The following is a 72,089-nucleotide window of genomic DNA, read 5'->3' as shown; positions in this document are numbered from 1 at the left end:
ACCGCACATGTGAAATTTGATGAATCTAACGGTTCGCAAGTCGAACAATTGTCAACTGATGTAGGAGATAAGGAACCTCGAGAAGCCATCCAAGATCTACATATCGACAAGATTCGTCCCATGGAGGTCAAGGAAAGTACTTCATCAACCCAAGTGGAAGCTCCTGCTCCGCGTCAAGGCGAACCACAAAATGACATGGAGGCATCCACAACCAGTACACGACATGATGAAGAAGAGGAATAAGTACATCGTGATGATCCACCTCAAACTTCCTCACCACCACCTCGAGGAGATGACACCGTCAACGACAATGAAAAAGAAGACGATGCGGAGGAGGCTTCATGATACGTCCATTTTGCATCATGTTTTATTACTATTATTTATAGTGTTTTCATGCTTCTGGCCACTTGATGTAGTAATTCTAATGCATTTTCTCTCATAATATGCAAAGTTTGCATCAAGTGGGAGAATGTCGGCAGATGGAATTCTGGACCTGAAAAAGCTACGTCAGAGATACCTATTGTGCACACCTCCAATTGAGCTGAAAATTTATGGAGATTTATTTTAGAATATATAAAAAATACAGGAACAAAGAAGTGTCAGAGGGGGATCACCAGGCGGCCACTAGACACCAAGGAGCGCTAGTGACCCCTCGCGTGACCTAATGTCTAGTGGGCCACCTCGCCCACCTCTGGCGCCCATCTTCTGGTATATCTACTCCTCCCACATAAAAATGAAGGGGAGGACTTTCGGGATGAAGCACCACGGTCTCGAGGCGGGACATGGGCAGGAGCACTTTTTGTAACACCCAAGAATTATTTTTATTTTCATTTCTTGATTTCCTTGGATTTTAAATTTTTGGCTTGACAAAAATTTTGAAGCTGTCTTGCTAACCTTCATGAGAAAAACCTTTTTGGAGTTTATTTTTTCACCAAACAAGTTTTAGAGATATTCTTTTGGACCTTTCTCAAAATGAATTAGTTGAGAGAATATTCTTTCTTTTTGCAAATTTGGAAATTTTCCATAAGCCTTCTATTATTTCTTCAAAAGAAATTAATCACCACCTTCTGATTTAAATCTTTTACACCTTTCCTAGCCCTAAGGTTTATTTTGAATGTTTTCCAAAACTTTAGAATAGATGGATCACCCTTAATTTTTTTATTTGAATAAAAAGAATTTTCTGTAATCAGTTTTAACCTCTGCCATTTTACAAAGGAACTCCCCTTTTCCTTTGGATTCTTCACCCCAAACTCTAGTAGTTTGAAGCCCTCAGTGTCCTCTATCATTTCAACCAGAAACTTTGAGTTGCCAAGTTCAAATATTTCAAATTATGTTTGACTGAAGTTTGACCCCAGAAACGTATTTTCTCTTCAAACCTGTCTTAAACCCCTCCAATAATTCTGAAATTTTTTGCAGTACCTTTCGTTCCAATGAGAGTGTTCCCTAAAAATTTAGCTCATAATTCATCCTGCATCGATATTTTTCATTCTGTCGAGCACCTCATGTGCACCCTGTCTGAAACTGTCTGAATTAACTTCAGACCAAACTTCACACAAAGCGGCAACTCTCCCCCCCTCGCCAATCTCACCAGTATCATCGCGTTGGCCGTCGATCCTGTGGATCGAGCCTATCCACAGCGCCGCCCGCAGCTTGGACGTTTCTCCCCGTCGGTGGCTAGCTAACAGAGCCGGCCAAACTCAGGCAACGGCTCTGCAACAGACGCAGCAACTCCCTGCTACAACACCGCGCCGCCTGGCACCGTCCAGTGCCTCTTCAGCCTCCACGTGTACCCCTTCGACAGTGCACGCCGCGAAGACCGTCGCCACGCACCGAGCTGCTCAGAGCACGGTTTCTACAGTCGCAGAGCCCAGCAATGGCCGCGTCATCGCCGCGTTGCCACAATCGATAGCCAGCTCCCCTTTGATCAAAAATGATTCCCCAGAGTGGTTAGGTACGACCTGCACCACCTAACCGCCTGCTCAAACCTTGGCATCACCAGAATCGCTCGCAGGAGTTAATGTCGAAGCTCCTCCCGCGGCGCCTATAAATTGAACCCCTCTCCCAAGCTCCAGACCTCACCTCGCTCCTCTCCACACTCCATATCCACCCCACAGCACCAGCCATTCTAGGAAGGGGTCCTCGAGGGGCCTTCTTCCCCAACTCCGGCCGCCCCGATCCGCTTCGGGATCCGGACATTTCCGAGCCGTGTGAGAAACGGTAGGACCCCTTGAGGCTTTCGTTTGCATCTAGGAGCTCCTCCCCTTCTTACCCAGCGCTCAATTTGATCACAGGATCTCTCTTCCGTCGATCCCTGCAACTCACCAGAGCTGCTACCAGACGGAGACTTGTTGCCATCAACGTGAAGCTTCCCTCGCAGCCCAATCCTCCTCCACCAGACGAGCGAGTCAATGGTGAGTGTTGCCGCACCCTGCAAATTGATCTTGGTAATGCCTAGTTTATTTTAAGATTTTTCTAAAAATATTTTGAGGCCAGTAGCTAGGCAGTACCACTTATGCCATTGTTTGATGTATGTCGTAGATTCCGACACCGAGATCACTGACGTCAACTACATCGAGATTGATCCCGACTACGTGGAACCAGGCAAGCATTTTGAACTCTTGATGTGTTGTTTGCTAACCAAACTCATATTTAATACTCATCACCTTACATATTTCATACATGTTATACATACTTCAACAATGATAAAATGCAATGATGGCAAGTAGTAGTTATGAAAGGTCGTGGAATAGCCTAGTCACGTGGAACGTGATAGGCTATGGCATGGTCATGACATATGCACGATGGTGCTGGTAAAAACTTGGTTAAACTCCAGTATCGACCTAGATCGATTCTTGTCTGTGTCATACTTCTATATTGTGCTACCACAATTTCTTAAATAATGGATTCGTTATAGTCAGTTGTAGACCTATTATCAGTCACACACCATTAGAGGGGCCGGTATGAAGGTATCCATGGCCCTAGACTAAATCCAGTCATCCGGTCAAGGGGCGTGGGTGTTTCCGATCTGGGACTGGAAGGGAGGGCACTCCCCGTGAGCGCGGGTATAAATATTTTTGATCCCATGCTAGTCGAGGTCGGAGCCTCCCCGTCTTATGGTTTTGCCTTGGCAGCGTAGTTCGGGTGAAGCCGGGCTCCGCGGAGTTTAAAATGGGTGTGTGCTAATTCTGAGAGTCTGCTTCTAAATTACCGTATGCGGGATTAGTCATAATGACTATCAAAAACTGCGAGCTATGGGTAAAGAGTACACCCTGTGCGGAGTCAAAACTATTCGAGTAGACGTGTCCCCGGTCAAGGACGTTGTTTGACGAGTCAAGTGACGGTCCTAGAGTCGGTCTTTGGAGTATAAACGTTGATACTAATAATGGATGTGGAAAATCATATGATGATGTGGGAAAGGATCATATTATGATTATTACTCCGGACTAACCCCTATGACTATGTTATTGGATATCCCTAGGACAGTTCTACCTCCTAGATATTCAATATTTATTTTCTTTGTCTCATATAAGCCCATTATGTGGTGTCTCTTAGACTCCCGACAGTGGCATGTTTATTATTTCATATAAGCCCTTTATGTGGTGCCGCTTAGACGCCCGACTGTGACATGTTTATTGTTTCATATAAGCCCTTTATGTGGTGTCTCTTAGACGCCCGACTGTGGCATGTTTATTGTCTCATATAAGCCCTTTATGTGGTGTCGCTTAGACGCCCGACTATGGCATGTTTGTTATTTCATTTATTATGCCCTTTCTATGGTGTCGCTGAGACACCCGACTCAGGCCTGCTATTTATTTTGCCCTTACTGTTGTGTCGCTGAGACGCCCGTTTGTGGCTTGTCATTTATTCCTTTTATGCATGCCCTGTATGTGGTGTCGCTAAGACGCTCGACGGTGGCTTTACTAACCTTTCGAGGCGTCTCTCCAGACACCCGATCGGTATATTTTAGCTTTCGTGTCAAGGATATCTCGGGAGGACTACCGCCTGATTAATCCACTAACTTAATTTACTTTCAGCACATATATTTTGAATATAACCTGATTTTAACCATACATATTAAAATCAACTGCATGCATCTCATCTTTTGTGCAAACTGTTTGCGAGTACTTCTCGGAGTACTCACTGACTTGTTGCTGTGGCCAGATATGGATGAAGGAGACCTCATGGATGAAGAGTTCGATAGCGAGTCCGATGTCTAGAGGAGTCCCAGTCAGTCTTTTGATCCTGGAATCCATTTTTGTTTTATTACATCGCTTCCGCCACCCCGAATAAATCGTTAAGCTTCACTCTGATGCTTAACGCATAGTAGTGCTTGTCATGTCACATTACTCGGATGTGCCGTGTCCCCTTTTATTTCCGAGCTATAGAGTCACCCTAAGACCATTGTAACATTCCATTTTTCCTAAGACATGGATATGTTGAAATAATTGTAGCGCAACCCTTGCTCTACTTGTATAATATTAAATACTACTGGTTTTCTGTATCAAGATGAGTCTGTCAGTGAGAAATATTTTCATCACTAAGGACGCACATGGCTGATTTCCAATTAATTCATTTATTTGGAAACCGGTCTTGACAAACTTGGTACCAGAGCCAGGCTAACTATAGGAAACCCCTAGGCATGCTCGCTAACCGGATGGTTTTTTTTAATTCCTGCTTATTTTAGCAATTTTCTGTTAGTCAACATATATTTATGTGTTGACTATATGAAAATTTTGTTTTGTAGATGGATGGCAGTGGTTGCCCATCGCACGTGTTCGCCGACGAGCCAACAGGATTTTTGCGACTTCTTTCCGTCATCGTTAAGATCGCGATTGGACCGACGATTCATACTGAGTACACGTTTTACCACCACAAGATGAGCGACTCCCTGACTATGCATCACGCGTCGGTGCATTTTATTGGTGGTCGACCAGAGATTCGTCGCCTTCACTTCGTTGGGAGAGCCTTGCCTACAGAGCGGCAGGCTATTCAGATGGCAGCCAGGGAGGCGATTGCTCATCTCCGGGACACTCTTCCAACAATGAATACTTGTCCTTATTATTACCTGCCTTGCCAAGTGACGTACACCAGTCACTATGCCTTTGCGTGCCCCAGAGGAGAGGAAGATGATGCTCTTGGGATGCTCGTGCAGTATGTCCGAGCCCTAGAGTCAGCCTTTGATGTTTTAGTGGATGACTTGGTGGCTTCCCACATGGAGCACCTTACTCGTCCTCACCACAGGACCGAGCTCCTTCACCCCGCACCACATCGGTCATGACCATCTTCTTCTGCCTCATGCACTCCGCCAGCTCAGCTCCGTCGTCAGCTGCCTACCATTGAGGAGTTCAATCAAGTCATTACTCGTGCCCCCATTAGAAATGTTATGCCTGCTAGTCATGTGCATGCTTCATCGTCTCATGCAGTCCGCTTAGATCCAGTAGAGGAGGAAGTGAACTCTCCAGCTCCTCATCTGGGACTTTCCATGGGTCAGCCAATCCAGGTTCCTTCCGACTCCGCCTAGAGATGGTGGAGGAGAGCGTTAGTACGCATGTATGATATGTATGATATGTATGATGATGTGCTCCTAGACCGAAGAGAAGTATTCATGTTGCACCATGTAGGACAAGAGTGCACTAGCTTAAATAAAAAGTTAGGCATACGAGAGTACGACCTCAGTGGTATGTATAATTATGCTCGATGTAAGATGTGTCGCGGTCCTTGTCTGAACATGACGGTTATTTTATAAAAAATCCTTGAAGTGTTTCCTTGGAAAAAAATATTTCTAAACTTTTTATTCGAGCTTCATTTTCTTATTGGTTCTTGCAACATTAACCCAGCTTTGAGAAAATGAGCCGTCCGTGGACACGCTCCATGCCAAGGGACAATGGAGAAAATCAATCCGCTGAGACAGGGAAAAACTTCACTCAAGGTCAGTCTAGCCAGCATGAAAGCAGCACAGCACTTTCAGAAGTTTGTCGTTTATACGAGCAGAGCAAACCCAGGCATCACGAAATGATGAATCAACTGATGAATATGGGAAATCAGCGCGGTCCGCACCCACAACACTCCCGACTAGCTGAACTACAAATGACAAGTCCCCCAACATTTTCGCACACTGATGAACCAATGGAAGCGGACGATTGGCTACGTGACATTAAAAGAAAGGCGACAATTGCACAGTGTTCAGATCATGAGAAAGTACTTTACGCTCCCCACTATTTGACTGGAGCCATAGCCTCGTGGTGGGAAAATGTCCTCCGCATACATCCCGACGAGAACAATATCCCATAGGCTGAATTCAAGTTAAGTTTTCGTGGAGCGCACATACCCAACAACGTCATGATAAAAAAGAGAGAATTTGAAGACGTGAAGCAAAGAAGTTCCAGCGTGATGGAATACCTGGATCAATAAGGATGGAGAGGAAATAAGGATGGAGAAATTCCTGGCTGGACTTGCTCCAGCATTAAAGTGCCAACTAGTCGTTCACACGTTTCCAGATTTTAAGACAGTGGTAGACAAAGCCAATATGCTAGAAGCCGAACATCGCAGCTTGGATGACATTCACAAACATTGTCGCAATAATTCTACCCTAGTACGCAACACCAGGCACAAGAGAGAGGACTCGAAGACTCAAGCTCCGTGTACCCCGGCACCAACCACTAAATTCAACAACAACAACTCTTACGTAAGGAACAAAGATTTTACTCCTCGTACCAGCATCACTTGTTTTGCATGTGGAGAAACAGGACACTATGCTCGGCAATGCCCAAAGGCCAGAAATGGTGCAACCAAGACCAACACTTCCAACTTTGATTCGGCACCAAAGAGCAACAATTTCAACCCCAATAATTATCACAGGAAGGGACACGTAAATCTTGTCGCCAACATCACAGGAAGCACAACAAGATGCTATGAACGCGCCAGAAATTGTACTCGGTAAGTTTCCTGTGAACAAAATTCCTGCTCTAGTTTTGTTTGATTCTCGAGCTTCCCACTCGTTCATTTTGAAAAGATTTTTTTTGAAAAACAACTTTTTAACCCTCCCCTTGGAAAATTCAATGACTATCAAGTTCCCGGGAGTACAACAGACTACTCAAGAGTATTGCAAGAATGTTACTATTGAAATCAAAGATTTGGTGTTTTGGGCAAATCTTATTGTTATTGAAAGCAACAAGTGGATATTATTTTAGGAATGGATTGGCTAAACTCCAACAAGGGATTTATTGACTACTTCAATCGAACGGTCACCCTCACTCACCATCAAGGTAAGAGAGTAACAGTTGCAGCCCTATGGAGGAAAAAATCAAGCAAGGCAAGATTAAATCAAACATCCGCCAGTGAGTTGAAGGACGTTCCAGTGGTATGTGAATAGCTGGATGTATTTCCTGAAGAACTGCTAGGTATGCCGCCAGATCGAGAAATAGAATTTGTTATTGAGCTTGCACCTGGTACAACCCCAATATATAAGAAGTCGTACCGCATGGCACCAACTGAGTTAGTCGAACTCAAGAAGCAAATAAAGGAACTATTGGACAAAGGATACATTAGACCAAGATCTTCACCTTGGGGATCACCAATACTATTCACCCAGAAGAGAGATGGAACACTGAGACTATGCATTAATTATCGAGCACTCAACATGGCCACTATCAAGAACTAATATCCACTGCCCTGAATAAAAGATTTGTTTGATCAATTGGCTCAAGCAAAGGTATTTTCAAAGATCGATTTGAGGTCAGGGTATCATGAGCTCAAGATCCATCCAGAAGACATTCCAAAGACAGCCTTTACCTCGAGATACGGATTGTACGAGTTTACAGTAATGCCTTTCGGACTAACCAACACACCAGCTTACTTCCTGCATTTGATGAATAAGGTATTCATGAAGTATATGGATAAGTTTGTCGTAGTCTTCATCTACAACATACTTGTCTACTCCAGAAATCCCGAAGAGCATGCGGAACACCTAAGAATTGTGCTGGGAGAACTCTGCAAACATCAACTATATGCAAATTTCAGCAAATGTGAGTTTTGGCTTAAACAGGTTGGATTTTCGGGACATGTGATGACACAAGATGGCATAGCCGTAGACCCAGAAAAGGTCAAGGCCATCAGTGAATGGCCGCAACCAGCCAATGTGCAGACATCCGGAGTTTTCTCGGATTAGCAGGATATTACTGGAGGTTCATTGAAAAATGTTCTACTATTGCCCGACCTATGACCTAGTTACTCAAGAAGGAAAATAAGTTTGAATGGACAGAAGCTTGTGAGAAAAGTTTCCTGGAATTGAAGAAGAGATTGACTACAGCCCCAATATTGATTGTGCCACACTTAAACAAGGATTTTGAAATATACCATGATGCCTCCAGGAAAGGCCTCGGATGCGTACTCATGCAAGAAGGAAAGGTCGTAGCTTATGCCTCACGACAACTCCGGTGACACGAACAGAACTACCCACTCACGATTTGGAGTTGGCTGCCGTGATTCACGCTCTCAAGGAATGGAGACACTTTCTGCTTGGAAATCGCTCCGAAATATACACGGATCATAAGGGTCTCAAGTATATTTTCACACAGCCAGATCTCAACCTACGACAACGACGTTGGTTGGAGTTAATGAAGGATTATGACGTGGGCATTCATTACCATCCGGGTAAGGCTAACGTAGTAGTAGATGCTCATAGCAGGAACCCTGCCTCGGGCAAGAAACCCATACCAAAGATGAGACCTGAGCTTGCAAAAGAGTTCGCTCTGCTAAACCTGCTCCTCGTTCAAGAAGGTATAGTGGCACAACTAGAAGTACAACCCACTTTGGATGGGAATATCAAGGAAGCTCAAAAGGGACACCACAGCATTGAAGGCATAAAGAAAAAGATGAACCTAGGGAAGGCCCCCGAGTTTATTATTGATGAGCAAGGGATTCTATGGTACAGAAACCGACTATGTGTACCGGACCAAGAGGACCTCAAAACTCAAATTCTGGAGGAAGCCCACAACGTCCCCTATTCTATCCACCCTGCAGGCACCAAAATTTTCAAGGACCTCGAGATGAAATATTGGTTGCACGGAATGAAGAGAGATATTGCCTCTTTCATCACCCGCTGCGATTCATGTCAACAAATTAAGGCAGAACATTAGAAGCCAGCAGGGCTATTACAACCTATGAAGGTACCCGAATGGAAGTGGGATGAGGTAGGAATGGATTTTATTGTCGGACTACCCCGGTCCCGACATGGACACAATGCTATACGGGTGATCACTGATCGGCTCACAAAAGTGGCCCACTTCATACCAGTCAAGACTACGTACGCCACTCAGAAGCTAGCCAGACTATACCTCGCCCGTATTGTGTGCTTACACGCGATACCCCAGACTATTGTATCTGATAGAGGCTTGGAGATGTCGCCTTTCGAAGTCATATATGGAAGGCGATGTCGTACTCCTCTAAATTGGTCAAACACGTGAGATAACCGCATCTTCGGCCCGCAGTTCCTCCAGGAGGCAGAGGACAAGGTGAACGTCATAAGAGAGAAACTTAAAACAGCCCTAAGCCGTGAGAAAAGCTACTACGATAAAAAAACACCGGGATGTCGGTTTCAATCCTGATGATTCTGTGTATCTTAAGGTATCGCCCATGAGAGGGCTACAAAGATTCAAAGTCAAAGTCAAACTTGCACCTCGTTTCATCGGACCATTTCACATAATTGCTTGTAAAGGACAAGTTGCCTACCAGCTAGACCTACCAGCAGAATTGTCAGACGTACACGATGTGTTCCACATTTCTCAACTAAGGAAGTGCGTGAGGAACGCCGAGAAACAGGTAGCTCATGACAACATAGAAGTGCAACCAGACCTATCCTATCACGACCACCCTGTGAAAACATTAGAGAAGTCAGAAAGAAGGACTCGACAGAAGGTCACTAAGCTATTCAGGGTACAGTGGAGCAACCACTCAGAGGATGAGGCCATGTGGGAAAGAGAGGATTACCTGTAGAGAGAGCAACCGCAACTTCTTGAGGAATGGCTGAAATCTCGGGGACGAGATTTTTCTAAGGGGGTAGGTGTTGTAACACCCAAGATTTTTTTTATTTTTATTTCTTCATTTCCTTGGATTTTAAATTTTTTGCTTAAGAAAAATTTTGAAGCTCTCTTGTTAACCTTCATGAGAAAAACCTTTTTGGAGTTTCTTTTTCCACCAAACAAGTTTTAGAGATATTCTTTTGGCCCTTTCTCAAAATGAATTGGTTGAGAGAATATTCTTTCTTTTGCAAATTTGGAAATTTACCATAAGCCTTCTATTATTTGTTCAAAAGAAATTAATCACCACCTTTTTTAAAATCTTTTACACCTTCCTAGCCCTAAAGTTTTATTTTCAATGTTTTCCAAGACTTTAGAAGAGATGGATCACCCTTAATTATTTTTATTTGAATAAAAGGGATTTTCTGTAATCAGTTTTAACCTCTGCCATTTTACAAAGGAACTCCCCTTTTCCTTTGGATTCTTGACCCCAAACTCTAGCAGTTTGAAGCCCTCAGTGTCCTCTATCATTTCCACCAGAAACTTTGAGTTGCCAAGTTCAAATATTTCAAATTATGTATGACTGAAGTTTGACCCCAGAAACTTATTTTATCTTCAAACCTGTCTTAAACCCCTCCAAAAATTCTGAAATTTTTTGAAGTACCTTTCCTTCCAATGAGAGTGCTCCCCTCAAAATTTCAGCTCCAAATTCATCCTACATCTATCTTTTTCATTCTGTCGAGCACCTCATCTGCACCCTGTCTGAAACTGTCTGAATTAAATTCAGACCAAACTTCAGACAAAGCCGCAACTCTCCTGCCATCGCCAATCCCACGAGTATCATCTCGTTGGCCGTCGAGCCTATCCGCAGCGCCGCCCGCAGCTTGGACGTTTCTCCCCGTCGGTGGCTAGCTGGCACAGTCGGCCAAGCTCATGCAGCGGCTCTGCAACAGCCGCATCAGTTCCCTGCTGCAACCCCGCGCCGCACGGCACTGTCCATTGCATGTGCGGCCTCCGTGTGTCCCCCTTCAACAGTGCACGCCGCGTAGACCATCGCCATGCACTGAGCTGCTCAGAGCACGGTTTCTCCAGCCGGCAGAGACCAGCAATGGTTGCGTCGTCGCCGCGTTGCCACAGTCGATGACCAGCTCCCCTTTGGTCAAAAATGGATTCCCCAGAGTGGTTAGGTATGACCTGCACCACCTAACCACCTGCTCAAACCTCGGCATCACTGGAATCACTTGCCGGAGTTAATGTCGAAGCTCCTCCCGCGGCATCTATAAATTGAGCCCCTCCCCGATCTCCACACCTCACCTCGCTCCTCTCCACAATCCATCTCCACACCATAGCACCAGCCGATCCAGGAAGGGGTCCTCGAGGGGCCTTCTTCCCCAACTCCGGCCGCCCTGATCCGCTTTGGGATCCGGCCATTTCCGAGCCGTGTGAGAAACGGTAGGACCCCCTGAGGCTTTCGTTTGCATCTAGGAACTTGTCACGCCCAAGATGCGACCTTATCCTCAATTTGGCACGGGGGCCTCGTCAGGGATAGAAGCGTATCTCGTTGTGTCGCAAGAATGGATATCGCTACAAGTACATGTACTGAAAAGAAGAGATATATAATAGAATTGGCTTACACTCGCCACAAGCTACATCAGAGTCACATTAGTACATTACATAATCATCAAGAGTAAGAGCAGGGTCCGACTACGGACGAAAACAAACAAGAAAAGAAGAATGACGTCCATCCTTTCTATCCCAGGATGTCGGCCCGGAACCCATCCTAGATCGATGAAGAAGAAGAAGAAGCAACTCCAAATGAACAATCAACGCGCTCGCGTCAAGTAACCTTTACCTGCACCTGCAACTGGTGTTGTAGTAATTTGTCAGCCACAGGGGACTCAGCAATCTCATTTCCAAAGGAATCAAGACTAGCAAAGCTTAATGGGTGAGGCATGGTTAAGTGGTGAGGTTGCAGCAGCGGCTAAGCATATATTTGGTGGCTAATCTTACGAGTACAAGAAATAAGAGGGGGAAGATCTACGCATAACGGACGTGAACTACTGATGATCAAATGAATGATCCTGAACACCTACCTACGTTAGACATAACCCCACCGTGTTCTCGATCGGAGAAGGAACTCATGAAAGACACAGTCATGGTTACGCACACAGTTGGCATATTTTAATTAAATTAACTTCAAGTTATCTAGAACCAGTGTTAACCAAAGCTTCCACGTTGCCACATAACCGCGGGCACGGCTTTCCGAAAAGATTTAACCCTGCAGGGGTGCTCCAACTAGTCCATCACAAATTACCACAAGCCGCATAGAAATCCTCAATCACGAAGCTCGCGATCTCGTTGGATTCCCTAGTGGGAAACCTCAAATCTGAGATTACCCAAAGCATCACCGGAATCCCGATGCACAATATATTCCGTCAAAGGTAAAACTAATCCAGCAAGGCCGCCCGACGTGTCGACGATCCCGATAGGAGTCGCGTACCTCGTTCTGAGGACACGACGGATGGAAAAGCCTACAGGTACCAAACCTCCAGTTGCCCCGTGGTGGCCCCGCAGTCTGTCCATTTTGGACCAACACTCATGAGGAGCACTGGCCCGGGGGTTGATTAAATTTCCTCGGGTTAATTACTCCCTATGCAGTTCATTAGTTATTGGGCAAATGTAGTACCAAAGTTGGGCCTTGCCAGACCAGATTTAATCTAAAATGAATTATCGAGGGGGTCCCAATAACAACCCCGATCATGTTAGGAGCGCTCATTTATGGAACATAGCACCGGTATCCGAAACTAAGGGGCCAAAGGTGGAACAAAACACCAGGCTAGAAAGGCCGAGCCTTCCACCTTTTACCAAGTATATAGGTGCATTAAATTAAATAGCATTTAAATATGGTGATATAACAAGGAACCCATGTTATCACATGGAAGCAACTGCACCTGCAACTAGCAACACTAACAACAGGGTTAAGCAAGTGGTAACATAGCCAATAAGTGGTTTGCCAGGTCAAACAGGTTGAAGGTAATCAGGACATAGTTGAGAGGCTGATATTTAACATGTGGTAGGCAACAAGACATAATCGATAGCATCGAAATAACTAGCATGGCAATGATAGTAATGGTATCTGGGGAAATGGTCATCTTTCCTGAGATCCCGCTTGGAGGAAGAACAACTCCGAGAAGTCGGTGAACCAACGTAGTCGAACGGTCCTCACATTCCGAGACGCTTGCGGAACTCTATCGAGACGGAGCAAACCGAAAACAAACATCAACACAAATATTCACCACAGCAAAAGCAAGACATAATGCATACCCTAATATGATGCATGAACAGAGCAATGATGCAAGTGATGGCATGGCAATTCACCTCACACAACACTACAATTTAAGTGAAGCTCGATATGCAACGAGTTACATATCGACGAAACTCCACGTTTAATTATTAGTTCACTCCCGTTAATTTACCGGCAAGATTAAATTTTTGTTATCATGGCAAGGGGTGAAGCGGTGATCCTACATGGCATCATAGTCGGTTAACACGCCAAACATAGATCGGAGCTACAGCACAAGAGACATGCACACATTATATTGTGCCATGAATGCATCATGCATGCAAGATACAACATCACCACGGCAAGAAGAGAAGGAAACATGTGTCGCCACGGCGAGCAAGAGGGAACCAAGGCGGCACGACGGAAACGATGCCACGGCAACGTTCCTATCCCAATAACTCGATGAGATATCATGCCAAGGCGGCACGACGGATACGATGCCACGGGAACGCTAAATATAGATGCGGTGATCCTGTATATCAGGTTACCATGTGCCGGGACACAACATAAGAGGGACAATGTGCAACGGCCAACATACGGTGCATACATACATACATTCATACATCACTTTTACACGATACACGACATGTCCCATCGGTATACCTTCGACGCGTGCATATCGGAGCGGCTCGGTTCGGAGAAGGAGTGCAACGGTCGTCGCGGAAGTCGGGTCTCGTCGACGGTAGTCGTTCGCTCGGCGTCGTGGTTCATGGTCTTTGGTGTCGGTTCACGGTCTTCGGCGACGGTAGTCGAACTCGTTCCGGGGGTCGTCGAGGACGTCGTGGTACTCGCCGATCTTGTCGGTTCCATGAAGGAGGGAATGGCGCATGCGGTCTTCGCCAACATAACCAGCGACATCAAATAGCAACGCGACGCAAGGAGCACTAGCAGAAGGCAACGGCGACACAATGGCAACATGCCACCATCTAACAGCAAGCTAGCAAGCTAGCAGCACCTAGCCTAACTAGCAAGGCAAGAAGCAGCTACAACTAGCAAGCAGCAGCAAAAACTACCTAGCAGCAAGCAAGCAACCATCAGGCAACAGCAACAGCATGCATAGCAGCTTCGGCCACGGCAGGCAAGCGCAGCAGCAACTCTCGGCAACACCATGCAGCTACAGGAAAACACACGGCACATGGCAACAGCAAGAAGCTAGGCAGCAACGACATGGCAAGCACGACAGCAGGAAGCTACAACTAGCAGGCCAAGCATCCATCAGCTACCCAACACCAGCAGCTACTACACATGCATCGGCAGCAAACCAGCAACAGAATAATACACATCATCAGCAGCAGGAGCTATTGGCAGGCAAGACCAACAGCAAAACGGTGACCGCAACAGGCGGCAGCAAGCAAGCAGCAACTACAGCGGCAACGACACATCTGGCAGCAGGGCAAACCGACGAGGGGCAGGCAAGCCGGCGGCGCGCGGCGCCGGCACGGACGGCACGCAGAGGGCCTCGGTGTTGGGAGGGGAGGAGCACGGCGGGCTGCAGGGGAGGCCGTAGGGGAGGAGCGGGGCACCGGGCACGCGCGGGCGAGGGCGGCGCACGGGAGCTGTTGAACATTTTTAAAATAAAACCTTTTGAAGAATTAAAACTAAAACCCGTTTACAAAAGATTAAAAAAATCAAACCCCTTTTATAAATAAAAGGGTCTCTAGTTTTAAAAAAATAACAAAGGGGAAAAAATAAAGCAAAACCTAGGGGTTGCCCCCACATTTAATAAAATGATATTCTTTAAAAGAAGACGAATCTTTATTTTTTTAAAAATAGGGGTTAAAATGGAACTTTAGCAAAACCAAAAAAACGAAATAAGAGGGAGAGAGAGGGGGAGTTCCTATCGCACTAAAACTAGGTGAGCACTCGAAGCACACACACTCAAAACACCACACGCGACAGACGATGCAAGATGCCATGCATGATGCGACGATGCAAACGAAATGATGATGGAACAAATAAAACTAATCACACGACGGAAACGGAAATAAGGGGGAACCTTATGGAACGTCGGCATCGGGTTGTCACAGAACTCCTCCCCTTCTTACCTAGCGCTCAATTTGATCGCACGAGCTCTCTTTCGTCGATCCCCGCAACTCACCTGAGCTGCTGCCCGCCAGAGACTTGCTGCCATCAACGTGAAGCTTACCCCGCAACCCAATCCTCCTCCACTAGACGGGCGAGTCAACGGTGAGTGTTGCCGGACCCGCAGCTCGCTCTCTCCTCCCTCCTATCATCGTCGGCGATCACCGGATGCTTCTGGCGTCGATGAGGCCTTCGAACCTGACAGCGGGACCCCCCCCCCCTTGTCAGTGTCTCTCTCCCCCTCCGAAGCGTTTCATAGAATACGTATTCGGCCAGAAGTTGTTTTCCTTTCAGGGAAACGCATTTCCCTCGGGCGCTTTGATATATCTCAAGCTAGCCCCTGTTTCAAATAACTCTTATTACAGATTAGTCCCTGAAACTGTTTTCGCTATAACTTTTGATCCATAAATTATTTTTCAGTGATTCTTTTTGCACACTAATCCTGATAATGCCTAGTTTATTTCAAGATTTTCTAATATATATCTTGAGGCCAGTAGCTAGGCAGTGCCACTTATGCCATTGTTTGATGTATACCGTAGATTCCGACACCGAGATCACCGACGTCAACTGCATCGAGCTTGATCCCGACTACATGGAACCAGGCAAGCCTGTTTGAACTCTTGATGTGATGTTTGCTAACCGAACTCATATTTAATACTCATCACCTTGGATATTTCATACATGTTATACATACTTCAACAATGATAAAATGTGATGATGGCAAGTAATAGTTATGAAAGGTCGTGGAATAGCCTAGTCATGCGGAACGTGATAGTTATGGCATGGTCATGACATGTGCATGATGGTGCTGGTAAACACTTGGTTAAACTCCATTATCGACCTAGATTGAATCTTGTCTGTGTCATACTTCTATACTATGCTACCATAGTTTCCTGGATAATGGATTCTGTATAGTCAGTTGTAGACCTATTATCAGTCATGGCCCTGGACTGAATCCAGTCATCCGGTCAGGGCCGGTATGAAGGTATCCATGGCCCTGGACTAAATCCAGTCATCCGATCAGGGGGCATGGGTGTTTCCGGTCTAGGATAGGAAGGGAGGGCACTCCCCGTGAGTGTGTGGTATAAATATTTTTGATCCATGCTAGTCGAGGTTGGAGCCTCCCCGTCTTATGGTTTTGCCTTGGTAACGTAGTCCGGGTGAAGCCGGGCTTTGCGGAGGTTAAAATGGGTGTGTGCTCATTCTAAGAGTTCGCTTCTAAATTACCGTACGCGGGATTAGTCATAATGAATATCGAAAACTGCGAGCTATGGGTAAAGAGTACACCCTCTGCAGAGTCAAAACTATTCGAGTAGTCGTGTCCCCGGTCAAGGACGTTGTTTGACGAGTCAAGTGTCGGTCCTAGAGTTGGTCTTTGGACTATAAACGGTGTTAATAATAATGGATATGGAAAATCATATGATGATGTGGGACAGGATCATATTATGATTATTACTCCGGACTAAACCCTATGACTATGTTATTGGATATCCCTCGGACGGTTCTACCTCCTGGATATTCAATATTTATTTTATTTGTCTCATATAAGCCCTTTATGTGGTGTCGCTTAGACGTTCGACTGTGGCATGTTTATTGTTTCATATAAGCCCTTTATGTGGTGTCGCTTAGATGCCCGACTGTGGCACATTTATTGTCTCGTATAAGCTCTTTATGTGGTGTCGCTTAGACGCCTGACTATGGCATGTTTGTTATTTCATTTATTATGCCCTTTATGTGGTGTCGCTGCGACGCCCGACTGAGGCCTACTATTTATTTTTCCCTTACTATGGTGTCGCTGACATGCCTGTTTGTGGCTTGTCATTTATTTCTTTTATGCATGCCATGTATGTGGTGTCGCTCAGACGCCCGACGGTTGCTTTACTAACCTTTCGAGGCGTCGCTCCAAACACGCGATCGGTGTATTTTTGCTTTCCTGTCAAGGATATCTCGGGAGGACTACTGCCTGATTTATCCACTATCTTAATTTACTTTCAGCACATATATTTTGAATATAACCTGATTTTAACCATACATATTCAAATCAACTGCATGCATCTCATCTTTTGTGCAAACTGTTTGCGAGTACTTCTCGGAGTACTCACTGGCTTGTTGTTGTGGCCCGATATGGATGAAGAAGACCTCATGGATGATGAGTTCGATAGCGAGTCCGATGTGTAGAGGAGTCCCAGTCAGTCTTGCGGTCCTGGAGTCCGCTGCTGTTTTATTCCATCGCTTAAGCCACCCCGAATAAATGGTTGAGCTTCACTCTGATGCTTAACGCGTAGTAGTGCTTGTCATGTCACATTACTCGGATGTGACGTGCCCCCTTTTTATTTCACGTCTAGTAGAGTCACCCTAAGACCACTTTAACATTCCATTTTTCCTAAGACATGGATATGTTGTAATAATTGTAGAGCAGCTCTTGCTCTACTTGTATAATATTAAATACTATTGGTTATCTGTATCGAGATGAGTCTGTCAGTGAGAAATATTTTCATCACTAAGGACGCTCATGGCTGATTTCCAATTAATTCATTTATTTGGAAACCGGTCTTGACACTTTTTATCCGCCGGAGGAACTTCCCTCACGGAGGGGGAAATCAAGGTCATCGTCATCACCAACAACCCTCTCATCTTGGTGTGGCCAATCTTCATCAACATCTTTACGAGCACCATCTCCTATCAAAACCCTAGTTCATCTCTTATACTCAATCTTGTACCGGAACCTCGTATTGGTACCTGGGGTGTGTCTAGTAGTGTTAATTACATCTTGTAGATTGATGCTTGATGGCTTACTTGGTGGAAGATTATATGTTCAGATCCATTATGGTATTCAATACCTCTCTGATCATGAACATGTTTATCACTTGTGAGTCATTACTTCTTTTTCTTGAGGTCAGGGATAAATCATGTTGCAAGTAGTCATGTGAAGTTGATATTCGTTTGATATTTTGATGAAATGAATGTTGTGATTCCCTTAGTGGTGTTATGTGAATGTCGACTATATAATATTTCACCATATTTTGGGCCTAAGGGAATGCATTGTGGAGTAATAATTAGAGGGTGGGTTGCCAAAGTGACAGAAACTTAAACCCCAGTTTATGCACTACTTCGTAAGGGGTGATTTGGATCCCTGTGTCTAATGCTATGGTTAGAATTTATTCTTAATAATTTTCTCGTAGTTGCGGATGCTTGCGGGAGGGTTAATTATAAGTGTGAGGTTTGTTCAAGTAAGAACAACACCCAAGCCCCGGTCCACCCACATATCAAATTATGAAAATAACGAAGGCGAATTAACCCAACATGACGAAAGTGACTAGATGAAATTCACGTGTACCCTCAAGAACGCTATGCCAATTATAAGAATATGTTTTGGCCTCTCCTTTGCCACGAAATGATTGGGGTACCTTGCTGCACGTATTGTTACTATTGCTAATTGTCACTTGTTACAGTTACCTTTATATCAAACAACTTCTTGCCGCTATTTACCTTGCTGAAAGCCGCTTATAATTTCCTTCCGCTCCTCGTTGGGTTTTACACTCTTACTTATCGAAAGGAATACAATTGACCACCTATACTTGTGGGTCATCACACCACCATCCAATAAGAAGAGGTTGTCACGAGTACGAGCAATAGTCGACAAGGATCATCCGCTGAATCAAATCTTCGGTGACATTCAAATTGGGACAACCAGTCGCTCTAAGTCTCGTTTAGGTAACTTTCCTGGGAATTACTCATTTATATCTAGTATTCATCCTTTGAAGGTTGAATAAGCTCCTCAAGACCCGGACTGGGTGAATGACATGCACGAAGAGCTACACAAATTCGAGAGGAATCAAGTGTGTACACTTGTAGAAAACCCCAAGGAAGAGCACAACATCATTGGTACAAAATGGGTGTTTCGGGATAAGCAATATGAATATGGTCAGGTTCTACGCAACAAGGCACGTCTCGTAGCCCAAGGTTACACGCAAGTCGAAGGTATGGACTATGGTGAGACCTATTCCCCCGTTGCTAGAGTTGAAGCCATATGTATTCTTCCCGCTTATGCCAATTACCATGATATTATTCTTTACCAAATGGACATCAAAAGTGATTTTCTAAACGGTGAAATTGAGGAGTAGGTTTATGTCAAGCAACCTCCCAGATTTGTGAACCCTAAGAAACCTAATCATATTCACAAACTCCATAAAGCTTTATATGGTCTTGAACAAGCCCCTGGAGCTTGGTACAAATGCCTAACAAAGTTTTTCATTAAAAAGGGTTTTGAGATTGGTAAAATTGACGCAACCTTATTCACTAAAAGAGTTAATGGAGAACTATTTTGTGTGCCAAATATATGTGGATGATATTATCATTGGTTCTACTAACCCGCATTTTAGTGAGAAATTTGGAAGGTTGATGTCAGAGAAGTATGAGATGTCTATGATGTGTCAGCTGAAATTCTTCCTTGGTTTGCAAATAAAACAATCGAGACAAGGTATGTTTTATCTCTCAAACCAAGTACACCAAGGACTTAATCAAGAAGTTCAACATGCAAGAGTGCAAAGATATGAGAACCCCCATGCCTACTAATGGACATGTTGACCTCACTAGGGAGGACAAACAGGTTGATCAAACGGTTTATCGATCAATGATCGGTCCGTTGTTATATCTATGAGCCTCCCGTCAGGGTATCATGTTCAGTGTTTGCATATGTCCCACATATCAAGAGGCACCTAAGGAGTGTCATCTATAGTGTCGGGTATATATGCCGCGGTGTAACTCGGCTTGAAGTATGACCCGGGTGGGACTGAGACTCACTGGCGACTCATCAGTGACCTGGCGAGCGGCTCATACATGACCCCGGAGGCGACACGGACAAACGACAAAGACCCAACGGCCCAAAAGGCGGCTCATGGGAGGGCCGACTCACAGAGAAGGCCCAAGAAAAGGAAGGAGTCCCTCACAAAGGAAACAAGACCCGCATTAGGATTCAGGAGAGACTAGTCCTAGTCCTACTCCTAGTAGGACTCTACATGTAAACCTACCATTTCCACCTATATAAGGAGCGGTAAGGCGCTCCAAAAGGGAGAAGTTCAATCATTAGAGATAGATAGATCAGACACCCTCGAGATTAGAGGTAGCGATTCCGCACCTTTGTAATCGAGATCATCATCTTCATCAATGAAACCCAAGCAGGATGTAGGCTTTTACCTCCACCGGACAGGAGGAACCTGTGTAAACTCGCGTCTCTCGATTCCGACCACCCCTCTCAAGCCGCCACATAGCTGAGCTTGCTTCACACGTAAGTCCTTATACGAGGACATATGGTGTGATAAAACCACGACATTTGACGCCCACCATGAGGGAGAATCGCATGATGGTATTGTGTTCTTGAAGAAAGCTCTACCAGGGATCGAGAAACTCACAAATTTTCGGCATGAAGAACATCCGGCTTGAAAGAATTCAGATAGACTTTGGATTCACCAACCAAGATGTTCAAATTCCTCCGGCGACATAAATCAAGTCAGAGTCAGAAGTTACTATGCAGCAGCGAGCAAGCGCATCAATTGTCCATGCAAGAATATCTGTTAAAACCGGAAAAATCACCTACCGTGTCCGTGATTCAAAGGAATTGATCAAATTATAAATGAGTCTAACGTACGCGGGGAAGTAAAATTTCTCCTAGCGACCAGTCTGATGTGTCGTACATATGCGCTAGGCCCGGAAAGATGCATCAGCGGCAGTCTTTTATTAGAGCATCTCCAACAGCAGCACAAAACAAGCGTCGCGCCCAAAAATATGCGTTTTTAGCGCGCGCGCGACGCGGCGGGATGCTCCAGCGGGTGCGCAAAAAAGGCGCGCGCACTAAAACAAGTTGGGCGCGCTGTCGATAGCCTTATCCCGCGCTGGTAATTTGGAGCACACACTTCCGCGCGCGGCAGACTTGAGCGCGCGTGCGAACTCTCTCTTTCTTCCTGCTTCGCACCGCGCGCGCCGGCGCCAGCGCCCCTTCCACCATGGACGCGCAGACCGGCACCCCGCTCACCGCTCTATACAGCCCGAGCCCCCCGCCGCCGCCGCCGCCACCGCCGAAAACCCTAGCGCGGCGAGCGTTGGCGCCGCCACCGCCGGAGCTCTGCCGACCGTCGGCCTCGCGCGCAGCCTCTTCTTGCCGCCGCGGATGACCACGCCGACGGGTGGCGTCGCGTCGGCGTCGTCCCGTGTCGCCGCCGTCCCGTCCCGTGCCGCCGGGGCGGGGTCGAAAAAAGGAAAAACATCTGGGAAGAAGAAGAAGGCAGACGGTTCCGGGAGCTCGAAGACGAAGAAGAAGCTTGCAGGGCGGTGGACCGGCGCGGCGTCTACCGAAGCGCCGGCGAGCTCACTTGTTGAGACGGCGGCCGACGCGCACCACGTGTTCGACGAAATGCCCCCAAGGTGAAAAAAATTCCAACTTTTATTTTCTTGTTATTTTTTCAATGCATCATCATATAGATAGCTTATATTTGCATTGTTCAAAAACTTTGTAGTCTCAACGATGATGCATACATGTCAACTATGGGTGTTGGGTCCAACAATTTGCATTGGTCTCAAACCAATGACATCCATTTGGACGACCATGAGTTTGAGGTGGACGAGGAGGGTGAGGGCATTGTCGCGACGCCGAAAGGAATAGCGGGCAATTAAACCACCAACGATGACAAATTACTATGCAATACTTGGTTGCAAGTGTCGAGGGATCCATCCATTGGAGGTGATCAAAGTAGAGATGCATATTGGGGGCGAATGAAAGAATTCTTTGATGCTCAGAACGTGAGAGGAATTGACCGCTCCGAGAGATCACTTCGGTCCCGATGGTCGACAATCAACTCGGATTGTCAAAAGTGGGCGGCCGCACAAAAGGCAGTTGACAAGCTTAACCCAAGTGGCGCAAATGAGGATGATAGAGTAAGTGGCATCTCATACATGTTCATCATACTTGTTTTTGGTGTCGGAAGTGCTAACTTATTTTGTTTTTCTTGTAGTACAACATTGCACAAAACTTGTTTAAAGAAGAGACGAGGACAACCAAGAGGACGAAGACGAGGAAGATGATGATTGATGTGTCTTTCATTTATATGTCTTGAACTTGTTTGCATTTTGAACTTGGTTGGATGAACTTGTGGGCATGAACTATGCATCAACTTGTGGGCATGTTTGCATTTATATGTCAAATTCACATGTTTGCATTTTTGCGCGCGCTGCATTTTTGCGCGCTGCTGGAGCGGCACGCGCGCGCTGCATTTTTGCGCTGCTATTGGAGCCAGCGCTGTGCAACGCGCCAAACCAGCCGAAGCGCGCGCGGCAAATAAATTTTTAGGCGCGGCTGTTGGAGATGCTCTTAGGGATCGATCAAGCTTGTGGTATGGTAACAACTTCCTGGAAATAGGCACAGACACAGACTCGTCCTCGATTGCCACGTCGCCGGCTCGCCTCCACCGCTCCAACTGGCCTCCGCGCGTCCGAGTCGCTTCATGCCGCGCCTGCTTCTGCTGCAGCACGTATGAGCCGGGTGATCCATCAGATAACACCTCGATCATTACCTTGGCCTCCTCCTTGAGCCCTTGTCCCATCTGCCACACCGACAGCACCTTGGTCTCAGGGGCCACCTTGGTGGCGTTCTACTTGGTTAGAAGACATCTCCATGACTGAGCCCGAGCTTGCCATGGAGAAGGCCGGATGGGATAAGCAGGACCAAGGGGCCGAGGTTAAGGCGGCCAAGGCCGTCGCCATCCGCGAGGCCGAGCTCGAGATGGACGTCGAGCGAAAAAACGCCATGCGCCAGACAGAGAAGCTAAACGCTGAGCAGCTTAGCAAGGCCAAGGCCATCATGCACTACGAACCACAAGTTCAAGAATCAAACATATTAGTCTAAGGCAGACAAAGGCAGCTCATGCGGCCCTATTTGAGAAGATAAGGATGGTAGAGGCATACAAGGTGCAGGCCGATGCCAAATGCTTCGAGCAGAAAGGAGGTGGAGTTCGTGGCTCTGGTAGGCAAGGCAAAGACAGAGTACGTGGCATCCATGCTCCAGAATCCAGGCGCTTGGCACCAACTAATGTGCTCTGAGAAACTACGTCACGATCAACGCTAGCATGTACACGGAGATGGTTCGCATCAACACCGGGGCAGGGCAATGTGCTCCTCCCCAACTTCGCTGCCCTCACGGCGGCCGGAGCCTAGATCCACCCACCTAGCCCCCTCCCTTGCTCTCCCGAAGCCTCCCTGCTGGATCTGTTAGCCGGGTCGCCGGCCTCTGCCGCTTCTATGGCTGCACGCGGAGGGCCCGAGATGGATGCGGCTTGCAGATCTTGGGAGTTGAATGCTTCCCACTCTTCTTTGGGTGGCATTCATGGATCTTGCCCGCTGGAGCCAGGTACGCCTTGTCCGGAGCGGTCAGGCCTTCGCCTCGAAGAACCCGGATGCGGTCACTGCGGCAGCTCTGCTGCTCTCGGCTAGCGCTGCTCAGGCCCGTCCCTGACTCCGCACCATTATCGTCGCCCCTGATGCGCTGCAGCTCCACGCATCGGGGCGCCGGCCTTCGGTTGCCGCGCCTGCGTCCCCGGCTGTGGCTTCCCCTGCCGCCCCTGCAACCTCTAAGGCCTCCCTTCATCCGTGGCAAGAGGTGCGTGCGAAGCACTGGTGGAGGTCTAAGCCATTGCCGCTTCTGGATGAGCCCCGGAGACGCTCCGCCTCTGCTGCTCTGCGGCAATCTTCAACCTTCAAGGCCAGATTCGCTGGTAAATGCTTCCGTTGTCTTTCGGAGCGCCATCTCCTAAAGCGTTGCTCCGAGCGTGTTCGCTGCATCCGTTGCAAACAGCCAGGCCACATTGCCCGCTTCTGCCATTCGCGTGCGTCTGCTTCCTCCCAGACTCTCCCGCCCGCTCGCCGTGCAGTTCAGCCCGGTCTCTTCCGTCACGCTCAACCTCAGCCACCCACCGCGCCTCACAGCTGCTAGCCTCCGCTTACTCCGCCCCTGCCATTGTCGCGCCTCCCCCGCCGAGCATGAAGTACGTTCCCGGCGCTGCCTCATGCCGCCCGGAGCGCTCGTCTTGCGTCATCATCAGCACCCCGGAGATGGAAAGTGACGCTTCTCATCTGCGTCGCACGGCTCTGCTGGCCATCGCACGTGACAGGCGCATCAACATCAACTCGGCGCTCGTGGACAAGGCCGTCGAGAAAGAGTGTGGGTTGGCCATTGACGTCTTCCAGATTGCCCCGGCCTTCCCGGAGGATTTTCTGCTCCGTTTCAATGAGCCATTCCAGCAGGATACTGCCCTCGAACGCGGCTTCCTCACCATTCGTGGGGTCACATTCGATCTTCGACCGTGGGAGCCGGCCACGGAGGGCCGGGTTCGGGACTGGTGGTTCTATTGCCGACTAGCGATAGTTGGGTTGGACTTCCACACCTGGCGGCTCGATGTGGTCCGCAAACTCCTGCGAGGCTCTTGCCATGTGGATCGTCTGGAGCGGCAAACCGAGAGGCTGCACAACGCGGCTGCTATGTATGTCTGGGTGTGGACATGGAACCCTGACGGCATACCAAGGTCAGTTGATCTCACGGTGTTGGAGAGAACCGGGGATGGTCGCCTGCGTCATCAACTGCCGGTGGGCTCCCCGGTAGAGGAGGGAAGGCGAGGGCTAGAAGGCACGCCTCTTATTCACCTATTGCTTACCGAGGATTACACGCCTCTGGTGCCTGACATGGTTCAAACGGTGGAGTGGCCGCGCATTTCTCGATATGAGGTCGACCTTGGCGCTTTGGATGGTCGGCCTGCCGTGCCAGCTAGGTCTTCCTGCGGCTTGGCTCACCATACGTGTCGTCAGGAAGACGATGCTGACGATGAAGGTCACGACAGGCAGTAGCGCAGGCGTTGAGGCCCACGGCGTCGGTCGCTCTGGCAGAATGTGTTGTCTCAGACGCAATGCAGAGATACCTCAAGGTTCGACCCTGTGCCTCAACGAGATCACCATCGTGGGGATGGCTGGGCAAGGGGGTGCGGGAGAGCAGGCATCGTGCTCCCAGCCGTTCCCCCTCAGATGCACGTCCCTGGGGTAACTCGCTCAGCCCACCTCCCGGTAGCCGCCGGGCTGATTCCGAGAGCTCCTTCACGGCTGTTCCAGCGGGCACCCTCAGGAGGCGCGGCCCTCGCACTTCGACTGGGGTAGGCTCTGGGACAGGTCAGCCCGCTCCGATGATGGCAGCACCGTTGGGACGGGAGGGCAATGCCGAAGGTTCCATGGCCGAGATGGTTGCGGACATGGAACCCTGACGGCATACCAAGGTCAGTTGATCTCACGGTGTTGGAGAAAACCGGGGATGGTCGCCTGCGTCATCAACATCAACTCGGTGCTCGTGGCCAAGGCGGTCGAGAAAGAGTGTGGGTTGGCCATTGACGTCTTCCAGATCGCCCCGGCCTTCCCGGAGGATTTTCTGCTCCGTTTCAATGAGCCATTCCAGCAGGATACTGCCCTCGAACGCGGCTTCCTCACCATTCGTGGGGTCACATTCGATCTTCGACCGTGGGAGCCGGCCACGGAGGGCCGGGTTCGGGACTGGTGGTTCTATTGCCAACTAGCGATAGTTGGGTTGGACTTCCACACCTGGCGGCTCGATGTGGTCCGCAAACTCCTGCGAGGCTCTTGCCATGTGGATCGTCTGGAGCGGCAAACCGAGAGGCTGCACAACGCGGCTGCTATGTATGTCTGGGTGTGGACATGGAACCCTGACGGCATACCAAGGTCAGTTGATGTCACGGTGTTGGAGAGAACCGGGGATGGTCGCCTGCGTCATCAACTGCCGGTGGGCTCCCCGGCAGAGGAGGGAAGGCGAGGGCTAGAAGGCAGGCCTCTTATTCACCTGTTGCTTACCGAGGATTACACGCCTTTGTTGCCTGACATGGTTCAAACGGTGGAGTGGCCGCGCATTTCTCGATATGAGGTCGACCTTGGCGCTTTGGATGGTCGGCCTGCCGTGCCAGCTAGGTCTTCCTGCGGCTTGGCTCACCATACGTGCCGTCGGGAAGACGATGCTGACGATGAAGGTCACGACAGGCAGCAGCGCAGGCGTTGAGGCCCACGGCGTCGGTCGCTCTGGCAGAATGTGTTGTCTCAGACGCAATGCAGAGATACCTCAAGGTTCGACCCTGTGCCTCGACGAGATCACCATCGTGGGGATGGCTGGGCAAGGGGGTGCGGGAGAGCAGGCATCGTGCTCCCAGCCGTTCCCCCTCAGATGAACGTCGCTGGGGTAACTCGCTCATCCCGCCTCTCGGTAGCTGCCGGGCTGATTCCGAGAGCTCCTTCATGGCTGTTCCAGCAGGCACCCTCAGGAGGCGCGGCCCTCGCACTTCGACTGGGGTAGGCTCTGGGACAGGTCAGCCCGCTCCGATGATGGCAGCACCGTTGGGACGGGAGGGCAATGCCGAAGGTTCGATGGCCGAGATGGTTGCGGCTGCCCTGGCGGCGTGCGTTGTGCAGCGGCCTCGCCGCTCTCAATCTGCCGGTATGCGCTTGCGTGGAGGCTCAAGCGCTGCGGGTCATCGCGTGGCACAAGAGGTCATGATCTCTCCTTTGGATGAGGTGCTTGCTGCAGCTGCCGCTGCGAATCACGGGCAACAGGCCCCCCCCTCTTTTCTAACGACGCAGCGCAGTGCAGGCTCCAGTCGCAGCTCCATGCCAATCCTGCTCTTGAGGAGGCGATGCTACAAGTGTCGGAGGACGCGCTTGGTGGGAATCAGTTCGGGGGCTCCAACATCCCAGGTCTACTGGGAGATGGTTGCCATAATCAGGGACTCATTCAGCATGGGCAGGTGGACTCCTGGAACATGGGGATACTGGCAATTGGCATCCACCAGGATCAGGCTGGGAGCCAGGTCGACTGGGGTCGGCGTGTTCATGAACTGATATCCACCCTGGTCCCGCGGTCTATCTGGGCTCCACCAACACCTCCTCTGGGGTTGTCGCCGGTGGATCCTCAGGTTGTCGTGCCACCAATGCATTATGCGGGCGCGAAGGACCTTCTGTTCAGACCAGGAGTGCAGCTTCAATCTGACCCTATTGCTTAGGAAGCAAGAGCACGATCGGCGCTGTTGGAGGCAAACTTATCTGGAAAGGGTCTCTTGTCTGCAGTTACTAATAGTGTCTTAGGCCTTCACCTGGATGAGCAACAACAGTTCCTGTCACAGTTGTTCGCGGCCATGCCACCGTCTCTCCTCAGTGCTCCACCATCATCTGCTGCCAAGGTCTCTATAGCTACCACAATCAAGAAGAAAGTCATGGCCCCATTCAGCTGCAGGACTGCAGCCAACGCTGCTTTGCGGCCGTCAATGACGTCCACGCGTCGCACGCAGGCGCGGGTATGCAAAGCACTGGGATTGTTCTCCACTGAGGACCAGTTTACGGATGCAACACTGCAGGATTAACTTGCCTTCTTCAATGACCCGATGTCATCGGCTCAGGCAGAGAGGCTAGGTCAGCTTGCAGGGCTAGCTTCGCCAGCCTCAATTCAGCTTCCAGACTACGACCTGCAGGCGATTTTGGAAGAAGGGATGTCTAGGGCGGCCTAGATTATCCTGTGTTATTCCCCCCACGGGTTGTTGCAATTAGTTTCCCATATGATTAAGTCTCTCACATTTCGGTTTCCTAATAGGCTATGGGGTAGCCTCTAGTCCCTAGTGGTATATGTCCTTCTGCCGGATTGGCCTTCGGCACGCGCGGGTTGCGCCTGTCGTTGGGCATTCTTTAACGTTGGCCTGGCAGCTGGTCTTTCCTTTCTATTAGAGTCGGTACGCGCTGGTTGCGCCTGCCTTGTATCTGATGTTTGTCCTTCTGATTGTTGTGTTTTTCGTTCGGTACGCGCCGGTGGCGCCTGCCATGTATCTCCCTGCTACCCTTCGGGTGTTGTCTGTCAGTGTTTTAATGAATGAAAATCTTGTGCTGTTAAACTGGAACGTGCGCGGCCTTAATGATCCCGCAAGAAGATTGGTAGTCAAGGAGTTTGTGACCAGATGCCGTTGCTATGTGTTGTGCCTACAGGAAACCAAGTTAAGTTACTTTACAGAAGCCCACAGGGCGGAGCTAGGCGGCCTAGGGCTTCGCGGCTCGGCTGTCCTGCCTGCAATTGAAACTAGAGGAGGAGTTTTGATACTTTGGGACGAGAGCAAGGTTGATGCTGCCTTGGTTAGCTCTGGGGACTTCACCATCACGGTTAGATTAGTGACGCGACTCGAGCAACAGTAGCCATGGTATCTCACAGATGTGTACGGACCGGCGGACGAGGAACGCAAGCAGGGGTTCACGGATGAGATTGCCAACATTCATGCTAATTTGAATGGCGCGTGGCTCATTGTGGGGGACTTCAATTTGATTAAAGATGCAGCAGACAAGAACAACAGCCAAATTAATGGGAGATGGATGGCTAAATTCAGAACAGCATTGAACTCCTCCGGTCTGTGAGAAATTCCTCTTATTGGTCACCGCTTCACCTGGTCCAATGAGCAGCCGCCGCCAACGTTGGTTAGGTTGGACTGGGCTTTTTGTAACGTGGACTGGGAGCTTCGCTTTCAGGCTGCCAAGCTGATCCCACAGGCTTCTGCCATGTCCGATCATTGCCCGTTGCTTCTAGTCAATGATGCTTTGCCAAGGAAACCCAGGAGATTTCGGTTCGAGGAGTCTGGAGATTTATTGCTGGCTTTAAGGAAGTGGTGACCGCCGCTTGGCTCATGCCAGTGGGAAACGTTGACTCCATTAGCGCGTTCAATATCAAGCTGCGTCGAGCAGCCAAAGCCCTGTCTAACTAGAGTAAGGGCATAGTGGGTTGTATCCGCTCCCAGTTTGATCTGGTGCATGAGCTCACAACTCGTTTGGATAGCGCGCAAGAGGGAAGACACTTGACGGCCGAGGAAACTAACTTGCGTTCCACCCTCAAGTCTAGGCATCTAGGGCTCGTTGTGCTTGTGCGTATCAAGCAAAAGCAAGGGGCGCACGTGCGCTGGTTGCGTGCCACGGATGCAAGCTCTAAGTTCTTCAACATCAAAGCTAACAGCAGATCCAAGAAGAACCATATTCACTCGCTTTTGGCGGAAGATGGATAGCTAGCGGCGAAGCAAGACCAAATTCTTGGGTTGGTAAAGGAGCATTTTGACGGTATTATGGGATGTTCGGCAAACACATCAGCTAACATCAATTGGGAGAGACTTGGACTGTCACGACACAACCTGGAGGACCTCGAGGCTCCTTTCACGACGGCCGAGATCAAGGAGGCTGTTTGGGACTTGGCCACGGACAAGGCACCAGGGCCTGATAGTTTTCGTGCTGTTTTTATCGCTCTTGTTGGGATATCATCAGGGCTGACTTATTGCTTGCCTTTCAGCGGCTTTTTGACCTCAACGCCAGATCCCTTCACCATTGTAACGACTCACTGGTGGTCTTGATCCCAAAGAAGCTGAACCCAGTGCATGTCGGGGATTTCAGACCCATTAGCCTGACTCACAGCTTAATCAAAATATTCATGAAGTTGCTAGCGCGTCGGCTTGCGCCGCAGCTTGGTGGTCTTATCAGCACGTGCCAGAGCGCCTTCATCAGGGGCAGGTGCATTCAGGACAATTTCATGTACGTGCAGAGTCTGGCACACCATTTCCACCGTACTTGCACGCCTGCTGTTCTTCTAAAGCTAGACATTGCTAAGGCATTCGACTCTGTCTGCTCGACATGTTGGAAGCTAGAGGGTTCGATTCTCGTTGGCAAGATTGGATGTCCATGGTGTGGGCTTCCTCGTCATCTCAGGTTCTTGTTAATGGAGTGCCAACAAGCAGAATTTGGCACAAGCGACGCCTCCGCCAGGGTGATTCCCTCTCGCCATATCTGTTCATTCTGGCGATGGAGCCGCGCACGAGGATGTTGGACATGACCACTGCCAACGGCCACTTGTCCAAGTTGCAGGGCCGGAAGGCTGTTTTTTGAACATCCCTCTACGCTGATGACGTGGCCCTCTTTGTTAACTCGTGTTCGGAGGATATGCGGATGATTGGTCTTATTCTTGAATCCTTCGGGGCGGCCACAGGGCTACGGACGAACTTCTCCAAGAGTGCAGCAATGCCCATTCGGTGCGCAGGTTTGGATATGACTGAGGTGTTGCAGTCGGTTTCTATTCCATTGGTGCAGTTTCCTTCGAGCTACTTGGGTATGCCGCTATCTCTTCGGTCGCTGAAAAGATCAGACTACGACAATTTCACTGCATCCTTTGATGGGAAGTTGGCGGGTTGGATGGGATCTCTGCTATCCAAAGATGGTCGGCTTGCTCTATCCCGCTATGTTCTTGCGGCCATTCTGGTGTACATGATCTCGGTTCATCCATTCCCAAATTGGCTGCTACAACGGATTGACAAGAGCATGCGGGCTTGGGTCTGGCGAAGCATGGAAACATGCAATGGCGGCCACTGCAGATTAAACTGGCTTCAGGTTTGTAAGCCGCTCCACCTTGGAGGACTGGGTATTCCCAACATGCAGATGTTCGGAACAGCTCTACATCTTCGTTGGTTGTGGTCTCGCTGGGACAATCCTGCTAGGTCGTGGTCTGGGATCGTTGTGCCTTGTTCTGATTAGGAAGTTTCAATCTTTGCCTCAGCAATGCTTGTAACAGTGGGGGATGGTAACACAGCTTTTTTTCTGGTACGACTCCTGGATGGATGGCTTGGCGCCATGAGACCTGGCTCCAAAACTTTTTTCTACTTCAACAAGGAAAAGGAGAACAGTTGCGGGAACCATTGCAAGCATGGCATGGCTCTCGGACCTCGCGACCACTTTCAGAGATGAGATGATTGATGAGCTGATTGAGCTAGCTGGGAGGTTGCAGAATATTGTTCTCAGGGCAGGCGTTAGTGATGTCATCACCTGGAAGCTAGCTCGTGAAGGGAAATACACGGCCAGATCGGCATACAATATGATGTTCTCGGCCCAGGTGGCTACTCCTTTCGTCGAACTAATCTGGCGAGTCCATGCACCTCTTAAGTGCAGATTTTTCGTTTGGACGGCAATGCTCAACAGGGTGCTCACTGCGGACGTGCTGATGTTGAGAGGTTGGAACAATGATTACTTATGCCCGCTGTGTAGGTGGAATTTAGAGACAGTCAGTCGCCTGCTCACGGAATGCCCTTGATCCAAAAAAAATTGGGAGTTAGTATCAGCCTGGACAACATTTCATCATTTTCGACCAGAGGTTTGGAGGGAGAACGTTCCGCTGCTAGTATGGTTTGACGAACTAGCTAGTAGGATGTCGAAGCGCAATAGGAAATCTATGAAGTCAGCGGCTATGCTCACTTGCTGGACCATATGGGGAGAACGGAATAGGAGGATTTTTGAGAAGAAGGATAGGGAGGTGTCGGCTGTGATGGTGATGTTCAGGGATGAAGCATCCATTTGGAAGTTGGCGGGATGGCCGATCACCTTCGATCCGGGCTGACATAGGATAATCTTTTTGTTTGATGGTCGGTTGTGCAAAGCTACAACCGAGCAGCTACTTCACCTTCTTTTTGTCTTCTTTTACTCCCTCCCTTATCCTTCCTTCCTCCTCTGTATTCTTACTGTTGCCATTGGCATCCAAACTGCAATAGAATCTTAGCAGCTCTCCTACTAACTTTCAAAAAAAACACCGGGGCAGCCAACGACATGCGGCCCAAGATCAGCATCTGCAGTAGCAGTGGAGTTGACACCGGAGTACTAGTGTAGTTGCTTCCCACGTGAGTTAGTACTAGTGCAAGAATACTACTATCAGCTTTCCACGTGCGTTGACGCCGGAGTACTAGTCAGTTGCTTCTGCATATGACACACTTCTTAACGCACACGAGAAAACCGTCGCCTCCACGGCCTGACTTATACCAGATATGTTAGAAACTTTGGGGCATTCATCCGTGAAAATTTTCAGATGCTATCTATTTCATCTATTTTATATAGCATGTATTATTTTTTATGAAAACAATTACTTTGGTTTGTAATATTTTTACATACGGCAATTATTCATTACCAAATCGGCATGATATCGCTGAGATGGAGGCACGTCAACATTGGTCTGAATCGGCATTCGTTCGTGTCACACGGCGCCGGCTAACAATGACGGTGCCAACTCTCACGTCTGCGCGATCAAGACGGCTTACAATGACGTAGTCAACTCTCACGTCCGTCGATTGCACCAGCTTACAAGGTTGTAATCAACTCACCGATCATACCGCTTACAACGCCTTGACGGACTCGCCGTCCGCACTGGCTTACAACGCCACGGCCAACTTGCTATCCACACTGGTTTGAAACGCCGCGGTCTGGTTTACATCAACCCACCGGTGCAGTGCTCGTCTGTATGATCCGCCCAACAGATGGATGCAAGATGTCGTCCTCGCGGTTCGAACGACATCAACCCACCGGTGCAGTGTTCGCCTGAACGACCCGCCCAACAGACGCGTGCAAGACGCTGTCCGCATGGTCCATTCTCCATTAAGATATAAGTGCAGTGCTCGCCTATACGAGCCGCCCAACAGACGCACGCAAACTGCCCGCACGGCCCATCTCCCCAACAATATTGGAGCAAAGGAAAAAAGGCATTCATGTCTTACACAACATCATCAAAACACGCACCAATTACCACTCGCGTCGGGTTGCTCAAAGGATGGATACATTGGCATGTTATCCTCGCAATACTATCTTCTTCAACATATCAAGAGAAACATGAGGGTTTGTCATGAAGGAAACATCCCTGGTGAAGTTATGAATTGAGGCAGCCATCGTTAAGCCGGTAATTCAAAGCAAGCGATAAAGGAAAAGGTAAATGGCCCTGAAGGAGCCAGGAGAGCTAGACTACATGAGCATAAAGCATAGCCCAAGAGATATATGCACTCAATTTGGCCATGGTATTTGGCACAAACATGTGATGAGCGTCACAAGATCATCAGTTCACTACGTTGTCTTCAGTCCAGGTAAAATCTATCGTTCAACCATCAACATTATACCGGCTTATGTCACAATCAAGTATGGAGACCCTCAAGCTGCCTCCTTGAGTCGACTTAAGACTCGAGGGCCACACAGACATGGCCTGGAAAATTCAACTAGGCTGAATAATTCAAGAACCTCGGGTCATTACAGGAAAGTTAAGCCGGTCTCGGGGGCTGCTGTCTCACTGGGAAAAAGATTTAAAGTTGCCCAAGAGGATGAGCCGCCATGATGCGACCGTTCAAACATGGGTGCCCTGTCTCATTGGCTAGTGATTTCAAAGCCGCCCAAGAGGATGAACCACCGTGAGGAGGTCATTCAAACATGGACCCTATTAGTATCAAAGAGGATGAGCTGCCATGATGCAATCGTTCAAACATGGATGCTGATAAGCCAAAGAGGACCAGTTGCCATGATGCATGGTTCAAACATAGCCTCCAGTTGTGTTTCAAAGAATCAAGCCAGCTTACCCGGGGGCTATTAGTCCCTAGGTTGTTTATCAGTAATAGCATTGTCTTCTGCAATCGTATACTTGGCTTTATCCTGATCATAGGTCACTTGGGGGCTTCCAACTCATTGAGTTCAGCTTTCTCACCGTCTTGGCTTGTGAAAAAATACCGCCTTACAATGGTTATACTGGACTTTATGCCTTTGCGACTCCCCTTATTGGCCCCGTGTAATGTTGGCGAGTCAATCCATTGCGGACCCTGACCTGGTCAAAGTTAAAACATTGAGGTGTTTTGTGAGAGCCGGCATATGGAAAATAGATAAACCATGGGTTCATGAAACCTCCTTCATTGAAGCCTGACTTGAGCCTGATCCGCCAATCTAATTATAAAGATTATTCCACAAACCTATCTCCGGGTATGACTAGAGCCTTGCAAGCCCGTCTACCTGCTATGACTCACTAAGTCGGCCTGTTAAAAATAATTTGATGCCTTATATGGTGTTATCTTTTATCAGAAAACCGACGCTATTTTATCATATACATGCATCATCTTGCATTGCCTCATGCATCATATATACATATCATGTCGGTCTTCAAACCATGTCAAAGCATAAACTTCTGTAGGAGCAATTAGATCTTTGATAGTGAATGTGGCTGGATCTTCATCATGGTTTATCATAACCAGTGTTAAATGATTGGGGTTTTTTAAGCCAGCTCGAAAGAATTGATTATTTTCGAAGAGCCACCCTATCACATATAATGTCGGGTCATCTAATTGACCAGCTCTTGGATTTTTTTTAACTTGTGCTCTGTAGTAAACTACAACACTTATGTATTTCTCAAACATATATTTGTCGGGTTACATTGCAACCACGGTCAAGGATATATTTCATCACCAAGGCATCATCAGTTCACAATGGGGATATGATTTTATTCTATAATGGAAGGAATAGTCCCAAGTCGCTGCAGGCATACGACCCGGCACTTGGGGGCTACATTATTCAACTCAAGATTACATCAAAGTATAAAAGTCCCATGTCGCTGCAAGCATGCACCATGACACTTGGGGGCTAATGCAAACTGCTCTTACAAATAATCACATCATTAGCAGACCCGACTATCTCAAGGGGATAAGCCGACCCTCTACATGTCGCTCTTTATTCAAGTATGGATTCAAGGAAGAACCGACTCATCATTTTTATAATACCCCGGCCCTTGGGGATTACACATTGCTGCTCAAGTTTACATAATCAGATCTACAAAGTCCCTGCTCATTATTGCATAATGACCCGGCCCTTGGCGGCTACATCATATGATGTTTTATTTTCGAAGGAGAAGAACGTGGCAGTACCGAGTTGCCGCAAGCAATCGACCTACAACACTCAGTTGTTTCACAGATCATGAGGTTCAAATTGAAGACCCGGCCCATCACACAATGGTGAGCCAGCCCTTGGGGGCTGCACGAGTTGAAGGTTTATAAAGAATACGACAGTTACAAGTTCCAGGTTGCTGCAGGCAAGACAACCCGACACTTGGGGGCTACATGGTCAAAGATATTATTGCAAATCTCCAAGTCATCACAAACTGATAAACCTGGAGCTTGGGTGCTACAGGTAATATGGATATATCAAGGAATTGAAGAGCACTTTCAAGAAGTCAATTGTGAGCAAGACCGGCTCAATATATTTTTATCTAGTTGAAGCATTGATAGATCGACTCAAGATCACACGGATTTCTTTATTACCACTAATTTGAGAACATCAATTGGAGTTCACTTGTTTGACCGGGCATTACCAAAAAACATGACCCGACATTATCAATCATAACCCGACAACTTCGACGATCGCAACTTCACAAGCTCTAAACATCCTCAAGCCGAAAGTATTCAAAGTTGGCTCAACACGAGAAGGATATTTTAAGTCTAATATTTTCATCAAGCCAAAGCATCGGAGGCCGACTCAATGGCATATGTATTTTATTGCAAAGAACACGTACATGCAAGATGATTGTGAAGATGGCTCAAATAAACCTGGATTTTCAAGGAGCCACTTAATTAAGTCAAGCCTGCCAATGGAGCAAGCTTGTCCCTTAACATATTTGTTATTCTTATTTTAGGAGCCTACCGTGAACAAATTCAAGCTAACCTGGGGGCCAATGTTGGGGATATATGTCGCCGTGTAAGACGGCTTGAAGTATGAACCAGCTGGGACTTGAAGACTCATTGGCGAGTCATTAGTGACCTGGCGGGTAGCTCATACCTGACCCTGCAGGCGACTCAGACAAATGACAAAGACCCAACAGCCCAGAAGGCGGCTCATGGGAGGGCCGGCTCACAGAGAAGGCCGAAGGAAAGGAAGGACTCCCTCACAAAGAAAATGAGACCCGCATTAGAATTCAAGAGAGACTAGTCCTAGTCCTACTCCTAGTAGGACTCTACATGTAGACCTACCCCTTCCACCTATATAAGAAGGGGTAAGGCATCCCAAGAGGGACAAGTTCAAGTCATTAGAGATAGACATATTAGACACCCTCAATATTCATAGCAGGACGTAGGCTTTTACCTCCATCCGAGTGGCCGAACCTGGGTAAACTCGCGTCTCTCGATTCCGACCAACCCCTCTAAAGCAACCACATAGCTGCAATGGCCCCACACCTAAGTCCTTGCACGAGGACATATGCCGTGATAAAACCACGACATATAGGGTGTGAAAAGAATTGTGAGATACCTGATACATACACCAAACTTTGGCATATGGTATCCCATGGGATCTTCTTTTAATCTTGTTGGCTATTACGACTCGGACTATGCCAGAGACAAGGTTGATAGAAAATCCACCTCGGGTACATGTCAATTTCTTGGGGGATCTCTTGTGTCTTGGTCATCCAAGAAACAAAACTCAGTATTTTTATCTACTTCTAAAGAGGAATACATTGCCGCTGGATCATGTTGTGTGCAATTACTATGGATGACTCAAACTCTTAAGTATTGTGGCATTCATGTGAGACATGTTCTATTACTATGTGACAATGATAGTTCTATTTAAATTGCATGTAATCTTGTGCAACGTTCTCGAACTAAACATATTCAAGTGCAACATCATTTCATTCAAGATCATGTTGGTAAACAAGATATAGATCTCAACCATGTTCGTACCGACAAACAATTAGCTGGTATATTTACCAAACCACTTGATGATAAAGTATTTTGTCATTTGAGGACTGATTTGAACAACATTGATGCTTCAAACTTGATCTAGACTCAATCGGATGCATGAAAGGGCATGAGCATGATTATTCCATGATGCTATTGATATGATGCTATATTATATCTTGAAAACTATGCTCCCTTGTATTGCATCTAACCTTCTGTAGGTACTTGGAAGAACTACGCTTCACAAGATTGCCTTCAACTCACATCAAAAGCAATCTTGACATGGCCAAGTATCAACAACCCCTTCTTCGGAGATGAAGGAAGAAGACAACAAAATCATATCCTTGACAACTATTTGATGAAAACAATCACTCATGTCAATTGGATATATATTATGTTCTTCCTTACATGACTGACCAATATAGGTGAAATGTTAACCAAAACGGCAACGATAGCTCCCAACTCAAGATGATCATCATCAACTTTGAGCATCCACGACAAGTTCACCTACATGTCATGTCGTCAACATCATTCAAAGGTATGTACTCATATGCTTGATAAAGCTTTGCACCAAGTCATGAGGTAAATCAACTCAAGTGATATGAAGACATTAAAAAGCTTAGTCAAAAATGGAAACCCCATTTTGCACTTAACAATGAGTATCACCTATGATCAAGCATTCTTCCTTGACTCCTTAATTCAATATACTCTAATATAGGTGACCTAGTCACCGTCTAACATCTAGATGGATATTCTTGTATGGTTCACATTTTCATTGCATGCTTTCTTGGAACCATTCAACTCTCATATATATGTATGTATATATTTTCAAAAAATGTCGTCTCTTATTTCTTTTTAATCTTTGGATATTTTCTTTTTCAAAGCCTGTGGATATGTTCTGTCTATTTGAGTTAGGAAGTTGATTTTCATTGCAACTCGGTCTCACCGATTTGGGAAACTCAGTCTAACCAATTTCTCCTAGAGGCCTTCTATCATTCTCGCTTATACCGAACCTTCCGAAACTGATCCTATGATTTTTTGATATTTGTGGACTTTTGCCTAAGGGGCAGAAAGATTTTAAATGATCCTCTTTTATCACCTCCTAAGCTCTTATTGAACATCTCCACTTTAGCCAAAGGAGTATATAATCTTACTTTCCAAAAAAATCGAAGGGGAGAAAAATTCTCTAGGGGGAGAAATCATTAGTGATCCCACAATATAAGAGGGAGAAACATCTAGGATCCCTAACATAGGAAGAGATAGTTCAAGGAACTCTTAACAAATTCTTAAGGGGGAGAAAAGTCAAACTCAAGGAACCCTTATCAAAGAGATAATCAAGGATACCTATCTCTCAATGATCCCTTACCCTCTGACGTTTTTGGAAATTAATGCCAAAGGGGGAGATATATCAAAGCTTCCAATAAGCTTCAGTCAAAGGGGGAGATATAGACCTAAGGGGGTCTACCTAAGGGGAGATCTGCCAAAGGGGAGATATATCAAGCCTTACATACTCACAGGGAGAAATACCATTAAGGGGGGAGAGAGATATAATTGCTTTATTGCTATCTATGGACTGAACTTGCTTCACCTTACCTACTCCCAATATCTACATGCTATGATTCAGGGGAGAGAAAATTCTTACATATTCATCCTTAGGGGAGAAAGTTCTAAATATTATTGGAGACATATCTATCATCAAATCATATTTCTCATATGTTCTCCATATCTTGGTACTTTTTAAGCTCTTTGCATCTTTACAATAGAGTACTCTTGTGTTATATAACATTTGTTCTCCCAAGTGTACTCCTACTGTTAAGATGCTCAAGAGCCTCAAGGTAAGAATATGCATCATATCCTTGTTCAGGATGATCTCTTGTCTCTTGCACATATTGTTTGCAAGAGTAACTCTTGGACATGGAAGTTCTTCTTTCACATATGTTTGATGCATATAGCCAAGATTTACATGACTTGTCCTGTCCTTCTACCATGTGTGTGCCCTTGCAGTCCAAAGGAACTATCCTTTAAAAACGGATTGCACACATTTAGGGGGAGCCTATACTAGTCATGCATCTTTCAATGCTATCATATTCTAATGCCTATCCTTATTTGAAGCTTTGATTGTATGTTGTCATTAATTACCAAAAGGGGGAGATTGAAAGGACATATGCTCCCTTGGTGCTTTTGATAATTCATGACAACATACATTGTCTCTTGGACTAACACTTTTACCGAGTATATTTCGGGTATAGTCTAGAGAGAGCATTGTCCAAAGGATTGTGAGGAGAAGCCCCTTGATACAAGGAAAGAATATGATTGGCTCAAGCTTCAAGAAAGAGGACTCTACATTTTACATTTGTGAGAAATCACTTTTGAGTCCATAGGAAAGCCAATACTATTAAAAGAGGGTGATGTATTATGATGAATTGGTTGTTCAAGTGCTTAGATATAGCCACCAAAAATATTCACTCATTCTCCCACAAATATCTCTCTCCCAAGCCAAACAAGCAAAATTGGTGCCAGCAACTTTCCCACTCGGCCCTGCCGATTTTCCTAGTTACACGTCCTTTGCCAAACCTTAATCTCTCGGTACCACCAAGTTTGACACCGGTGCCACCAAAAGCATGTGACCAACTTTCGGTTGAGCAAATTCCAAGAATCGTAATTTCCGATATTGGAATTTGTCTCACCAAGATTTGGAAACTGCACTAGGTCATCGTATCCATACCACTGAGATCATATATCGATCTCACCGGGAATCCAAAAGTTGCCACATTTAGTGCAACTCGGTACCATCAAGATTCATTTTGGTTTCACCGAGTTGGGCAATAATGTTGTAGCGGTTGTATTTTGGGGGATGCCTATATATACCCCCACCACCTCCTTGCATTCGCAGAGGAAGCACTCCGAACACACACCCACTTGCGAGATCCATTTTTCTGAGAGGGAGCCACCTACTCATGCGTTGAGATCAAGATATTCCAATCCAACCATTTGAAACTTGATCTCTAGCCTCCCCAATATGCTTTCCACCAAATAAATATCTCCTACCCATGCCAAATGTGTGAGAGAGTGATTGAGTGTTGAGTAGACTATCTTTTGAAGTAAAAGAGTAAGGAGTTCATCGTTCTATCGTATCTATTACATTTTGGAGGGTGGTGCCTCCTAGATTGGTTAGGTGTCGCTTGGGAGCCTCCTACTTCGTGTTGTGGAGTTGTACAAGAAGTTTGTACGGGCAAGGAGATCACCTACTTCGTGAAGATCTACCGTGAGTGAGGATAGTCATGTGTGGACGTAAGCCATGGTGGAATAGACAAGATCGCTTCTTCATGGACCCCTTGTGATTGGAGCCCTCCATGGACTCTCTCAGACGTTATCCTCCGTGGGTTGAAGTCTCCACTAACATGGGCATACGATAGCACCACTTATCGGAACCACACCAAAAAGTATCATGTATTCTTTGTGTTTGATCTTCATAAACCCTACTCCTTACTTACATGTGAATGTCTTTACTTTCCGCTGCCATATTCATTGACTAGCATGTGTAGGGTGCACTAGACTTGTTAGAAATGCTAAAATTTGCCAACCATTAAAACTCAGAAAAGCCTAGGATTTTAATTTATGCAAGTAGTCTATTCACCCCCCTAGACACCCCTTCTATCGATCATACAGACTTCCTTGCCACGCGCATTGCCCCTCTCCAGGATAGGAAGCGCTTTGCCTGGGAGTACCACGGGACCGCAGATATCATGCGGCTCCGTCCCGGGCTCGACGGCGACCTCGCCTTCTTGGATCTCACCTACTTCCGCCGCCAACTCTTCCGCACGGAGGGTAAGTTCATCCTTCTGGCGACCTTCGTCCCACTCTGCAACAACTCTCACCTAGACACGATAGTGGCAATGATGCCTCCATGCGATGTGCACGGGGTAGACACCATGTGGAAGCCCTCGACAAAGGAAGAGGTGCAGAAGTCGTTTGACACTCTGGTGGAGGTGTGCGTCATGGATGAGGGGCACATTGTCCACCACACCACGCCGCAGAGGTTCCCTACATTGGTTGGCGGGTCACGGAGGCGGGCCTGGACATTAGCGGTAGCATCTCGGAAGTTTCCGCACCCGAAGAGGGCGAATGCGAGGGTGTCGACGTCGAGCCTCCGGCCCAGGACCCTCCGGAAAGGTCCGTCGCCACCAAGGGTGCCCGTGATGCGGACGTTGATGCTGGCGGGGAAATAGAGCCCGAGGAGCCCTTGGCATAGACCGCACCAAAAAGGGCACGTGTACTTCGCAAGGCCGCCACGGGCGAGCCAGTCTGCCGCTCCCCTCCCTTGGAGGTCAAGATGAGGACCCCACCGCGAGCGTTGCCCGCCGCGACGAACACGGTAGTCTTACACCCAGCACGTGGCAAGCTCTACCGCCCTGGAAGGAGGGGCAATGGCGCCTACCCCTCCACTAGCCCCTGCCCTGCAGCAAGGAGGCAGGTGGGACCTGTCTGCCTTTAGCTCGGGGGAGGATGATGATGAGTAAGTGTCGATCCCATGTGGTCTTATTTATGATTCTTCTTTGCTCCCTAATGACCCATGTGTTGTACTATGGTTGCATGGCCAAAGAGACCTTGGCGCAGAGGATGGCCAGGATGGCGGGCCGATCATCTGGTGTCGGAGGTACGGCAAGCGCCCCATGTGAGCGAGTCGCCACGCCTGAGAGGGAGGTCATGGACCTCGACTCCCCACCCAGCCCCCAGCGAGAAGCTCCCTCCCAGCGCGCAATAAAGGACGAGGGGTACATACCGGCGCCTCTACCTCCACCTCTACCCAAGGAAAGGCAGAACACCTCAAGGTGGCACGCGAGGGCTCGACCCCTCAGGGGAGCCCTCCCGCGGTGGTCCGTGCAGTACAAACTACTTCGGCCGATGACGCGTCGGCGAGGAGGACCCCCGATGAACAGGTGTCAACGGAGGTCGTCGGAGGAGGAAGTGAGATGCCTCCCCGGTGGGAGTCCACTCGTAAGTTATCTTGCCATCAGAACGCAGGCTTTCATCCCTGCGCTTTTGTTGCCTTCTTCATTTTTGTCTTCTTGAACTTCTTCTTAGTTCGATTGTTCTTGTCTCTGCCTTAAGGTCCGGCGATGCGAGAGGAGCTCGACGTCAACATTGACATTGAGGAGATCGCCAAGGAGGTGGCCAAGGAGGGCAGTGCATCGAGGCAGGGGAAGAGCATGCATGTCGCGCCCCTAGGGAGATCAACAAGCAGGTCCTCGAGGGGCCGTCCTAGGACATGGCGTTCGGCATCGGATATGTCCTTGTCGTCGGGTGTGACTTTCTCAGATTTTGCTACAGTGTTGAATGTAGTTAAGCTACAGTAATCCCACACTAATGATGCCACATCACCGTAATTTGCTACAGTGTGAATCGGGCATTTTTTAAATTAATTATGATCCCTATGTATTTAAAACAGAAGCTATATATATATGTATATATATATATATATAAGTAATTAAAAAAAGAAAATGAAAAATAAACAAACCTAATAGTCCCTGGCCCAACTGGGCCAAATTGGCCCAGCCGGCCATCCCACAACCGGCCCATCCACTAGGGGTATTTAACCCCCAGGGCAACCCTAGCACCGGCCCCTTCAACTCCATTCCCTCCTACACGCCGCCGCCATGACGAGGGGAACGAGCCCCTCTTCAGATCGCCACCTACCACCCCGCGCCAGCTCCCCACCTACCCCCGTGACCGCGCCCGTTCCTCCTTGATCCCTGTCGCCCAGCGCCCCCTCCTGCCTCGCCCGACCCCATCCTCCCAACGCTTGCTCTCCCCATGGCTCCACGATCCCCTGCTCCCGTCCCGCCCCACCGCGCTCACCCCCTCTCCGTCACTCTCTCCCACCGAATGCGCCAACCCCTCACACCGCTTCGCCCCTCGCCCATCCCGCTCGTCCCCTCCCCTCTGCCCACACCGCCGACCGCCGCTACGCCCCACCACCACAGTGCTGAACCCTCATGCGCCTCCTCTTCACCGGCGGCCGGCTCCCAGCCACACCGAGACCGTGCGGCGCCTCTCCTGCCAGATCCGTGTCGGGGCTGCGCCGGCGATGCCGCGGCACCCCCACCCTGGGTCACCCCTCCTCCAACACTAGCGCCATCACCACCTCGGGCTCCTCCTTGCCAGAACCGTGTCGCCTCCCCGTCGACCGCACCGGCCTCCTCATCTCTTCACCAACGGCCAACCCCGAGCCTCGCCGCCCCGATCCCCGACAACGCCGGTGAGCTCCGGGCCCCGACCACCCTCTCCCGAACCGTATATGACGGATGTTACTGCGTTAGCTCATGCCTAGTCTGCATATTGCCATGTCATGCTTAGTGTTGCACATGTTACTGTTATTTATTGTTTCTCCCTCCTCTTCTTACCGGAAGACACCGAGACTAACGCTGCTGCCGGGTACATCTACGACCTTGCCGACCAACCCTTTGCCGCAAAGCAACAAGGCAAGCAAACCCCCCTTCATCATCCCTATATCGCATATGTCTTCCTTCCTCCTGCTTGCATTAGAATTTTGCTATTGTTGTAGTTAGATCCTATATCTGATACATGGCCTATTTTTGATGAACTGTTACTTTCAGTACTGTTTTTAACTGTTTAGTATAGGTGGAGCAGTCATCCCCTCTGACCCCGTAGGCCAGTTGCCCCGCTTTGTTTTCAAGGCTCGATCCCTGATTGACAAGCTAGACCCGACACAACACTTACACCCCCTTAGTTGTGCGATGCTACAGAGATAATATTGGGTACCGAGGGTGACACCTCGCGAAGTACTCCTGATGATATCTCTATAGTATAGCTAGTCGGTCGTGGTTATCGAGGGTCATTACTCTTTCACCATTCCCGGCGATGCCTCTGTCGTGCAACCCCTCATGTGTGGTACCCTCAAGGGTGATTCCTCAAGTTCCACCTTGATGGATACATCGTTCAGAATCCAACGAGGGTGATACCTCGGATTCCCCCCCCCCCATTGTTACAACCACGCAGTTGCTTGACCATGTTACTGGGATCTTTGATGGATAGATGATAGGCGAGTGGATTCCCACGTGGATGTGTCATTAACTTAATTAAAATGATAATGGATTTGGATATTTGATCTGGGTTGGTTGCAAGGCCTTATTACGCACTAACCGTCTGCGTGGGAAGAATTATGGGTACTCGACGTCGCGGTATCAGCCGAAGCTCTTCAGACGTCAGCGATGTAGCGGCACGCGCCCGAGTTGTCCCGAGATGCATCTCTCTTGTATTAAGGGGTGCTAGGACTAACATCGGCCGCCCTCGCATCATGCAGGATCGCGGAGGGCAAGTGGCCCACAACCCCTTTGTGCTTAGGAGTTATACCGGCATGTTGGCCTCTCTGCTGAGCTTAGGTGGGGTTGTGACGTGTCGATATTCCGAGGCAAGGCAGGACCCAGAAAAGTGTGTCCGGCCAGAGTGTTATCGAGTGCGTCGGGGAATATATTGTGCACCCCTGCAGGGAAGAACTTATCTATTCGAATAGCCGTGTCCATGGTTACACGACGACATGGAGTTGTGCCTGATCTTATACAACTACAATTGTTACTTAACTAGATTTCTTGCTCCGGGATTGCTTCCTCGCACAGAGTCGAGGGAGGATCTCTGGGCGTGAGCTCATATCAATATTGCTGCAACAATATGATTATTAATATTTGTGTTACACCTGTCCTACTCTCATCTATTGATGCAAGACCCTCAAGATGCTAGTCTTCGATAGGACTAGGCCTTCTCACTCTATTCTCGCATTGTTGCAGTCAGCCACATATAACCCCCCCTTCTTTGATACTGATGCATACTTAGCATAGTTCTGATATAAGTGTTGCGAGTACTTTGGATGAGTACTCACCGTTGCTTTTCACCTCCTTTGTCCCCTTGATCCGTTGTTGTGACCAGATGATGGAGCCTAGGAGATGGAGTTTCCTGCCGACGCCTGCCACCCCGTGCTACGTCGACAGAAACCTTCTATCGTATCTTGAGCTTACGTTGGTTTTCCCTTGAAGAGGAAAGGGTGATGCAACACAGGAGAAGTAAGTATTTCCCTCAGTTTGAGAACCAAGGTATCAATCCAGTAGGAGAATCTCGCAAGTCCAAAGTACATGCACAAACACAAAGAGCTTGCACCCAACGCTATAAAGGGGTTGTCAATCCCTTCAAGATTGATTGCAAAGTGAGATCTGAAGGCGGAAAGTGAAATGAAGAAAAAGTGTAAGGCTGAAAATATGGTGTGGAGTAGACCCGGGGGTCATAGTGTTCATTAGAGGCTACTCTCAAAATAGCAAATATTACGGTGGGTGAACAAATTACTGTCGAGCAATTGATAGAACCGCGCAAAGTCATGACGATATCTAAGGCAATGATCATACATATAGGCATCACGTCCGAGACAAGTAGACCGATACTTTCTGCATCTACTACTATTACTCCACACATCGACCGCTATCCAGCATGCATCTAGTGTATTGAGTTCATGACGAACAGAGTAACGCCTTAAGCAAGATGACATGATCTAGAGGGATAAACTCAAACCAATGATGAAAACCCCATCTTTTTACCCTTGATGGCAACAACAGGATGCGTGTCTCACTACCCCTTCTGTCACTGGGTGAGGTCACTGCACGGTATGAACCCAAAAACAAGCACTTATCCGATTCCAAGAATCATAGATCTAGTTGGCCAAACAGAACCCACAACTCGAAGAGAATTACAATGATATGAAGTCATGCATAAGAGAGATCCGAAGAAACTACAATAAGATTCATAGATAATCTGATCATAAATCCACAAATCATCGGATCTCGACAAACACACCGCAAAAGAAGATTACATCAGATAGATCTCCATGAAGATCATGGAGAACTTTCTATTGAAGATCCAAGAGAGAGAAGAAGCCATCTAGCTACTATCTATGGACCCATAGGTCTATGGTGAAATACTCACGCATCATCGGAGAGGTCATGGTGTTGATGAAGAAGCCCTCCGTATCTGAATCCCCCTCCGGCAGGGTACCAAAACGTGCCCCAGATGGGATCTTGCGGAGACAGAAGCTTGCTGCGGCGGAAAAGTACTTTCGATGATCTCTTGATTTTTTCTGGGATTTTAGGGAATTTATATGCGAAAGACCTACGGCAAAGGAGGCCCAGGGAGCCCACAAGCCTGGGAGGCGCAGGCCCCCCTGGCTGCGTCTAGGGGGCTTGTGGGGTCCCTGGTGGCCCTTGCCCTGATTCTGAGGCTTCCCGATCTTTTTCTGTTTCAGAAAAAATGTTTTTGGCAGTTTCGTTCTGTTTGGACTCCATTTAAAATCCTCCTCTAAAAGGGGTCAAAAACATGGAAAAAAACAGGAACTGGCACTTGGCACTGAGTTAATACATTAGTCTCAAAAAAGATATAAAAGGCATACGAAACATCCAAAGTTTGACAAGATAATAGCATGAAACAATCAAAAATTATAGATACGTTGGATACGTATCAAGCATCCCCAAGCTTAACTCATGCTCGTCCTCGAGTAGGGAAGAGATAAAGATTGAATTTTTGATGTGGAATGCTACCTAGCATAGTTGTCCTTTGCAACTTCTTTTGTGTGACATGAATGTTCAGATCCGTAAGATTCAAAACAATAGTTTGCTATTGACATGAAAACAATAATACTTCAAGCAAACTAGCAAGGTAATCATGAACTTTCAAAATAACAAGGACAAAGAAATTTATCCCTACAAAATCATATAGTCTGACTATGTCCATCATCCTCACATAACTAATGTAAATCATGCACAACCCCGGTATTGGCCAAGTAATTGTTTTCGCACTCTTACTTTCTCAAACTTTTTATAACTATCATGCAATACAAGAGCGTGAGCCATGGATATAGTAGTATAGGTGGAATAGAGTGTGGTGGTTGTTGTAAGACAAAAAGGAGGAGATGGTCCCATTGACTCCGCGTATCAAAGGGCTATGGAGATGCCCATTAATAGATATCAATGTGAATGAGTAGGGATTGCCATACAAAGGATGCACTAGAGCTATAAGTATGTGAAAGCTCAAAAGGAGAACTAGTAGGTGTGCGTCCAACTTGCTTGCTCACGAAGACCTAGGGCAATTGTGAGGAAGCCCATCATTGGAATATACAAGCCAAGTTATATAATGAAGATTACCACTAGAATATGGTAGTGACGAAATGAGAGGCTCTCAATCATGAAGAACAAGGTGCTATTATGAAGCACAAGTGTGGAAAAAGATAGTAGCATTGTCCCTTCTCTCTTTTTCTCTCTCTTTTTCTTTTTTCTTTTCTTTTATTTGGGCTCTTAGGCCTCTCTTTTTTTCTCTTTTTTTTAATTGGGCTCTTTGGCCTCTTTTTTTATTTCCTCACATGGGACAATGCTCTAATAATGATGATCATCACACTTTTATTTACTCACAGCTCAAAGCTTAGAATGATGATGACTCTATAGGAAATGCCTCCGGCAGTGTACCGGGATGTGCAATAATCTAGCTTGGCGCATGACGTTGAAACATCTCGCTAGCTATCTTACGATCATGCAATGGCAATATGAGAGTGACGGCACAAGTCATGAGACGGAATGGTGGGAGTTGCATGGCAATATATCTCGGAATGGCTATGAAAATGCCATAGTAGGTAGGTATGGTGGCTGTTTTGAGGAAGGCATATGGTGGGTTTGTGTACCGGCTAAAATTGCGTGGTACTAGAGAGGTTAGCAATGGTGGAAGGTGAAAGTGCATCTATACCATGGACTCACATTAGTCATGAAGTACTCACATACTTGTTGCGAAAGTTTTTATTAGTAATCGAAACAAAGTGCTAAACGCATACTCCTAGGGGAAGGGTTGGTAGGTGTTAACCATCGCGCGATCCCGACCTCAACACAAAGGATGACAATCAATAGATCAATTATGCTCCGACTTCGTAACATAGAGGTTCGCCATACGTGCATGCTACGGGAATCACTAACTTCAACACAAGTATTTCTAGATTCACAACACCCTACTAACATAACTATTAATATTACCAAATCCACGTCTCAAAAGTAATTGAGAGGAATCAAGACTTCTCTTTCTACTCAATGCATATGAAGATGGAGGTTTTTGTATCCTATTTGGGTACCTATCACCTTTGGGACTACTTTCATAGCATAATCCAACTACCAAGTCACGCTCCACCGTGCTCTAAATGATCTAAGTGAAGCACATATAGCAAAACTATCTAGCTCAAAAGATATAAGTGAAGCACTATGAGCATTCTAGCAAAATCACATGAGTGCATGTCTCTCTCAAAAGGTGTGCAGCTAGGATGATTGTGACACAAAAAAAAGAAAAGACTCCGACGATACAAGACGCTCCAAGCAAAACACATATCATGTGGTGAATAAAAATATAGCTCCAAGTAACGTTACCGATGGATTGAAGACGAAAGAGGGGATGCCTTATCGGGGCATCCCCAAGCTTAGGCTTTTTGGTGTCCTTGAATTTGGCTTGGGATGCCTTGGGCATCCCCAAGCTTGAGCTCTTTCTACTCCTTCTCTCTTTTTCCATGATAACATCACCCAAAACTTGAAAACTTCACAACACAAAACTTAAACAGAAACTCGTGATAACATTAGCAAACGGAAAACAAACTACCACCTCTCTAGGTACCGTAGCAATCTTGATTTATATTTACATTGGTGTTGGGCTACTGTATTATCATTTTCCATGGCTAGTACCCCCCCCCCCCCCCGATACTAACCATAGTTTCATCAAAACAAGCAACCAACTCAACAAAAACAGAATCTGTCAAAAACAGACCAGTCTATAGCAATCTGTATACTTCATATACTTCTGGTATCTCAAAAATTCTGAAAAATTACGACTGCCTGCGCAAAAGGCATATTAACCAGCAGCAAAGAGAATAAACTCAAAATCTCTTTCTAAATAAAAATGAAAAATCATCTGGTGAGAAAAAAGGTTCTGTCTTTTTCCAGCAGGATCAAACAACCATTACCAAGACTAGTCATAAAGGTTTTGCTTGGCTCAAACACAAAAAGAAACACAAAAGACACAATCATAACAGAATATGATAGTATCGATGCAACAAAACATAAAGAAAAAGAAATAAATTCATTGGGTTGCCTCCCAACAAGCGCTATTGTTTAACGCCCTTAGCTAGGCATAAGGCGATAGAATCACGTATCGTCGTCTTTGGTGCTCAAACCATAAGTGTCCCTCATAATGGATAAATAAGGCAATGTTATTTTCTTTCTAGGAAAGTGCTCCATGCCATTCTTTAAAGGAAATTGAAATCTAATATTCCCTTCCTTCATATCGATGATGGCACTGATAGTCCTTAGGAAAGGTCTACCAAGAATAATAGGGCATGTAGGATTACAATCAATGTCAAGCACAATGAAATCCACGGAACATAGTTCCTATTTGCAATAATAAGAACATCATTGATCCGTCCCATGGGTTTCTTGACAGTAGAATCCGCAAGATGAAAATTAAGAGAACACTCTTCAATCTCATTAAAACCTAAAACATCACATAAAGACTTTGGAATCACGGAAACACTAGCACCCAAATCACACAAAGCATAGCATTCATAGTTTTTGATTTTGATTTTGATAGTAGGTTCCCACTCATCATGAAGCTTTCTAGGGATAGAGACTTCCAATTCAAATTTCTCTTCAAGATATTTCATCATGGCTTCGACGATATGATCGACAAAGGCCTTGTTTTGGCTATAAGCGTGTGGAGAGTTTAGCATGGTTGCATCAAGGAAATGCATTCAATCAAGGAGCAACTATCATAATTGAATTCCTTGAAATCCAAAGTAGTAGTTTCATTACTACTCAAAGTTTTAATATTTTCTACTCCACTTTCAATGCTTTTAGCATCAATATAGATGGACTCCGAATCATTGGGGCGTTTTTCAACCAAAGTGGATTCCTATCCAGCCCCATCATCATTAGGTTTGACACAAGAAAACAATGATTCAATGGGAGTCACACCAAGCACTTTAAGATCTTCGTGATTCTTATCACGAGAACACGCCTTTTTAAGCCATTCATGTCTAGCACGAATTTGGGCAGTTTTTTCTTTGCTCTCAATCATGGAAACACGCATAGCTTTCAAAGTTTCATCCATATTGATCTTGGGAGGAGCAGATCTAACTTTCAAAGCATCAATATCACTAGACATTCTATCAACGCTCTTAGCCAAATCGTCAATTTTGAGTAGTTTTTCCTCTATGGACGCATTGAAAAAAATTGCGAGTTGATAAACTCTTTGATATTACTCTCTAGATCAGAGGGTAATCTATTATAATTTCCATGAGTATTGTTGTAGGAGTTGCCAAAGTTATTAGAGGAGTTACTAGGAAAAGGCCTAGGAACATAGTTTCCTCTAAAAGCATTGTTGTTGCCAAAATTATTCCTACCAAAAAAATTAACGTCCAAGCTAGCGTTGCTACTCTCAATCAAGGAAGACAAGGGCATATCTTTAGGATCTAAAGGAGCACTTCTACTAGCAACCAAATTCATTAACTCATCCATCTTAGCACTCAACGAGTTAATTTCTTCTATAGCGTGTACTTTCTTACTAGTAGGTGACCTTTAAGTGTGCCACTGAGAGTAGTTCGTCATGATAATGTCTAGGAGTTTTGTGGCTTCTCCTAACGTGATTTCCATGAACGTTCCACCGGAGGCGGAGTCCAATATGTTTCTAGAAGCGAAATTCAAGCCAGCGTAGAAGATTTGTATAATCATCCAAAGACTCAAGCCATGAGCGGGACAATTTCTAATCATCAATTTCATTATCTCCCAAGATTGTGCAACATGTTCATGATCAAGTTGCTTAAAATTCATGATATCATTACGGAGAGAGATAATCTTAGCCGGCGGAAAATACTTGGATTTATAAGCATCTTTGCACTTATCCCAAGAATCGATACTATTTTTTGGGCAAAGACGAAAACCAAGTTTTTGCCCGATCTCGCAACGAGAAAGGAAAAAGCTTCAATTTAATCACATCATTATCCACATATTTCTTATTTTGCATACCGCAAAGCTCTATGAAGGTATTAAGATGGGACGCGGCATCTCCACTAGGAAGGCCGGAAAAATGCTCTTTCATAACAAGGTTCAGCAAAGCGGCATTGATTTCGTATGACTCCACACTAGTGGTGGGAGCAATTGGAGAACTAAAAAAATCATTATTATTCGTATTCAGGACGTCACAATGTTTGGTGTTTTCAGTCATGGTGACTTCTGCAAGCAAGCAAGCAAGCACACAAGCAAACAAAGAGCAAGCGAGAAAAAGGGCGAACGAAAAGGCGAACGAAAAAGGAAAACGAAAAAAGGCAAAGATTTTTTTGTAAATTTTTGTTTTTCAGAAGTGGGGGAGAGGAAAACGAGAGGCAAAAAAGTAAATACAAGAGATGAGTTTGCGACACTTACTTGGATGAGTTCTTGACTTGATACTTCCCGGCAACGGCGCCAGGAATCCTTCTGCTACGTCGACAGAAACCTTTTGTCATCTCTTGAGCTTGCGTTGGTTTCCCTTGAAGAGGAAAGGGTGATGCAGCACAGGAGCAGTAAGTATTTCCCTCAGTTTGAGAACCAAGGTATCAATCCAGTAGGAGAATCTCGTCAACTCCAAAGTACCTGCACGAACACAAAGAGCTTGCACCCAACGCTCAAGACTGATTGCAAAGTGAGATCTGAAGGCGGAAAGTGAAACAAAGAAAAAGTGTAAGGTTGAAAATATGGTGTGTGGAGTAGACCCGGGGGCCATAGTGTTCACTAGAGGCTTCTCTCAAAATAGCAAATATTACGGTGGGTGAACAAATTACTGTCGAGCAATTGATAGAACCGCGCAAAGTCATGAAGATATCTAAGGAAATGATCATACATATAGGCATCACGTCCGAGACAAGTAGACCGATACTTTATGCATCTACTACTATTAATCCACACATCGACCGCTATCCGGCATGCATCTAGTGTATTGAGTTCATGACAAACAGAGTAACGCCTTAAGAAAGATGACATGATGTAGAGGGATAAACTCAAACCAATGATGAAAACCCCATCTTTTTACCCTTGATGGCAACAACACGATGCGTGCCTCGCTACCCCTTCTGTCACTGGGTGAGGTCACCGCACGTTACGAACCCAAAACCAAGCACTTCTCCCATTGCAAGAGTCATAGATCTAGTTGGCCAAACTAAACCCACAACTCGAAGAGGATTACAAGGATATGAAATCATGCATAAGAGAGATCAGAAGAAACTCAAATAAGATTCATAGATAATCTAATCATAAATCCACAATTCATCGGATCTCGACAAATACACCGCAAAATAAGATTGCATCGGATAGATCTCCATGAAGATAATGGAGAACTTTGTATTGATGATCCAAGAGAGAGAAGAAGCCATCTAGCTACTAGCTATGGACCCGTAGGTCTATGGTGAACTACTAACGCATCATCGGAGAGGTCATGGTGTTGATGAACAAGCCCTCCATATCCGAATCCCACCTCCGGCAAGGCACCACAACGTGCCCTAGATGGGATCTTGCGGAGACAGAAGCTTGGGGCGGCGGAAAAGTACTTTCGATGATCTCTTGATTGTTTCTGGGATTTTAGGGAATTTATAGGCGAAAGACCTAGGGCAGAGGAGGCCCAGGGAGCCCACAAGCCTGGGAGGCGCGACCCCCTGGCCGTGGCTAGGGGTTTGTGGGGTCCCTGGTGGCCCCCTGCCCTGATTCTCAAGCCTCCCGATATTTTTCTGTTTCGGAAAACAATCATTTTGCCAGTTTTGTTCCATTTGGACTCCGTTTAAAATCCTCCTCTGAAAGGGGTCAAAAACATGGAAAAATAGGAACTGGCACTTGGCACTGAGTTAATAAGTTAGTCTCAAAAAAAGATATAAAACGCATACAAACCATCCAAAGTTTGACATGATAATAGCATGAAACCATCAAAAATGAAAGATACGTTGGAGATGTATCACCCCGTTGGTGACTTCTTCATGAAGGCCGCTAAAGAGCAGGAGTAATTTAGGACGTTCCCACGGAGGAGGCCTCACCTCGTTCGATCGTGTTTCTTTTGTGCTAGCCTTCTCTAAGGCACTCCATGTCTAATGTATGTACTCAGATATTGTTGCTTCTACTGACTCGTGTGTTTATCGAGCTTCTGTATTGTAGCCCTCGAGGCCCCTGGCTTGTAATATGAAGCTTGTATTGTTTTATTCGTGTCTAGAATTGTGTTGTGATATCTTCCCATGAGTCCTTGAGTTTGACCGTACACATTTGTGTGTATGATTAGCGTACAATTAAATCGAGGGCGTCACAAGTTGGCATGAGAGCCGACTGCCTGTAGGTAGCCCCCTTTCCAACTCCTTGTCCGAAGTTGAGTCTAGTGTTTGAAAAACCTTACTAACGCTGATGTTGTTGCTTACGGGCCCACATCTCAATTCGGTGGTATAGTATCTTTTACTCCTTTCCTATACTCTGGGCTCTACTCTCTCTTCTCTTTCGGGTTAAAGAATTTACTAACTCTAACATTTGGTTCTCGTAAATACATCCTTCGGGAGAGCCCTGTATTCTAGACGATGGCTTGATTCCTCAGAAGACTCCGAAGATATTCTCCGATGTTCTCTCGAGAACTTGTGCTCATCGCTTCTGCGATTTCCATTCCTCCATCAACCCCTAGGGATGACGACATACAAATGTCGTCCATTCTTTCTTTTCCAATTGCTCTTGTTTTATGAGATGCAACCAATTATCTTATCGGGGATTCGCCCATCATCAGTTGTCATGGGCTTCAAAAGTTCTTTGAATTACTATTTGATCTTTCGGAATCCCCAGTAGCCTATTGCTTTTGACCTTTCTCACCTGCTTGTGTTATGGTTAAAGCCATATGTCTAGCCACATTCATTAAAATCCTTTGTGATTTTTCCTATGATCTTATTGATTCTACCTTGGTGTGAATTCACACAATCATTTGTTGTGACTCATAAGTTATCTTCCGGCTCAGACGTCCCTCCATACAGAGTTGGTTCTCGACAAATCAATTTTGATTGGTTGTCCATATAAGTCCATTCAACTTACTTGTATATTGGTCGGAGCATCTGATTACGATACACCAACCTGGAAATCCTAAATCCTTTGGTAATTAAGTATCAGTATTTTTCAGATGTTCTATAACCCGATGCATTGCATCCTATCTCCCTCTGATTGAGTACCGATACTCATATATGGTCCTTTGTGGATTGGCAGACCCATTGCTCGGTTATTATCCGACGACATCCTTTACATTCAAAAAATTCTTCTGATATTGTTCCCTTGATACATAATGCCATTGGTAAATTGTGTCTTCTCCTTCTGCTGAGTTGTATCATATGCCTTGTTGGTCATGCTCTGTTGTTAGGCATGTGCTAATTGCTCTTGCAGTTTGTGGTATAGGTTCCTAAGATTCCCCGATGGGTTGAACCTATGCCTTCCTACATCTTTGTGATCCAAAGAGTTTTCACGAGTCTTGCTCTTCTGGTGTTCTGCCAGATAATCTTTTTAAGCTACAACCTGGTCAAAGGCGAGGAGTAAATGGCACGTGAAGCATTGATGAAGTGGGAGTCGATCTTGAACTTTGTGTTCATGCCCATGGGAACGAGGTTGACTTACCATAGAACTTCTCGTATCAATAATCATTCATTATGTGGTTTAATCTGGTATCTGTGGTTTGGTACTTTGCAACCATGGTTCCGACCATGTTGTCCTACCTTGAATTCATTCTTAAACAAGTTAAAATACTTGTCTTCTTCAGATCAATACATCGGTCCAAGCCTTATGTTGATCTACCTCCGAGTATTATCACTTGTAGCTCGAGGATATCACGGAGCTACATAACTTCTTGGGTGCTCCTCCTCAACTACGATAATTGCATTAATTCCAGTTTCCTCGTGTTTTGAGTTATTGGATGCTCAAGGATACCGATAGCTGAATCGAGTACGCATTGCGATCCAACAAAACTTAGTAATCTTCTTTGCTTACGAGTTTGTACTCGATCATGTCATTCCAAGCTGTTAAGCTACATCATCATCGTCGTGTTGGAGCTTGACCATGCTATCTATGTCCTCCATCCCTGGAGCACATTTCCAACTGTGCGTTAATCTTGCATCGAGCTTTCCACATCATGTTGGTTGTACTGAAAGGCAATCTCAATTCTAAGCTAGCGGCCTTAGCTATGATTCCGACAAACTTGCTCTGCATCATTCCTTTACTTGATGATGTCGCTGAATGATTACATCTTCGTGAAGCTTCTCGACAATTGTGTCGTGATCGTCATTAGCATTCTGAGCTCTTCCAAGGCATCAATCGAATGTATGATGAGAAATACCATTCTTGCCCCTCGATGATTTGTTAATTGCCATGCCAGGTCTTGAATATATTTAGCCGCTCATGCATCATTTGTGTTGTGCATCGTGTGGTGTATATCGTGTGTTGATTCTGGTTTCCGGTTTCCTTCATCTCGATAGAGTTCCGCAAGCGTGGTGGATTGTGAGGACCCGTTTGACTACATCGGCTCGTCTGCTTCACGGAGTCATTCTTCTTCCAAGTGGGATCTCAGGCAAGATGACCATTTCCCCAGATACCATTACTATCATTGCCTTGCTAGTTTTATCGCTTCTATCAACTATGTCTCGTTGCCTACCACCAGTTAAATATCAGCCTCTCAACAATGCCATGAAAAACCTTCAACCTGCTCACCACCTAGCAAACCACTGATTGGCTATGTTACCGCTTGCTTAACCATGTGTTAGCGTTGCTAGCTGCAGGTGCTATTGCTTCCATGTGATAACATGGGTTCCTCGATATATCACCCTATTAATTGCTATTAATTTAATGCACCTATATACTTGGTAAAAGGTGGAAGGCTTGGCTTTCTAGCCTGGTGTTTTGTTCCACCTTTTCCCCCCTTAGTTTCGGCTACCGGTATTATGTTCCATAATCGAGCGCTCCTAATAGGATTGGGGTTGTTATGGGGACCCCCTTGATAATTTGTTTTAGATTAAAGCTGGTCTGGCAAGGCCCAACGTTGGTAATATATTTGCCCAACATAATAATTTTGATAATACTGCATAGGCTGTCATGAACCCAAGGAGTAATTTACATAATACAGGGGGGCCAGTGCAGATGGTGCTGGTCCAAAAACAGAGCCGTTTGCGGGGCCAACCCGGGGCAACTCGGGAGATTTCTATCAGGCCACCGTACGTTGTGCTTATCCATCGTGTCCTGAGAACGAGATACGCGGCTCCTATCGGGATCGTCAACAAGTCGGGTGGCCTTGCTGGATTAGTTTTACCTTTGACAAGATATCTTGTGCATCCGGATTCCTAGGATGCTTTGGGTAATCTCAGAGTTGAGGTTTTCCACTAAGGAGTCTGACGAGATCGTGAGTTTCGTGATCGAGGATTTCTATGAGGCTTGTGGTAATTTGTGATGGATTAGTTGGAGCACCCCTGCAGGGTTAAATCTTTCGGAAAGCCGTGCCCGCGGTTATGTGGCAACGTGGAAACTTTGTTTAACACTGGTTCTAGATAACTTGAAGTTAACTTAATTAAAACATGCATGCTGAGCGCGTAACCATGACTGTCTCTTTCGTGAGTTCCTTCTTCGATCAAGGACACGGTAGGGTTATGTCTGACGTAGGTAGGTGTTCAGGATCATTCATTTGATCATCAGTAGTCATGTCCGCTATGCGTAGATCTTCCCCCTCTTATTTCTTGTACTCGTAAGTTTAGCCACCAAATATATGCTTATCCGCTGCTGCAACCTCACCACTTAACCATACCTCAACTATTAAGCTTGGCTAGTCTTGATACCTTTGGAAATGAGATTGTTGAGTCCCCTGTGGCTCACAGATTACTACAACACCAGTTGCAGGTACAGGTAAAGGTTACTTGACGCGAGCGCGTTGATTGTTCATTTGGAGTTGCTTCTTCTTCTTCTTCTTCTTCATCGATCTAGGATGGGTTCCAGGCCGGCATCCTGAGATAGCAAGGATGGACGTCGTTCTTCTTTTCTCATTTGTTTTCGTCCGTAGTCGGGCCCTGCTCTTCTTCATGATTTTTATGTAATGTCCTGATGGTACTCTGATGTAGCTTGTGGCGAGTGTAAGCTAATACCATATATCTCATCTTTTTAGTACATGTACTTGTAACGATACCCATTCTTATGAAACGACGAGATGAGCTTCTATCCCTGACGAGGACCTCGTGCCAAATTAAGAATAGGATCGCATCTTGGGTGTGACAAGTTGGTATCAGAGCAGTACCGACCTAGGAGCCCTATTGATTGATCGAACTTGGCTGAGTCGAGTCTAGTAAAAAACTGCTTCGAGTCTAGTTATATATCGGAGAGTGGGTTTCTTTTTTCTCCTCTTTTATGCTCTGGTGAGGAATCTTGACATAATAATTTAAGTCTACTCCTCTTCTCACTCAAAATTTTTAGGATCACGCGGATATTTTTGCAGTCTATAGGATGCCGATGTGACAGAGTTTTGTCTTGGTGCCTCCTGTTTGACTTGATTTCTTCCGGGGAATTGAGCTCCAGGGAATTCTTGAGCACATCTATCATTCAGATTTCTTAGTATCTGAGAACGAAGGATGTTCGTAATTTCTTCAATACTAGTAGTGGCGAGATAACCCTGATGTCCCCAGTACTGGTGCAGATTGTTCGGGAGTACTGCCATACTTTGTATGGTTGTGATCACGAGGGTCTGTAGTAGATGAAGGTCCGAGATTCTGGTTATGTGTTGACGGATGTGATACACTGGACGGGTTAGTATAGGAGTTGTGTGATATATTACTCCTTGTATCCGTGGACCAGATTGCATGACCAGAAATTTCGGTAATTCTTAGGTGGGAATTCAAATAGTTGCTTATAGGACAATCTTCCAACAAATGCATGACGTTAGGTTGGGGTTCGACATCTAGTGGATTCGTTTGTTCACGGTCGACTTACAGCCGTTCTGGTTGTGTCTTAAAGAGTCCTTGTAGCTTGCTACGACTCGGGGATGCTTCGTATGTCGTGTGTACTGCCTTGCACAGGATGGCTACTGTAAGGTTCGATCCCGTGCGATCCTGTCCATGAAAATATCAAACGGAAATCTCTCTAATGAGTTTGTTCTGGCTTGTTTCATAAGCCTCACCCTTTGTTTTGTTAGAATATGGTAATTCATGTTGCTTCGATGTCAAGTGGTGAATTCATATCTTTTCCGAGAAGTGTTCTCATATTTTTATGTGAATGCTAATTCTTTTGCTCAGTCAATTGTCTTATCAATTCTTGTCAACCGGAGTCGTCATGTTAATTCTTTTCGCCCGGTGTGTTTCTCTCTAAGTGACTTATATCCTCTCCAATTTTGCAAGATCAATCTCTCATTTGTTTCCGGAGTTTCTCTCATCTGTCCCAAGTTATCTTTATTTTTTCCCGCCCTCCCACCCTTTTCTTCGGTGATTCAATTTTCATCCAACGGTTTTCTTTTCATTGTGCTTCCGCTATCTTATTCTTTCTCTTGTATCCGGTGATTCATTGTGAAGATTCTTAGGAACTTCATGTTCATATTTATTCAATCTTGTTATCTTTTTAGGTGGATTCAATTCAGCTATCCATGTTCATCATATACTTTTCGTCCTCGTAATTCTTTTCTGTGTTGGGAATACTTATCAGCCTATCTTGTTTATTCATTCCTCTCTTTTCCATCCGGTGTATTGAAGATATCTCAGAGTTTTTGTTTTTTCAGATCTTTCATTATTTCGAGGTTTTCAACCTCATCTAGTTTCTTTATACAGGTGCAATATCTCTCTTTCTAAGCAATTTTTCAACGGTGGTTTCTTCAGTGGCCCCATAACCCACAGGTTCTTCCCAGGATCTTTTATAGCTCTTGTAATCTTTCCGGAGACCTTTAATTCTTTTCAACTATGACATAAGTATAAATTTCATGAGTCATATCCCTTCTTCAAGATCAATTTAAATTAATTCTTATATTCGGCTCAACCTTTCATTCTTCTTTAGTCCGGAGTGTCTCAGTTATTCTTGGTGAGGTTCTTCTCATCATTCTCTCCATTGAAGATTCAAAGGAGCGTTTCTCTCAAATCTTGGTCCATTCCCTTGGAGATTCATCATTTCACCTTTGTGTCATCATCTTAATTGTTGTCATTCATGAGTAATCCCTTTCTTGCTATCTGGTGCATTTCTGAATTGTTTTCATTCTCGATCCTCTGAAGGCCATCATTTCAGAAGATTCTTCGTTCTCAGCTTTCAGCTTTCATCCTCAATTCTTCTCAATTGTTGACTCTTCGTTCGTCTCTCATATATTCCGATGTCTTGTTTAAGTTTTTATCTCATGTGGATCATGATCTCTTCATTCTCATGTATCCCCATTAATTCTTGGTATTCCCATTCAATTGTGAATTCTTACCGGTGCTTCCTTCAATTTTGCTTCAAGTGGTGCATATCTCTCTGTCTCTTCATGATTATTTCAAGAAGAATAAGTGGTACGCTAAATCCGTTGCTTGTCATCAATTTATTTTGATGAAGGATGAGCATAACATAATTCTTATTCTTGTTCTTCCTTCTGCCAAGAGATTTCAATTCTTCTTCCGGAGTGGCTCATGATATCAATTCTTTGTCTCAAGGTGTTCTTCAAGATTCTTCTGATAGTAGTTCTCATTTTCTTCTTCGTTCCCTCGTTCCAAGATCTAGTTTATATTCTCTTGTTCCAGAGTTGTGGTCGTGCTGTTCTTTTGGGTCAATCATGTTGTTCTATCAAGATCATGGTGTTCCCTTGTTCTATTTAGTTGTTTGTCATGAATATTGTCTAATTCTCCCATTTTATCAAAATAATTGTCCCCTTTTCCTACCGTGCTGCCGAAATTTTCCGTGAATTCTTACTTGTTTCTCATATCATTCCTCATCGCTTTGCAACCTTCAAGGATCATTGGTTTCAATCGGTTGTCAAAGAAGCAATTAAGTTTTACCACGTGCTATCTCTTCCTCTTCCCCTTTCATTCTTGGATCTTGGGTCGAGATCCTCTTGTAGTGTAGGAGAGTTGTGACAGCCCGATGCCGACATTCCAGAAGATTCCCCCCTTTATTCCGTTTTCGTCGTGTGTCTTATTTTATTTGTCGCATCATCATGCATCATGTGCATCATCCGCATCGCATCGGCATCTTGTTGACTACGGTTTTCAAACTTGCATCCGTTGTTAGTTGTCGGTGCGTCATTGTCCGTTCTGAACCCGACCACACACGCACGCGCCCGCGGCATCGTCGAAACCTTGTTTTAAAAGTGTTTTTAAAACTTTCTCTGATTGGGTTGGAACTTGGCGTGCGGTCGTAATTAGTGGTAGCTAGGCCGCGTGTCAAGTTTCGTCGCAATCGGAGTCCGTCTGGACCCGAACGGTCGACCGTAGCGGCATAGTAGTCGGTCTGTCGTCGCACGTCTTTCGGTATTTTGAATCTCGTTGCCGGGTCGCCCATTTTCCCTCTAGTCTCCGGTTAACCACTCTACACGGCCACGTAGCCCGTCCTGCGTTCAGAATTGTCCGATTCCGACCGCGCGGTTAGATTCGGAACAAAATTCCGCTAAACCTAGGCCCCCTTTTTGTCTATAAATACACCCTCCTCCTATTTTTTTAGACACCCAGCCCTCTCTCCTCGAAACCCGTGCCACCCCGAAACCCTAGTCCCACCTCTCTCTCCTCCCACCAGCCTCTACCCGCCGCGGGCCCGCCCGAGCCCATCCGAGGCCCACCGGGCCCGGAGCCGTGCCGCCGCCTGGAGGCAAGCCTCCCTCCTCCTCCCGAGCTGTGTTGCAGCCTGCTGCGTCGCCCCGCCACCGGAGAGCGCGCCGCCCTAGCCGCCGCTGGTTCCCCGTTGGCCCACAGTCACTCGTCTTCGCCGGCCGATGTGCCTCCGGTTACTGCTCGCCGGAGAGCGTGCAAGACTGCCTCGGCCTTGCCCGAGCTTCTCCCTGCAAGCCGCCGCCATGTCCGCCTTCGCCGCCCCGAGCACCCTTGCGTCGCCGCCTCTAGGCCACCACCGGCCGGATCCGGCGGGATCCGGTCCGGGTCACCTCTCCCCTCACCCCGCCGTCCTCTTGCACGCCGCCCCGCCTGAAGCCGTCGCCGGCAGCCGCCATGACCTCGGTCCCGAGGGGGGGAAGAAGGGAACGTCGTGTGCACCGAGCCAGCCATCCCGCTCGCCAGCTGGGCTCCGTGCCGGCTCAGCCCTCGCCCCGGCCCATCTACAGCGCCAGGCCGGCCCACCGGCTCCTTCAAGCGCGAGGCCCAGCTCCCGCCAACCAAGGTGAGCCCCGAGCCCACTATCCTTTGCCCGGGCGCATGGTAGCTATTTTGCGTGCCTCCGTTAGGCCCATTATGCCTAGATTCGGCCCGTAGTAGTTTAGGTATTATTTTTCCTGCGATTTAGTTAATTTTAGGGTTATTAGTTAATTTCTTTTGCCCATAGTTTCTAAACCGTAAGTCGGATCGCGACGTGTTGTATATGGATCTTGTGTAGATTTTCATGTAGATTACGAATTTGTAATTGCATGCATGTTTGACGTAGTTTGACGTGCCGAATACCTAATTTTGCATGTTGTCCTAATAGGTTGTTCGTCCTGTATTTATTTTCGCACGTGTCCGGATTGTTCCAACTCCGTAGATAAATGCTCATGTTTTAGGAACCCTCTTGCCATGTATTTTAGAGTAGTCGTTGGTATTTTTGCTTGTAGGATTCCGTAGCTAGTTTATGATACCGTGTCTTGGACTTATTCCCACATATACGTGTGGCGTTGTTTTTATTTTGCAACCCATCATGTTATATATGTTTTCGGGGTAGAAAAACCCATAGAATTTAACTGTGTATTTAGTTTTAGCTTTTGAGCAAGTTAGTTTGCATGATATTTTGTCGTGATGTCCTTTTGTTTATTTTGTGGGATCTAATCCGTGCGTGATATGATGGAGTTGTCAACTAGAGAGTTGCCCTTGGATGTTTAGTCTAGCCCCTGGTAGTTTTGGTTGCAATAGAAATCCATGTTTAGGTGTGGTTTGCTTGCTCTCAACTTGCTAGGAAATAGTGTTGATTTGGAGATGCTGAAATATTTCTAAGTCTGAGATCTGTTATATTTTGTTGCTGTCTTTGCCTGAGTTTATCTGGTGACCTGTAGCTCTTTTGAGGTTGGTGCAATGGAGTTAGTTGTAGACTTTAGGATTCTCTAGCATGCTGTGAATTTTCAAGCCATTTGGAGTCCTGTAGCTTATGGTTTTGCTGCTGTCAATATGCCTTCAGATCAAAAATTGTAGTTTCATAAACTGTTATTTTCATGTAACGACCCGACTCAAGACGAGTCAAGCCTCGGTGTTTCTGTGCCATCCCTGGATCAGTATGCCGGCACACACAGTACATCAATGTATATATCAAAGTGCAATCACATGTAAAATAGCGTAAAAACTGATATATACCTTAAATATCTCAGCGGAAGCGGTCAAGGGAGTGGAGTCCCAATAAACACCAACGACAAGTTGAGTGTAGACCGTAACCCTGAATTGTACTCTTACTCGTCGAAGAAAAATATCTGCAACATAAGACGTTGCAGCTGTGTAGGTCAGCATATTGAATATGCCGGCAAGTCACATAAGGGAGGGGTGAAAATAATAATCAACTATCTCTACATGCATATTTGGCAGGTGGGGCTATAAGTTTTGCATAAAGCCAATTTTCTCCTATAACAAGAGGGCTGGAAGCAAAATATTACTACATTGTTTGTTGTTAACGAGATGGTTCCGCCAACCAATCCTCGTACCCATGTTGTCAATACTTACCCTCATCAAATATATATAATGGTGTTGAGAAATCCAGATAACTTTAGTTCCTTTGGCTCAAGTTGTCCATGACCGTGGACACGGCTAATCGATTAGGTTTGAGTACTCTGCAGAGTTTTGCACACGTTCCCCACAAGATTTGATCGCCTCCGTGTATGTCCTCGCACTTCAGGGTGTTTGAAGACCGGATGATCAAAACATGGTCTTTCAACGGGTCCCTCTGAATCCCTGTCGGTGCCCATCCAATCCTACCATTCTTCTACATCTCCTAGCACCGCCAGTCCAGAGTCGCCGCGTTGTCCAACCAAGCCAGAGCCCATAATGACTTGTGGCTGTGCAGGTAAGCCTTGGGTCCTGAAAATTTCCGTCCGTCTCTTTGAGCCTGGGTGAAGCTTTCCGCAGGATGTCATGGCCGTCCCCAGCATCCCGGGTCATCCACTGGGTTCTCCAGGGAGCCGATCAACCGTCCTTCACCCAGAGTTGCATTGCGTCCGAGGTCTTGAAAATCTTGTCTTAACCAGTCTTGATTATTTAATCAACCTCGCCTCACTCGTGGTATGCACTCAACCGAAATCCCGTCTACTCAAGCATAGCAATATGAAATTTGTCGTCCCGGGGCCAGGTATCGGGGTTGTTGTGTGCCTACCACATGATACTACAATCTATACTAAAATTTCCAAGTACCTAAGGAGCATGCAAATTGGGCATAGGATGGTAGAACTACGATGCATAAAACATAGGTGATAGTATGATCAAAATGACTTGCCTGGTATGTTGACGAAGAAGAATTTCTCGAGAAATAACTTGATAGTCTACTCGTCACTCTCCGATGAAATCTATATAACAAACATATCATTCACATAAGTACTCATACTAGCAATCATTCTAGCAATCAAAACAAAAGAGAGAGCGAATAGGAATCCGAAAGAAACTTCAAACAAGACTAGGGAGTCATCTACTACGTCAAACACTAAATAGTTTCTGTCTAACAGAAAATAATAACAAGGAACTAAGATATAAATTTAACTAATATAAAATGGAGTATTTTTCACAAATCTATTTGAAAGTATTTCCAAACGGGATTTGAAATAGTGAAGAAACCAATTGCAAGTTACTAAGGAACTAGAATTGATTTCATGAAAACAAATAAAATAAAATAAAACCTTGTTGCAAAACTACTGTTTGACTAACATAAACAAAACAATAATCTTTCTGAAACAATAAAGAAAATATTTTAAAACAAAAATAGAAAAGGGATTAGCCGAAATTCTAAAAGAAGTGAAACAGAAATTTTTTCACAAGAAACAGTGAGCTAAAATACTCAAACAAATATGAAATTTCTACCACTGATAAATAAGATCACTAGTGATCAGTAGCAAAAAGAATCAAATTAAAAGCTATTTTTAAACTCCTGGAATAAGCAAAACAAGGTTTAAACTAAATCTAATCTAATTCAAATTTGAAAATTTCAAACATTGACAAATTATATGTTTTTCAAAACTACAAGAAATTTGTGAGCTCCTGGAAAACGAATCACTATCATTCGACTTCGGGATCAAAAGTTATGGCCAAAACAAAACAGAAACTTTGTTGTTTTTGGAACTAGACAGAAAAAGAGAATAATTGCTACACACACGTGGCGCCCACTGATTGGCTAAGGGTGTTTGTTGCTAACGTTAGGAGCAAACGGCCGAGTTCTAACCGAAACTTGCTGGCTAATGAATAAGTGGAATAAAACTGATGGTTTTTCTGAGCTAAACCGAAAAGTTACCCTGCTTCTAATCTACACCATAGAATATAGATCTAAGGGCAACCAAGAAAAGAAAAAAAATAGAACAGAAAGAGGGGGGCCTTACCGTGGCTGGGAGGCTCCTGTGGCTGGAGTAGCAGGAGCCTTCTCTGGCGAGGGGGGGCTGCGCCGGTAGGGAAAGGGGGCACTCCGGCGGGGGGGGAAGGGGTGGGGCGGCGAGGCTCCAGGGAGGGGAGGGTGGCGAGGTGGAGGGAGTGAAGGGGGGGGGGCTCGGCAGGGAGGAGTTCCTGGAAGTTTCTGGTCGGGGCGATGGGGAAAGTTCCTGGCGATGAGGAGGGGTGCAGCGAGGTGGAGGGGCCGACGGGGTGGAGTGGGGACGGTGGCGAGGTGGTGGCGGGGTGAGGTGGGCTCGGCAGGGAGGGGAGGGTGCAGGGGGCCGACGGTGGGGAGCTCCTGTGGGTTCTCTGGTGCTGACTCCGGCGAGGTGCAGGGGGAGGAGGAGGTGGGGAGAGGCGGTGGTTTCAACGGGAATGGAACGAGGGGGCCATGGGGGTTCTTATAGAGGCGACGGGAGGCGCTGGGAGGGAAGGTACTTCGCGAATCCCGGAGGTGGAGATCTTCTGTCCATGGAAGGAAAACTTGTTGTGACGTGAGGGAGAGGAGAGGTAGGAGAAGATCTCCTGTTGGGCCAAGTTTGGAAAGTCTTAATGGGCCAGCAGGTCTTTCCAATTAAAAGGGATTCCTTTCCTATTTTTAAAACTAGGAAACTAAAACGATAAAAAGGAAATCAAATCAATTCGGAATAAAGAGTTTCTATATACTAAAATTATCAGAAAAATAAAATATAAATGATGGGCGTTTTTCCACGGCAAAAATAAAAACTTCAGAAAAAATTATTTTCACAAAATTGCCAAAAAGGTTTATTTTCTTTTGCAAATAATTTTCAAATGACCCTCTAAGTTTTAGGGTTCAAATAACTTTCAAAATGCCCGTGGGTTTGAGGGTCATGTTCCTCCTCTCTAGAATGTATTTCCCGGCATTTCTTGCACGAAGAAAATGAATGGAAATGCAAAAGAATTCAAATACAAATATCTCCGTTCAAATTATTTATAGTTGAAGAAGTCATGTCATCTTCTCTCTTTGCTTTTTTTTAAATGATTGAATTTGAATTCACCGAAGATGGGGAAAGTCATTTTATTCCCTCTCATTCAAAAGTTTTGAAAAGTTTCAGATTTCACACAAGTTTCAATCACTCAAGCAAACAAACAAACAATCAATCTAATAATATTATTAACATTCCAAAATTTATAAATTTTGGGATGTTACAAACTACCACACTTAAAATGAATCTCGTCCTCGAGATTCGAAGAGGCTAGAAAGAAAGGTTAGGGTTTGGGGGTCTTCTAACAAATCCAATCTCCGGCAAGGTGGGATGCTACCACACTTAAAATGAGAGATACTGGTCCCTCAAAATGCTTTAACGATCCTCTGGGGTTTTGGCAACTGACATCCCACAGTCTTCATATTAAATCCTTTGGTGATGCTCTCCCGTTGATATAAGCTTCTTCCGTCACTGGGTCTTCTTAACTTCAGTCTCGTGGTCAATTCTAAATAACATATCGACGGTTCTCATGGTGGTCTACCATTTGTGGTTATCCTGCAGAGAGAGGGGTCTTGGTTTCATTCTCACCGTAAAATTTCCTACGTGTGTCAACAAATGCCATGTACATGGGCTTTTCTTATACCACTCTAAGGCTTAAACAAAAGCTTCAAAGAACGTCGTCTCTCTATATGGGTAAGTCTCTCAGATTTACCATTCTGAATAGCAAGATCAATAATAAGAGTAAGTCGTCATGGTGATCAATCCATTCCGCACCCAAATCGTTTCTCTGTATAAGGTTTAGCGAATCTCGCATTCTAACACTTGGGCATCCTCACAAGCGTCGTAGAATTTCTCTTGTACACGAACGAAGCTTGGATAAATCCAATGATTCTGCAAGCTAAACAAAACATCTATCGTATCTTCACAACTCTCTGGCTTTCGTATGTTCCTAAGAAAACGTTTGCTGATCCATCATAGCTTCTTCCATAAATCATATTCATTTCGTAATCAATCCTTTATTACATCCTTAATTTCTTATCAAAAACTCCAATTCAAAAGTACTCTATTACAAATGTTGTCATCCACATTGTTCGGTATGGTCGAGCATTTCTGCCAACTTTATTCATCTGCCTCTCTTGGAGGTACTTTAGTTCCACTCGAATTTTCCAAGGTGCTCCTTGAAATCATCCATCTTTTGCTTCATCATGGTGGTCATGAGCTTCATCTTCATCATCTCCGCACGTACTTCACTCAGGTATTCCTGGGTATGACAGAGTCTTGCTTCAAGTATTTCTCCGATCTGATGTATGGCTTCCATGGCAGCTTCACGAACAGCATCAAAGAAGGTTGCTCGTGGTACACGTGAAATGAAAAAGTATTGCCCCATAGTCTTTGGATAAACTCCTTTCATATGGTGGAGGTGTACTTCCACGTACCAAAGTTCTACTCCACTTTCCATGAATGGGTAGCCTTTGTAGACTGCATCTCCTTCAAGGTGAATGTGCTTCATCATGTCCTTCGGGATTTTCGGGTAATCATGATCACTGGTCAGGGTCATGATTGTTTCTGGGCCTTTGAGGAATGACTCGTAGAGAGTTGCCATCTGCAGGTGTCAGTAAATAGGTTCTCCGAGGAATGTATGTGTCTCCTTGGTAATCATGGTACATTCCTTCTCAGTGGATCCTGTGGGTTTACCGATTACTACCACACTTAAAACGAATTATACTCATGCCTGCATAGACCATATTTTCTCATATCCTCATAATTGTTCTGAGATATTTGCTCGAAGAGAAACAACGCATACAGTTTCAACATAGACAATCATGAGACAATAAATTCCATTTATTCATGATGTTATTAAAATCTCAAGGACTTCTGTTACAAAAATTTCACTCCATGATCTTATGAAAAACAGGAGTGCTTCGGATTACACTTATTGCCATGGTCAAAACTTAACTACTCCATTCTAGCATTCTTCCTTTGTGGACAATCGCTGGCAAAATGTCCTGCTTCCTTGCAACAAAAACAAATGATTTCCGACAAGTCTCGAGGCTTCTTAGCTTCTGCTTTTGCTCCTTGAATTCCCGGCTTCCTTCCCGAGCACATGTATTTGTGGTGGCCAAATTTCATACACTTGTAACATCTGACATGACTCAGGTCTATGTCTGCAGAGACTTGGTTCTTCCGCGGGTACTTGTTCTTCTTTCTGAACTCCTTTATTTTGGCCAGTTCTTCTATTTCAAGTGGATCAAACTCCACTTCTTCCGTCGGGAAGTTTCCCAGATACTCTTGGCTTCTCTTCGTGCAGTCCTGTGAATAATGTCCTTCTTCTCCACATGAGTAGCATGCATTGGAGAAAAATCTGGTCAGACCTTGTCCATCAGGGTCTTCAATATTTTCAATCATCACCTGTTCCTCTAGAATCTTCTTCTTGAAGGTTTCCTTCACTGCATCTTTCTGCTGCTTGACAACTTGTTGCACCTTGGGGTAAATGTGACACTGAGATGGGTAGTGGGTGGTTCCTTCACAAAGGAAACAAGTCACCTGACTACTTGGGCACTCCTCAGCTGGGTGATTTTCTTCACAATGAGTCCATCCATCCGTGTGTTCTTCCTGGGTGTGTCCTATTTCTCCACAGATCTTGCATGCACAAGTCTTCTCCTTCGGATTATCATAGCCCTTCTGAATGAGACGGGATCTTAACAGAGTCTTCTTGAATTCTTCCCAACTTTCTGCTCCACTAAATCCTTGTATGGCATGGTGCATTTTCCACCAGATAGCAGCACTTTGGGTAAAGTACTGGAGAGCGTGTTCCACTTCGTACTTCCTTGAGATCAAGTTGCTCCCGAAGTGGTTCTCCATGTTTTGAATCCATATATCAGCCTCCAGCTGGGTCATTGGTCCAGAGACTACAAGTCCAGCTTCATACTCCATCTGGTAGGGTTGAGGTTTTGGGGATGAGACGGGTGAGAGAGGGAGATACACACAATACAACCAATATTTTTGAGAATAGATTTTTGTTGTGGCCGTCGGAAAACACACACCGATGACGGCTCACAAATCATCGTAACTAACGTGGGTATATAACAGGGGTTTGGACTTCTAATGGTCATATAAATATTCGAACGCTTCACGGTCTTCGAATTCTTCGGGTCTTGAGAGTCTTCAATGGGTGTAGCTCCAATTCTTCAAATGCATGGTGAAATCCTCTTTACTTTGAAGTAGAACTCTGTTGATTCTTCATGTGGTCAAAGGTGTAAGGGTATTGTCTAACTATTTGAGGTGAGAGAGAACGTTTGATTAAATCAGAAGGGATGAGAAGTAAAGGATGTTCTTGAAAATAATTGTTTTGAGAGATTCTTCCCTAAGGGATATCCAGTTTCTAGGGTCACGTCCTACAGTCAACCTGGCTCTCATACCATTTCTGTAGCGACCCGACTCAAGACGAGTCAAGCCTCTGTGTTTCTGTGCCATCCCTAGATCAGTATGCTGGCACACACAGTACATCAATGTATATATCAAAGTGCAATCACATGTAAAATAGCGTAAAAACTGATATATACCTTAAATATCTCAGCGGAAGCGGTCAAGGGAGTGGAGTCCCAATAAACACCAACGGCAAGTTGAGTGTAGACCGTAACCCTGAATCGTACTCTTACTCGTCGAAGAAAAATATCTGCAACATAAGACGTTGCAGCCGTGTAGGTCAGCATATTGAATATGCCGGCAAGTCACATAAGGGAGGGGTGAAAATAATAATCAACTATCTCTACATGCATATTTGGCAGGTGGGGCTATAAGTTTTGCATAAAGCCAATTTTCTCCTATAACAAGAGGGCTGGAAGCAAAATATTACTACATTGTTTGTTGTTAACGAGATGGTTCCGCCAACCAATCCTCGTACCCATGTTGTCAATACTTACCCTCATCAAATATATATAATGGTGTTGAGAAATCCAGATAACTTCAGTTCCTTTGGCTCAAGTTGTCGATGACCGTGGACAGGGCTAATCGATTAGGTTTGAGTACTCCGCAGAGTTTTGCACACGTTCCCTACAAGATTTGATCGCCTCCGTGTATGTCCTCGCACTTCAGGGTGTTTGAAGACCGGATGATCAACACATGGTCTTTCAACGGGTCCCTCTGAATCCCTGTCGGTGCCCATCCAATGCTACCGTTCTTCTACATCTGCTAGCACCGCCTGTCCGGAGTCGCTGCGTTGTCCAACATACCAGAGCCCATAATGACTTGTGGTTGTGCAGGTAAGCCTTGGGTCTTGAAAATTTCCGTCCGTCTCTTTGAGCCTGGGTGAAGCTTTCCGCAGGATGTCATGGCCGTCCCCAGCATCCCGGTTCATCCACTGGGTTCTCCAGGGAGCCGATCAACCGTACTTCACCCAGAGTTGCATTGCGTCCGAGGTCTTGAAAATCTTGTCTTAACTGGTCTTGATTATTTAATCAACCTCGCATCACTCGTGGTATGCACTCAACCGAAATCCCGTCTACTCAAGCATAGCAATATGAAATTTGTTGTCCCGGGGCCAAGTATCGGGGTTGTTGTGTGCCTACCACATGATACTACAATCTATACTAAAATTTCCAAGTACCTAAGGAGCATGCAAATTGGGCATAGGATGGTAGAACTACGATGCATAAAACATAGGTGATAGTATGATCAAAATGACTTGCCTGGTATGTTGACGAAGAAGAATTTCTTGAGAAATAACTTGATAGACTACTCGTCACTCTCCGATGAAATCTATATAACAAACATATCATTCACATAAGCACTCATACTAGCAATCATTCTAGCAATCAAAACAAAAGAGAGAGCGAATAGGAATCCGAAAGAAACTTCAAACAAGACTAGGGAGTCTTCTACTACGTCAAACACTAAATAGTTTTTGTCTAACAGAAAATAATAACAAGGAACTAATATATAAATTTAACTAAGATAAAATGGAGTATTTTTCACAAAACTATTTGAAAGTATTTCCAAACGGGATTTGAAATAGTGAAGAAACCAATTGCAAGTTACTAAGGAACTAGAATTGATTTCATGAAAACAAATAAAATAAAATAAAAACTTGTTGCAAAACTACTGTTTAACTAACATAAACAAAACAATAATCTTTCTGAAACAATAAAGAAAATATTTTAAAACAAAAATAGAAAAGGGATTAGCCAAAATTCTAAAAGAGGTGAAACAGAAATTGTTTCACAAGAAACAGTGAGTTAAAATACTCAAACAAATATGAAATTTCTACCACTCATAAATAAGATCACTAGTGATCAGTAGCAAAAAGAATCAAATTAAAAGCTATTTTTAAACTCCTGGAATAAGAAAAACAATGTTTAAACTAAATCTGATCTAATTCAAATTTGAAAATTTCAAACATAGACAAATTATATGTTTTCAAAACTACAGGACATTTGTGAGCTCCTGGAAAAAGAATCACTATCATTGGACTTCGGGATCAAAAGTTATGGCAAAAACGAAACAGAAAGAGGGGGCCTTACCGTGGCTGGGAGGCTCCCGTGGCTGGAGTAGCAGGAACCTTCTCTGGCGAGGGGGGGCTGCGCCGGCAGGGAAAGGGGGCACTCCGGCGGGGGGGGGGGGGCGGCGAGGCTCCAGGGAGGGGAGGGTGGCGAGGTGGAGGGAGTGAAGGGGGGGGGCTCGGCAGGGAGGAATTCCTGGATGTTTCTGGTCGGGGCGATGGGGAAAGTTCCTGGCGATGGGGAGGGGTGCAGCGAGGTGGAGGGGCCGACGAGGTGGAGTGGCGACGGTGGGGAGGTGGTGGCAGGGTGAGGTGGGCTCGGCAGGGAGGGGAGGGTGCAAGGGGGCCGACGGTGGGGAGCTCCTGTGGGTTCTCTGGTGCCGACTCCGGCGAGGTGCAGGGAGAGGAGGAGGTGGGGAGAGGCAGTGGTTTCAACGGGAATGGAACGAGGGGGCCATGGGGGTTCTTATAGAGGCGAAGGGAGGCGCTGGGAGGGAAGGTACTTCGCGAATCCCGGAGGTGGAGATCTTCTGTCCATGGAAGGAAAACTTGCTGTGACGTGAGGGAGAGGAGAGGTAGGAGAAGATCTCCTATTGGGCCAAGTTTGGAAAGTCTTAATGGGCCAGCAGGTCTTTGCAAATAAAAAGGGATTCCTTTCCTATTTTTAAAACTAGGAAACTAAAACGATAAAAAGGAAATCAAATCAATTCGGAATAAAGAGTTTCTATATACTAAAATTATCAGAAAAATAAAATATAAATGATGGGCGTTTT

Source organism: Hordeum vulgare, chromosome 3H (genome assembly GCF_904849725.1).
Source record: "Hordeum vulgare subsp. vulgare chromosome 3H, MorexV3_pseudomolecules_assembly, whole genome shotgun sequence".
NCBI classification, from domain to species: domain Eukaryota; kingdom Viridiplantae; phylum Streptophyta; class Magnoliopsida; order Poales; family Poaceae; genus Hordeum; species Hordeum vulgare.
This window is presented reverse-complemented; position numbering follows the sequence as displayed.